General features: G+C 36.2%; 1 protein-coding gene across 3 annotated transcripts; it reads left to right on the top strand.

The window, feature by feature from the left end:
• Nucleotides 1-2156: 2156 nt before the first annotated feature.
• On the top strand, nucleotides 2157-57271 carry C9H14orf39 (chromosome 9 C14orf39 homolog). Of its 3 annotated transcripts, none has more exons than XM_055437399.2 (18): nucleotides 2157-2194; nucleotides 2916-2977; nucleotides 3076-3132; nucleotides 4141-4267; nucleotides 14068-14157; nucleotides 20370-20557; nucleotides 20683-20725; nucleotides 22491-22611; nucleotides 23714-23805; nucleotides 24198-24331; nucleotides 25124-25200; nucleotides 35430-35515; nucleotides 35602-35660; nucleotides 38853-38914; nucleotides 39859-40031; nucleotides 41799-41937; nucleotides 47157-47214; nucleotides 57072-57271. In XM_055437399.2, exons 1-18 carry the CDS (start codon nucleotides 2157-2159, stop codon nucleotides 57269-57271), a joined length of 1806 nt encoding a protein of 601 aa, XP_055293374.2. The 3 variants fall into 3 exon arrangements, with proteins under 3 accessions (XP_055293374.2, XP_088696414.1, XP_088696413.1); XM_088840288.1 differs by lacking the exon at nucleotides 2157-2194 and adding an exon at nucleotides 24017-24022 and having other exon boundaries at nucleotides 2923-2977; nucleotides 3061-3132; XM_088840287.1 differs by lacking the exon at nucleotides 2157-2194 and having other exon boundaries at nucleotides 2929-2977; nucleotides 23714-23807; nucleotides 24188-24331.
• The last annotated feature ends 14818 nt before the right edge of the window (nucleotides 57272-72089 follow it).

Consider the following 72089-nt stretch of genomic DNA (forward strand, 5'->3'; position numbering starts at 1 on the left):
TCAGAAGTCAGTGTTAGGGTTACAGAAAATTTTAATGGGACCAAGTATGGGAGAGAGGGAAAAAGAAGGAAAGGGTAAGACTGAGAACATATTTGGACTAAAATTTTTTTATTATCTGAAAAAGCAGTTAAATGTGTTAGGGTATAGTGGTTGGGTTGAAAATCAATGAGGAAAGGAGTGGAAAGGAATTGGAGGCAAGAGACATGTTTTTAATTGATAAATTTAGCAGTCAAAGTAAGAGTGAAGTGAAGTGAAGTGAAGTCGCTCAGTCGTGTCCGACTCTTTGTGACCCGGTGGACTGTAGCCTACCAGGCTCCTCCGTCCATGGGATTCTCCAGACAAGAGTACTGGAGTGGATTGCCATTTCCTTCTCCAGGGATCTTCCTAACCCAGGGATCGAACCCGGGTCTCCCGCATTGGAGGCAGACGCTTTAACCTCTGAGCCACCAGGGAAGCCCCAGTGTAATTTTAATAGGCAGCAATTTTAAATTAAGAATTTCTTTAGATTCTGATTTGCATATGTGGAGCAAGAGGGAAGGTGCTAATAATAGGTAGGGACAATTTTAATGATTTGTCAGGGAAAATGTTTACACGAATCAACATTCTATAATTTTTCAAAGAGAATATTTCATTGAGATTTAGAGGGGAGAATAAAATTTATTATTTAAAACTCTCCAGTAGATGAAACATCTTCATCTTTAATGCTTTTCCAAAAGGAATTTCTGGAATGGAATAAGGGGTAGTGGAGCTGGTAGAACTCAGGTGTATTTTTATGAGAGCATATTTTATTAGGATGTACATAGATGTGAGTGTAGGTAAATTGATTTCAATACCTCAATAAGGTGGTTTTTCTAGGTCTCCACAATTTTACATAAGAAAATCTACTATTAAGTTGAAGTGGATCAGCTTTTTTGATCTGTCAAGTTTTCTTAGCAGTCATAGCAATGCAGTGCCAGCAAGACTAATGATAATTTAGCCTTCATGTCCACTGTCTCATACCTTCCTAAAAAGGGATAACTAATAAATATAAACAAGTATAAGAATAAAGCTTCTAAATCTCTTATGTCATCAAATTTACATTAAATTAGCCTTGATGACTCACTATCATTGATACTAATAAGCAGCATTATGTCACATTATAATAAAATTGGTTATTGCATATATGATCTGAAGTACTTAAGAAAAATCTCTGAAAGTATCTTTTTCATTTTAATAATCTGTGGAACAATTTAGGTGTAGGGAATTGAAGCAATTATTTACATCCTTTTCACCAGGAATAATCGCATGGGCAAAGGAGCCTGGCAGGCTACTTAGTGTATGGGATCACAAAGGAGTACTTAGTGGCTAAACAACAACAATACAAATAATGAAGGCAGTTTGGGGGGACTATTTGTCTAAATCATTGTGAGCAAGTTATAAATCATAAATAAGTTATAAGTTATAAATAAAGTGAATTCTTTATTTCACCTTAGATATGCAAGGTCTAAGAGTATAAATTACAAAGACAGCATTTTGGAAAGAAAATATTAATGTGCATTTTATTTGAAACTAAATACTACTCTCAAAATGTTTGTTAAATGAAAATGTATTTGAATTCCTTAGACTTGCTTTTCAGCGATTTGAATGCTGAATGCGAAATTGAATTTTGACGATTGATTCGAGTGGTTTTTGTTGTCATGTTAAGGTTAATGTCAATTTTACTGCTGTTCTCCGAAATGCATTATAAACTGTTATTTCACAAGAGGAATGGCTAGTCTTAGGGAAAGAAAACAATAGCTCCCTACAGGTTCCGTAGCCTGGGTCTCGGGCTTCTGATCCCAGCAGGTCTTCTCGGGCGGCGGGATGCTTGATTCTCGCTTCGCGGGGGAGGGAGGCGTGAGCGCCGCCGCGCGGGTCTCGCGGGGAGTCGGACCTCGCTTTGGGCGCGATCTGGAGCTCCTGCCGGGGGCTTCGCGGGGCTGGGTGGGGCCGAGCGAGGTAGAGGCGGGGCTCGGGCCGGTCTGTGTGGCGATCTGCGGTCGCGTCCTCGGCTCTCGCCCTCCCGAGTAGAGTGTGGGATCCGGGAAGGAAGGGTGGGCGTTCGGGTCCCAGAGAGGGTCACTGTGAGGTGGATGGGGGAGAACTGGGTATGGCGGTTATTCCGAGGGCAGGCGGCCATGAAGGATTTGCGGGGCTGGAGGGCCCTGTCCCCGGAGTGCGACTGGAGGTTGCGTTCTGGGGGCTTTCCCCCGTGGCCTCGCTTTCGGCCGCACTGCAGCCCGAGGCTTCGGGGGTCGCCGCGAGGCTGGAGTGTCGGGGACGGTCCCGGGTGAAAAGAAGCGAGTAGTCTCTGAAGGGAGTCGGCGAGCAAGCTCCTGGCTTCAGAACGCGCGGGAAGAGTAGCTCTGGACTCTGTGGTGAAGAGTGGTCCAAACCCCGCCTCAGGCGTATTTTTTTTTTTTTTTAATGCGACTTGGTAGTCCAGTAAATACCTCCGCTTTTAGATTCTTGGTAGTAAATTCCCAAGTGTCAAATTGCACGGTTCCTGTAGGTTTTACCTAGCTGTTGGTGAAGGAATTTCAGAATTTTTCCTACACGTAGTACTCACGCCGAGAAAGGACATTCAGAGATACTGTTTATTGTAAAAAACATGTCCTTTTGAGAAATCTGGGTGTCTGTGGACTCCAGATTATTCAGTGACTTATGGCACTGCCATGTATAAACAATTGTGAAGTTTTAGTAATGCAGCGACATTCAATTTACTATGTATAATTGTATATATTTATTTTAATATATATAATGACATTCATTTTTTTAAATACCTGCCCAGTACCGGGATGAAGGTGTCTCTCTCTCCATCCACATTTTTCTGTAATAATACTGTGTCAAAAGGTTTTTAGAAAATCCTTCCTTATTATTATTATTATTATTTTTAGCAAAGTGTCCAAGATGAATGACAGCCTATTTGTCAGTCTGGACAGACTTTTGCTAGAATTTGGTAGGTATAAAATGAAAATAAAGAAATAGGTAACTATTTGTATTATCATTTGACATTTTAACAATGAAATGAAGTTACAAAAGAGTTATTTATTTTAGTTTTCCAGTATGAACAAGATATAAGTAGTAAAGAAGATATAGTTCAGCGAATTAATAGTAAGTAGTTTTGCATGACAAAGATTTTTAAATTTTTTATAAAATATAAGATATTATGCAGTTGCTTTGTTTAGGGTAATTTATAGTTGGCATTAGAGCTCCCCCCTTCTATCTAGTGACGAATAATAAGCTATTTACCCTAGCTAGTTTTTCATAATACATGTCTGTATTCTGTATTCAGCATTTAATTATTTTGTGTTTAGGAATTTTCAGTAGAAATCACTCGTAATTACATAAAATTGAAAATATTTTTTCCTCAGCAGAGGTTATTTCAAACATTTGAGTAAAAAATTTTAAATATTTTTAGAAATCATCAAAAGTCAGTGGCCAGAATTAATGGATGCCACAATTTCAGGAATGCTAATTATCAAAATTAATATTATGAGTAGGATGATAAAGCAAATTACATAAATATAGTGTTTTAAGATCCTACATAAAAACTATCAAAAGAAGCTACAATCATTATTTCTTAATAGTTCTGAAAGATTTAATAATATTTGTTTATCTTTTCTGCAACAGAAGAGAATAAGGTATTAAGAATTTGTTTTAATTTTTTAAAGAAATTACATTTTATTTTTATCTTCTGTTTACTCACTAATGACAAAGAAATAAGTGAATTGAAGGTATATTAAATAATGACTTGGAATTGATTAATAGAAATTTCACATTTGTCAAAAACAAAACTCTTACGTTAGTATCATGTGAATAAATGTTTACATGAACTCATAACATGATAAGATACCATTGATCTTAGACATTTCTTAATCTAGCCCTCTTATATTAGAGATGGAACAGGGGACATTTCTCTTCAATCTCAGACATGGCTTCTTAGCTTCTGGGTCTAGGACCAAGCCTGACTGGTCCTGTGCTGTTTATCTCAAGCTTCATTTCCTGTCCGTTCTTTGGTTCTCCTTTTTTAGGTCAGTTGCCATACCTTTTTTCCTACTGTATTTGTCTATTTTGAATTTATGATTTCTCCTTAAGAAAATAAATATTTCTGTTTTCTAGAATGCTTTGAAGATATTAAAGAATACAAAGCTACTGTTTGTAAGATACATGAAACTATAAATACGACAGATGAGGAAATTGGTCATTACTGTAAACATAGTAAAGAAATCAAAGACAACTGTAGTAGGTGAGTATTTTAAAGACACTTTCAATAATTGTCATTAGATTCTCTTATTCATGGATATTGAGTTTATAGTTGAAGACACTGTTGCTTGAAAGTATTTTATATTAGGAAAATGAATCAAGTCTTCAATTTCCTTGTTACAAGACACTGTAAAAGGGATAACAGAAGGTTCAAAAGAAAGAAGTGTTGTTAAGTGAAGTGAAAGTCGCTCAATCATGTCTGACTGTGACTTCATGGACTATATAGTCCATGGAATTCTACACGCCAGAATACTGGAGTGGGTAGCCATTCCCTTCTCCAGGAGATCTTCCCAGCCCAGAGATTGAACTCAGGTCTCCTTCATTGTAGGCAGATTCTTTACCAGTCTCCTACACTGCAGGCCGATTCTTTACCAGCTGAGCCACAAAAGAAGCCAAAGAATACTGGAGTGGGTGGCCTATCCCTTTTCCAGGGGCTGTTTCTCACCCAGGAACTGAACTGGGGTCTCCTGCATTGCAGGTGGATTCTTTACCAACTGAGCTATCAAGGAAGCCCTAAGATCTCTCTAATTCAAATCCAGTTAGTATAAATACAGTATTTTGAATAATCTAGGTTCAGTATAGAAAATTCCTATTAGGTAAATAGATCTAAAATAATTTTCATCTTTGAATTTTCAAGATCTTTTTGTCTAAGGGAACTAGCCTAAAATTAGTAGCTTTTCAAAATAAAGCTATTTAGTATCTTAATTCTTTCAGTATGGTCTCACATCCTATTCTAATAGTTATATCTATTAATATTATTTAAGACAAACATTTTGAAGCAAAGACTTTTTTTTTTAAAAAAGACTTGTTAATGGAATCTAATTGTATGATCATGTACTTACAAAAGTAAAGTGTGTTAGCTTTCTGTATTTAATTTTATGTGGGCCACTGTCTTTGTATTAAGTACTATACTTAAGAACCATACCTGTTTTAGAATGTTTTGTTATTTAAAACTTTCATAAACTTTTTGGTTTCCCTTGTTACTTTTAAAATAGTTGTTTTAAATAAAAGTGATACATGCCTAGTATAAAAATTCAAAGCGTATACAAATATATGGAGTAAAAAGTCTCTCCCTGTCAGTAGTCCCCACCCCCACCCAGTCCTCTTTCCTATAGGTAATCACTCTTAACAGTGAGTACCCTTTCAGACCTTTTAAAATATACATTCAACACCATTACTATGTATGCTTATTTGTATATCTACCTATATTTCTGACTTTTCTTGTCTCAAAAATGCAATCATACCATACTGATTTTTCAACTTGTTTTTAAAATTTAACAATATGTAACTGGAGAAGGAAATGGTAACCCACTCCAGTATTCTTGCCTGGAGAATCCCATGGACTGAGAAGCCTGGTAGGCTACAGTCCACGGGGTCGCAAAGAGTCGGACACGACTGAGCGACCGAATGGAATGGAATGGAATGTAAATGGTACTGTACATGTGATGATTGTGTATAGATTTCATTCTTTTTTTAACAACTCCATAGTATTTTATAGTATTGATGCATCCTAAGTTAATTAACCATTCTCCTATTAATATACATTTTGTTTATTTACAGTTATTTCCTATTATAAGCAATATATACAGGTCTCCTTCCATATTTCTAGAATTGCTGCTATAGAATGAACTCCTGGAAATGGCATTGCTAGATCAGAGAGTATGCATTTTAAATATTTGATAAGAAATGCTAAACTTCTCTCCAAAAAATTTATACTAATCTTATACTTTCACCAACAATATTTGAGAGTTTCTATTTCTCACAACCTTGCTAACACTGAAATTATCAATGTTTAAATTTTTTTTTGGCAGTATCATTAACAAAGCACTATGTACTCTTCAACTTTTTCTTTGAGGTATACGGTAGGTTTTACCAGTGGTTTCCCTCAAATAGCTGCAATAGGTTCTGGAAAATTACTGGTAGTTTCTCCTTAGAACCTACTGTGTTCAAGATGTACTTTATACAAGATTATTCTCTGCTGGGTTCTGAGGACAGTTAGTAGGATCTTTTGATTTTAATGTGCAAATACCTCTAGTTCATGATTTCAACTTGTGGCTAAGTGATTTAAATGTGAAATATGAATTCATGAAAGTATTAGAAGAAAATACAGGTGACTATAATCTTTGAGAGAAGATCTTTCTATGTCATCAAAGGTAGAAATCACATTGGAAACAATGGTAAATATACATAGAAATTAAAAAGAAAAACACCTCAAATTGATACAAAAAGCAAAAAGGTAAAGTAGAGAAACATCAAATAAGGGTTAATTTTAAAAATATAAAGTGCTTATAGAAATTAGTAATAAAGAGCCAAAGCCCCATTAGAAAAAATGGGCAAAGACGGTAAATAAGTAAATAGCAAAATGAAGAAATGTATGTCTAATGAACATGTGAACAAATGCTCAATCTTACTAATAATCAAAGACATCCAAATTAAAGCAATAATATTATATACTATTGTACATTATTTGCCTTTAAGTTTTACAGAAATTTAAGGAGATCCAACCAGTCCATTCTAAAGGAGATCAATCCTGGGTGTTCATTGGAAGGACTGATCCTAAAGCTGAAACTCCAATACTTTGGCCACCTCACGTGACGAGTTGACTCACTGGAAAAGACTCTGATGCTGGGAGGGATTGGGGGCGGGAGGAGAAGGGAACGACAGAGAATGAGATGGCTGAATGGCATCTCCGACTCTATGGACATGAGTTTTGAGTGAACTCTGGGAGTTGGTGATGGACAGGGAGGCCTGGCGTGCTGTGATTCACGGGGTCACAGAGAGTCGGACACGACTGAGCAACTGAGCTGAACTGAACTGAACTGAAAGAAGGTTAATACCCGGTATTGGCCAGGAAATAAGAAAATTACTTTGCTCACACAATGTAGGAATATGTTGTTGTTGTTGTTCAGTCACTCAGTTGTGTCCGACTCTTTGCAACCCCATGGACTGTAGCACGCCAGGCTTCCCTGTCCTTCAACATCTCCTGGAGCTTGCTCAAACTTATGTCCATTGAGTTAGTGATGTCGTCAACCATCTGTCCTTTGTTATCCCCTTCTCCTTCTGCCTTCAGTCTTTCCCAGCATCCCGAGTCAACTCTTCACATCAGGTGGCCAAAGTATTGAAGTGTCAGCCTCAGTTCTTCCTGTAAATATTCTGGATTGATTTGTTTTAGGATTGACTGGTTGATCTCCTTTCTGTCCAAGGGACTTTCAAGAGTCTTCTCCAACACCACAGTTGAGGCATCAATTCTTCAATGCTCAGCCTTCTCTATGGTCCAACTCTCACATCCATACATGACTACTGGAAAAACCATAGCCTTGACTAGACAGACCTTTGTTGGCAAAATAATGTCTCTGCTTTTTAATATGCTGTCTAGGTTGGTCATAGTTTTTCTTCCAAGGAGCAAGTGTCTTCTAATTGCATGGCTGCAGTCACCCATCTGCAGTGATTTTGAAACCCAAGAAAATAGTTTGTCACTGTTTTCATTGTTTCCCTGTTTGCCATGAAGTAATAGGACCAGATGCCGTGATCTTAATTTTTTGGATGTTGAGTTTTAAGCCAGCTTTTTCACTCTCCTCTTTCACTTTCATCAAGAGGCTCTTTAGTTCTTCACTTTCTGTCATAAGGGTGGTGTCATCTACGTATCTGAGGTTATTGATATTTCTCGCTGCAATCTTGATTCCAACTTGTGTTTCATCCAGCTTGGCATTCCCAGTGAGGTACTCTGCATATAAGTTAAATAAACATGGTGATAATATACAGCCTTGGTGTACTGCATTCCCAATTTTAAACCAGTCCATTGTTCCATGTCCGGTTCTAACTGTTGCTCCTTGACTTTCATATAGGTTTTGTAGGAGGCAGGTAAGGTGATCTGGTATTCCCATCTCTTTAAAAATTTTCCACAGTTTGTGGTGATCTACACAGTCAAAGGTTTTTAGCATAGTCAATGAAGCAGAAGTAGGTGTTTTTCTGGAACTCTCTTGCTTTTTAGATAAGCCAACGGATGTTGGCAATTTGATCTCTGGTTCCTCTGCCTTTTCTAAATCCAGCTTGGATATCAGGAAATTCCCAGTTCACGTATTGTTGAAGCTTCTTTTGGAGAATTTTGAGCATTGCTTTGCTAGTGTGTGAGATGAGTGCAATTATGCAGTAGTTTGAACATTTTTGTCATTGCCCTTCTTTGGGATTGGAATGAAAACTGACCTTTTCCGGTCCTGTGGCCACTGCTGAGTTTTCCAAATTTGCTGGCATATTGAGTGCAACATTCACAACTGGAATTTCCAATACATCCACTAGCTTTGTTTGTAGTGATGCTTCCTAAGGCCCACTTTACTTCACATTCCAGGATGTCTGGCTCTAGGTGAGTGATCACACCATCATGGTTATCTGGGTCATTAAGATCTTTTTTCAATAGTTCTGTGTATTCTTGCCAAGTCTTCTTAATATCTTCTGCTTCTGTTAGGTCCATACCATCTCTGTCCTTTATTGTGCCCATCTTTGCATGAAGTTTTCCCTTGGTATCTCTAATTTTCTTGAAGAGATCTCTAGTCTTTCCCATTCTATTGTTTTCCTCTATATCTTTTCATTGATCACTTAAGAAAGCTTTCTTATCTCTCCTTGCTATTCTTTGGAACTCTGCATTCAGATGGATATATCTTTTCATTTTTTCTTTGCCTTTCACTTCTCTTCTTTTCTCAGCTATTTGTAGGGCCTCCTCAGACAACCATTTTGCCTTTTTGCATTTGTTTTTCTTGGGGATGGTCTTGATCCCTGTCTCCTGTACAAGGTTATGAACCTCCATCTATAGTTCTTCAGGCACTCTGTCAGATCTAATCCCTTGAATCTATTTTTCACTTCCACTGTATAATTGTAAGAGATTTGATTTAGGTCATACCTGAATTGTGCCTAGTGGTTTTTCCCACTTTCTTCAATTTAAGTCTGAATTTGGCAATAAGGAGTTCATGATCTGAGCCATAGTCAACTCCTGGTCTTGTTTTTACTGACTGTATAGAGCTTCTCCATCTTTGGCTTCAAAGAATATAATCAGTCTGATTTCAGTATCGATCATCTGGTGATGTCCATGTGTAGTCATCTCTTGTGTTGTTGGGAGAGTGTGTTTTCTATGACCAGTGCCTTCTCTTGGCAAAACTCTGTTAGCCTTTGCTCTGCTTCATTTTGTACTCCAAGGTCAAACTTGCCTGTTACTTCTTTTTTTTTTCCTGTTACTTCTTGACTTTTGCATTCCAGTCCCCTATGATGAAAAGGACATCTTTTTTGTGTGTGTTAGTTCTAGAAGTTCTTGTAGGTCATCATAGAACTGTTCAACTTCAGCTTCTTCAGTGTTATTGGTCGGTGCTTAGACTTAGGTTACCGTGATATTGAATGGTTTGCCTTGGAAACGAACAGAGATCATTCTGTCTTTTTTGAGATTGTACCCAAGTACTGCATTTTGGACTCTCTTTTTAACTATGAGGGCTACTCCATTCCTCCTAAGGGATTCTTGCCCACAGTAGTAGATGTAATGGTCATCTGAATTAAATTCACCCATTCCAGTTCATTTTAGTTCACTGATTCTTAAAATGTTGTTCATTCTTGCCATCTCTTGCTTGATCACTTCCAATTTAACTTGATTCATGGTCCTAACATTCCAGGTTCCTATGCAGTATTATTCTTTATAGCCTCAGACTTAATTTTCACCACCAGACACATCCACAACTGGACATTGTTTTCACTTTGGCTCAGTCTCTTCATTCCTTTTGGAGCTATTTCTTCACTCTTCTCCAGTAGCTTATTGGGCACCTACTGACCTGGGAAGTTCATCTTTCAGTGTCATATCTTTTTGCCTTTTCATACTGTTCATGGGGTTCTCAAGGTAAGAATGCTGAAGTGGTTTGCCATTTCCTTCTCCAGTGGACTGAACTCTCCACCATGACCGGTCTGTCTCGGGTGGCCCTACATGGCATGGCTCATAGTTTCGTTGAGTTAGACAAGGCTGTGATCCACGTGATCAGTTTGATTAGTTTTCTGTGATTGTGGTTTTCATTCTATCTGCCCTCTGGTGGATAAGGATAAAAGGCTTGTAGAAGCTCCCTGATTAGAGTTACTGGCTCTGGGGCAAACGGGTCTTAACTCTGATGGGCAAGGCCATGCTCAGTAAATTTTTAATCCAATTTTCTGCTGATGGGTGGGGCTGTGTTCCTTCCCTGTAGTTTGGCCTGAGGCCAAACTATGGTAGGGGTAATGTAAGAATATACACTGGTATATACCTTTTGGATGACATATCTGCATACTTTAAAGACTTTAAAAATAAGCATGACTTGATTAAATGGTACCATTTCTGATCAAAGGAAATAGGTATTTTCTCAAAGACATAATGTACAACAATGTATTTATATCAACCTTTTTATGATAGGAAAACATTGGAAGCAGCTCAGTGTTCAATATTAGGTGATAGTTTAAATGAATTTTGGTACATCCATATGAATGAACAGTAAACAGTCTATTAATTTATGCTATATGTCAATATTTATTGACATGAAACGTGTTAACAGTATATTACAAATTGAACAAAACGTTGAAACAGCATTCATAGAATAAACTCATGTAGTAATTGTGTATTTATGTATGTATAATTAGAACAAGTCTAGACATATGTACATCAAAATGCTTATAATGAGTATCTTTTCAGTGAACATATAGTTCTTACAGAATTTTAAAAATATTCAGAATGTATGTATATATAACCTTTGATCTTATAATTCCATTTTGGAAAATATTGTTGAAGAAAATGATTGAAAACTCAGGCAAACATTTAAGTACAAGTTCTTAAGAGAAACTTAGACTAACTAAAATGGCTAACAATATTGGAATGAGTAATATGTTGTATTTATTAAAACCTTTGCAATGAATTCTTAGTGACAAAGAAAATGTATATAATTTAAAAGTAAGTGATAAAGGTGAATACTTTGGCCACCTGATGTGAAGAACTGACTCATTGGAAAAGACCCTGATGCTGGGAAAGATTGAGGGCAGGAGGAGAAGGGGACGACAGAGGATGAGATGGTTGGATGGCATCATTGACTCGATGGACGTGGGTTTGGGTGGACTCCGGAAGTTGGTGATGGACAGGGAAACCTGGCGTGCTGCGGTTCATGGGGTCACAAAGAGTTGGACACGACTGAGCAAATGAACTGAACTGAACTGAACTGAAAGGTGAATATGTTGTATGTGTGAATATGATTTCAAATATGTTAAACTATATGTGTCTGCTTGTGAATGCTAAATTGCTTCACTCATATCTGACTCTAGGTTACCCTATGGACTGTAGTTCTCCAGGCTCTTCTGTCCATGGGGATTCTTTAGGCAAGAATACTAGAGGGGTTGCCATGCCCTCCTCCATGGTATCTTTCCAACCCAGGGATCAAACCCATGTGTCTTATGTCTCCTGCATAGGCAGGTGGGTTCTTTACCACTAGTGCAACCTGGGAAGCCCTCTTTATAGTAAAATCTGGAAGTAAATTATTGAAATATTAGTGGTTATTATTCAGTGTTGAGAATATGGATGATAATTATTTTCTTATGTGTACATTTGTGCTTTCAAGGTGGGTATGAGTACTTTTTGAATCTGAAAAATAAAAAATATTAGAAAAGATCTGGAGGAAATATTTGAACAGTACTTAGAATGTAAGCTGCAGTGGCATATGCTTAATTTTAGATTTTTTGCATTGGCAACATCTTTCCAGTCATGTAATAAAAACAAATGTGTAAGCAGAGTATTCATTTTATACTTACTGTCTGATTTTTAATTCATTTTGGTCTAGTTTCTTTCAAATTCAGGAGGGTATACATTTCTAAATTTCAAAGAAGAGAAAACCTCTCTTTATCCCTTATGCTAGCCCTGATTATTTAACTTATATTCAGAGTACATCATGCAAAATGCTGTGTTTGGTGAGTCACATGCTGGAATCAAGATTTCCAGGAGAAATATCAACAGTCTCAGATATGCAGATGATACCACTCTAATGGCAGGAAGTGAAGAGTCAGGCTCCTCTGTCCATGGGGATTTAGCCGGAACTAAAGAGAAGACCGGGAGTTGGTGATGGACAGGAAGGCCTGGCATGCTGTGATTCATGGGGTCGCAAAGAGTTGGACACGACTGAGCGACTGAACTGAACTGAACTGAACTGAAAGAGAAGACTCTTGAGAGTCCCTTGGACTGCAAGGAGATCCAACCAGTCCATTCTAAAGGAGATCAATCCTGGGTGTTCATTAAAAGGACTGATGCTAAAGCTGAAACTCCAATACTTTGGCCACCTCATGCGACGAGTTGACTCAATGGAAAAGACTCTGATGCTGGGAGGGATTGGGGGTGGGAGGAGACGGGGACAACAGAGAATGAGATGGCTGGATGGCATCACCGACTCGATGGACATGAGTTTGAGTGAACTCTGGGAGTTGGTGATGGACAGGGAGGCCTGGCGTGCTGTGATTCATGGGGTCGCAAAGAGTCGGACACGACTGAGCGACTGAACTGAACTGAACTGAAAGAGTTCTTCTTGCCTGGAGAATCCCAGGAACAGGGGAGCCTGGTGGGCTGCCATCTATGGGGTCACACAGAGTCGGACATGACTGAAGCTACTTAGCAGCAGCAGCAGCAGCAAAGGGTCTCTTGATGAGGGTGAAAGAGGAGAGTGAAAAAGCTGACTTAAAACTCAGCATTCAAAAATCTAAGATCAGGGCACCTGGTCCCATCTCTTCATGGCAAATACAAGGGGAAAAAGGTGGAAGCAGGAACAGATTTTCTTTTCATGGGCTCCAAAGTCACTGCAGATAGTGACAGGTGCTGCCATGAAATTAAAAGGTACTTGCTCATTGAAAGGAAAGCTATGATAAACAGAAACAGTATATTAAAAAACAGAGACATCACTTTGTCTACAAAGATCTGTAGAGTCCATTTTTCAATAGTCATGTACGGATGTGAGAGTTGGTCCGTAAAGAAGACTGAGCACCAAAGAATTGATGCTTTCGAATTGTGCTGGAGAAGACTCTTGAAAGCTGCGTGGACTGCAAGAAGATCAAACCCATCAATCCCAAAGGAAATCAACCCTGAATATTCACTGGAGGATCTGATGCTGGAGCTGAAGCTCCAATACTTTGACCACCTGAAGTGAAGAGCCAACTCATTGGAAAAGATCCTGATGCTGGGAAAGATTGAAGCCCAAAGGAGAATGGAGTGGCATAGGATGAGATGGTTAGATAGCATCACTGACTCAGTGGGCATGGATTTGAGCAAACTCTGGGAGATAGTAAAATAAGGGGAGCCTGGAATGCTGCAGTTCATGGGGTCGCAAAGAGTTGGTTATGATTTAGCGACTGACCAGCAACAACTCTATAAATATTTACTCCAATAGAATTTCTTCACTAAGATCTTATAAGTATGAGGAGAAAGATAGCCTGATGCCAACACTCAACACAACATAGAGTGTTTCAGAGTATATTCCAGAGATGTCATAGCAATATACAATCCAGGCATGTCAAATTTGTTCCTTCCCTAGTCATGGTTCCCAAACAAACTTTATGTAAAAATTAGTGGATGTTGATATTCAAACATATGTATAATTGCATGTATGGTCATAGTGGTGGTGATGAGAGATGGGAATGTTTTCCTTGATGTAAGCTTATTTTCTCCAAGAAAGGAAAGATTGTTTAGGTGGTTATATTTATTTTTATTATTTCTTCAATTTATTATTCTGAGATGCTAATTACAGTATTTTTTTTCCATAGCTGGAAGCCAACATGTGATGTATTTCATAAACATGAAGACTACATGCAGGAGCAATTGATTATTTATCAAGAAACTGTTGAAAAAGACAAGTACAGTATAAATATTAATTTAAGCTTATCAATTATATGTTAGTTTTAATAAGAAATTATTTGTAAAAATATTAATTGAAAAATGCACACAAAATTTTAAAAAAGTAAATCAGTGTTTTGGACTCTTTGGTTGTCATTGTTGGCCTACCTATTTGTTATAAAGTTCTTTCCAACCTTGGATATATTTAAACATGTCCTTAACATAGTAACTATCAGTAGCAATATAAAGCAGAGTACTTCAATTAATGTTTTTTATGACTGAGTTGCTATGGTCAAACACCTTAGGGAGTAGTCAGTTATAAAGAGGCTTATGAGAAAATTGGAATATTGGCTTTTAAAGGGTATTTTTATATAAAATTTGTGTTTTTCAGTTGTTTAGTGGGATATTCTGATGGAGAAATATTAATATTTGTGTGGGTTTATTATGTGTTAAATCACTTGGTTTGGGAGATTAAATGTAGTTAGCGAATATAATGAAACAAAGTGAGGAACTTGGAACACATTATATAATAATTTTACTTAATTTAAAAAATTAAAATGTTTTTATTTTTAACATAATTGGATAAGAACAGTATCAATATGATTTTTAATTTTTATTTTTTTGTACTATTTTCCCCCCAGCTTTATTGAGGTATAATTGATGTATGACCTAGTGGTTTTCCTTATTTTCTTCAATTTAAGTGTGAATTTTTCAGTAAGGAGCTCACGATCTGAGCCACAGTCAATTCCAGGTCTTGTTTTTGCTGACTGTATAGAGTTTCTCCATCTTCAGCTGCAAAGAATATAATCAATTTTGGCATTGACCATTTGGTGATATCCATGTGTAGAACTGTCTGTTGTGTTGTTGGAAGAGAGTGTTTGCTATGACTAGTGTGTTCTCTTGACAAAACTCTGTTAGCCTTTGCCCTACTTCATTTTGTATTCCAGGGCCAACTAACCTTTTACTGTGGGTATCTCTTGACTTCCTACTTTTACATTCCAATCCTCTATGATGAAAAGGAATCTGTTTTTGGTGTTAGTTCTAGAAGGTGTTGTATGTCTTTACAGAACAGGTCAACTTCAGCTTCTTCAACCTTAGTGGTTGGGGCAAGACTTGGATTACTGTGATATTGAATAGTTTTCCATGGAAATGAATGGAGATCATTCTGTTGTTTTTAAGATTGCACCCAAGTACTGTATTTCAGTACCCAAGTACTGGCCCAAGTACTGCCCCAACCACTAATGCTGAAGAAGCTAAAGTTGACTGGTTCTGTGAAGATATATAACACCTTCCAGTTTTGCCAAGAGAATGCACTGGTCATAGCAAACACCCTCTCCCAACAACACAAGAGAAGATTCTACACATGGACATCACCAGATGGTCAATATTGAAATCACATTGATTATATTCTTTGAAGCCAAAGATGGAGAAGCTGTATATGGTCAGGACAAAACAAGACCGGGATCTGACTGTGGCTCAGATCATAAACTCCTTATTGCCAAATTAAGACTTAAATTGAAGAGAGTAGGGAAAACCACTATACCACTAGACTGGTTTAGGTATGACCTAAATCAAATCCCTTACAATTATATAGTTCAGTTCAGTAGAGTTCAGTCGCTCAGTCGTGTTCAACTCTGCAACCCCATGAATCACAGCACGCCAGGCCTCTCTGTCCATCACCAACTCCCGGAGTTCACTCAAACTCATGTCCATCGAGTCGGTGATGCCATCCAGCCATCTCATTCTCTTTCGTCCCCTTCTCCTCCCGCCCCCAATTTCCCCCAGCAGCAGAGTCTTTTCCAGTGAGTCAACTCGTCACATGAGGTGGCCAAAGTATTGGAGTTTCAGCTTTAGCATCAGTCCTTCCAGTGAACACCCAGGATTGATCTCCTTTAGAATGGACTGGTTGGATCTCCTAGCAGTCCAAGGGACTCTCAAAAGTCTTCTCCAGCACCACAGTTCTAAGGCATCAATTCTTCGGTGATCAGCTTTCTTCACAGTCCAACTCTCACATCCATACATGACCACGGGAAAAACCATAGGCTTGACTAGATGGACCTTGGTTGGCAAAGTAATGTCTCTGCTTTTTAATATGCTATCTAGGTTGGTCATAACTTTCCTTCCAAGGAGTAAGCGTCTTTTAATTTCATGGCTGCAGTCAGCATCTGCAGTGATTTTGGAGCCCCCAAAAATAAAGCCCACACTGTTTCCACTGTTTCCCCATCTATTTCCCATGAAGTGATGGGACCAGATGCCATGATCTTTGTTTTCTGAATGTTGAGCTTCAAGCCAACCTTTTCACTCTCCTCTTTCACTTTGATCAAGAGGCTTTTTAGTTCCTCTTCACTTTCTGCCATAAGGGTGGTGTCATCTGCATATCTGAGGTTATTGATATTTCTCTGGGCAATCTTAATTCCAGCTTGTGCTTCTTATATAGTAGAAGTGAGAAATAGATTCAAGGGATTAGATCTGACAGAGTGCCTGAAGAACTATGGATGGAGGTTCATAACATTGTACAAGAGACAGGGATCAAGACCATCCCCAAGAAAAAGAAATGCAAAAGAGCAAAATGGCTGTCTGAGGAGATCTTATAAATAGCTGTGAAAAGAAGAGAAGTGAAAAGCAAAGGAGAAAAGGAAAGATATACCCATTTGAATGCAGAGTTCCAAAGAATAGCAAGGAGAGATAAGAAAGCCTTTCTCAGTGATCAGTGCAAAGATATAGAGGAAAACAATAGAATGGGAAAGACTAGAGATCTCTTCAAGAAAATTAGAGATACCAAGGGAACATTTCATGAAAAGATGGGCACAATAAAGGACAGAAATGGTATGGACCTAACAGAAGCAGAAGGTATTAAGAAGACTTGTCAAGAATACACAGAAGAACTATTCAAAAAAGATCTTCTCAACCCAGATAATTGCCATGGTATGATCACTCACCTAGAGCCAGACATCCTGGAATGTGAAGTCAAATGGGCCTTAGGAAGCATCACTATGAACAAAGCTAGTGGAGGTGATGGAATTCAGTGGAGCTATTTCAAATCTTGAAAGATGATGCTGTGAAAGTGCTGCACTCAATATGCCAGCAAATTTGGAAAACTCAGCAGTGGCCACAGGACTGGAAAAGGTCAGTTTTCATTCTAATCCCAAAGAAAGGCAATGCCAAAGAATGCTCAAACTACCACACAATTACACTCATCTCACATGCTAGTAAAGTAATGCTCAAAATTCTCCATGCCAGGCTTCAACAGTACATGAACCATGAACTTCCAGATGCTCAAAGTAGATTTAGAAAAGGCAGAGGAACCAGAGATCAAATTGCCAACATCCACTGGATTATTGAAAAAGCAAGAGAGTTCCAGAAAAACATCTATTTCTGCTTTATTGACTATGCCAAAGCCTGTGACAGTGTGGATCACCACAAACTGTGGAAAATTCTTAAAGAGATGGGAATACCAGACCACCTGAGCTGCCTCTTGAGAAACCTGTATGCAGGTCAGGAAGCAACAGTTAGAACTGGACATGGAACAACAGACTGGTTCCAAATAGGGAAAGGAGTACATCAAGGCTGTATATTGTAACCCTGCTTATTTAACTTCTATGCATCACAAGAAATGCTGGGCTGGGTGAAGCACAAGCTGGAATCAAGATTGCAGCGAGAAATATCAATAACCTCAGATATGCAGAAGACACCACCCTTATGACAGAAAGTGAGGAAGAACTAAAGAGCCTCATGATGAAAGTGAAAAAGGAGAGTGAAAAAGTTGGCTTAAAACTCAACATTCAGAAAACAGATCATAGCATCTGGTCCTATCACTTCATGGCAAATAGATGGGGAAATAGTGGAAATAGTGACAGACTTTATTTTCAGAGGCTCCAAAATCACTGCAGATCGTGACTGCAGCCATGAAATTAAAGGATGCTTGCTCCTTGGAAGAAAATTTATGACCAACCTAGATATCATATTAAAAAGCAGAGACATTACTTTGCCAACAAAAGTCCATCTAGTCAAAGCTATGGTTTTTCCAGTAGTCATGTATGGATGTGAGAGTTGGACTATAAAGAGAGCTGAGCATCGAAGATTTGATGCTTTTGAACTGTGGTGTTGGAGAAGACTCTTGAGAATCCCTTGGACTGCAAGGAGATTCAACCAGTCCATTCTAAAGGAGATCATTTCATCTGAATTAAATTTACCCATTCCAGTCCATTTTAGTTTGCTGACTCCTAAAATGTTGATGTTCATTCCTGCCATCTCCTGTTTGACCACATCCTATTTACCTTAATTTGTGGAGCTAACATTCCAGGTTCCTGTGCAATATTGTTCTTTACAGTGTCAAGATTTACTTTCATCACCAGTCACATCCACAACTGAGTGCTAATTCTGCTTTGGCCCAACCACTTCATTATTTCTGGAGCTATTAGTAATTGTTCATTGCTCTTCCCCAGTTGCATATTGGACATCTTCCAGCCTGGGGTACTCAGCTTCCGATGTCATATCTTTTTGTTTCTTCATACTGTTCATGGGGTTCTCGCAGGAGGAATACTGGAGTGGTTTGCCATTTCCTGTGGACCACCTTTTGTCAGAACTCTTCACTATGACGCGTCTATCTTGGGTGGCCCTGCACAGCATGGCTGATAGCTCCATTGAGTTATGCCAGCCCTTTGCCACAACAAGGCTATGATCTATGAAGGGATGAGGCATGTAAGTGTGCTCACAAATCTACCTGCATGAGAACCTGCCCACGCCTCACCCCCATGCCAAAATGTGAGTCCAGATAATTGTCTCAGCTTTCGGTCCTCCTTCCAGAGCAGTGGTTACATGGTAATCTTCCTTGTAGCTTTAATTGAGATCTGCAAGCTTTAAGTAGGTATTCTATAAGATTCATTCTACCTGTAGATATAGTTTTGTTGTGTTTGTGGGAAGAGGTGAGCTCCCTGTCCCTCTACTCTGCCATCTTTTTCTTCTCTCAAGAATTTGGTTTTTACAGTGAACCTGTTTTGAACATGTTCAATGTTGTAAGTGAGGACTGGCAAACTTTTTTTGGTAAAGGGCCTGATAGTAAATGTTCTAGGCTTTTGAAATGTTAAAGTCTTTGTCACAGCTAGTCCAGTCTGGTATTTTGGTATAAGAGCAATTTTAGGCAGTATGTAAGTATTGTGTTCTGATAAAACTTTATTTCTGGACATTTGCAGCTTGATTTTCATTAATTTTGATTTGTCATAAAGTATTATTATTATTCTTTTGATTTTTAAAAATAATTTAAAAATTGTTCTTAGCTCATAGACTGTACAAAAACAGGTAGCAGGTTAGATTCGGCCCATAGATCATAGTAACTGACTCGTCTTGTAGATCAAGCAAAGTTCAGGTAAGAATTAAGAGTTAATATCTTTTTTGCAAGAATTGACCATCTCACTCAAGACTGGTTCTTAAAGAGATGACCATTCACCTCTACCTGAGCTGTACTGGAGGAGTTCCTCCAAACAGTGCTGAAATTTTCTTATAAAACAGTTGTGGAGTATGCAAGAGTGACTGTGAACCCAAAGTTCTGTCACATAGAATGTGATAATTTTAGCTTAGAAAACTTAAGGAGGTTTAAAGGCATAGTTATAAAGGTAGCTGAACTGGGAAGAATAGAGATTTAGAACTCAGGGAGGATAGAGATTCAAGAAGTAATCAAAAGAACCAGGTTCTGCATTGTCATGTAGGATGAGAAGTGAAAAGAGATCACTAAGTTGGATAAATTAGATCATTGGTAACCTTGGGAAGGGTGGATTCATTAGATTGGTGGAAGTAGAATTTTAATTGAAGGGGATTAAGACTCTGATTCTGGGAGGGATTGGGGGCAGGAGGAGAAAGGGACGACAGAGAATGAGATGGCTGGATGGCATCACCGACCTGATGGACGTGAGTTTGAGTGAACTCCGGGAGTTGGTGATGGACAGGGAGGCCTGGAGTGCTGTGATTCATGGGGTCACAGAAAGTCGGACACGACTGAGTGACTGAACTGAACTGAAGGAGTGAGTAACTCAGGTAGTGAAGAAAAAGAGTAGAGAATTGAAAAGTATAATAGAGTTAAGAAAAGTTTAAAGGGCAGACAGTATTGAGTGAAGCAAAAATAAGTAGATTTTTAACTTGTCTTTAATGCTTAATTTAGTAGTTTTTAACAAGTGATTTTAGAAAGTTTTTAGATATACTTTTGTTATATTGATATCATTTCTTTTAATTTTAACAGAAAAATGTACCATGGTTATATATGTCAGTATAAAGATGTTTTAAAGCAATACCAACTAAAATACTCAGAAACACCCCTATCACATGAATATTATGAGAAGAAAAGAGAATATGAAGAAATTCAGAACAGAGTGTTGGCAAGTACTGAACAACTGAAAGTGAATGAAACTATTTTTATGGAATTTTTAGGTATTAATTTTTTTATACATACTGTTTGATACATACATATTTTTGATACATACTGTTTTAATAATATTACCCTTATAGTGAAAAGAATATAATAAATCAATCTAAAATATGGTTTTGTTTTTCAGTGCCTGCTCCCTTTCCATCACTTACCAGTTGGACACTACATATGTATCCACAGTAGTATTTCTACTTAGAATTTTTATTTGATAAGTATTGTTTCTGTATTCTAGTTGTTAGTGTGTTTTCCTGTGACTGTTTACATTGATTTGGTTTTTTTTTATTAAAAAATTAAGAGATTACTTTAAAGGTCATCTGGAATTAGTTTTCATGTATGTGCATGTTACCAGAAGCAAGAAATTTTAATGCAAATAAAGTGGTATATGTACTTGTCTTTAAGTGGCATAACTTAGCAACCAAACCAATGAAAAAGTTATTTTGCTTTGTCTTACCAAAGAGTTTCAATTAAATGAGTTGATTATGTCTTATTAGGATGGAAGGTGGTAAGGAGGTGAGTCACAATTCATTGGATATCTACTTTGTGCCAGGAAGTACTCAAGAAGATATAGAGCTTACTTATAAGGAGCTCACAGTTTGGTAGAGGAAACATACATGTAAACAGGTAATTCTAATGCAGTGGCATTGTATTAGATGCTTAAGTAATTTTTAATTGGTCTAAGTCTCATCTCTTTGTCAAGGAGATCTTCTCCCATGATGAACTTGGAACTTTAATCCTCTTCCAACCTCCACAATCCTTCATATGCTTTCCTATCAGATTATAACTCCACTGTTTGTACTAAGTCTTCTTTATCCCTGCATTCTACCTTGCTTCATTCTGCTTCATCCTAAATCATCCTTTTAACTCCTTTGCTGTTTGCTCTCTTCATGTTTGGGTTTTAGCTTATTCTGTACTTAGTTGTACATTTGCTGCTGATCTAATACATTGCCACTGCATTAGAATTACTTGTTTGCATGTCCGTTTCCTCTACTAAACTGTGAGTGTTTTAACTTTCAGTGGGAAGAGGCAGAGGTTGGTGGCAGATGCAGAAGGCACAGCAGGGGTTTAGGGACTTGGATTGTAGAAACGGATGAGACATAAGATTGTTTGACAGACATGAAGAGGTGATGAAGGTGGGGAGAGTTGAAGATTAGGAGTTAAATGTCTATATCTAAAAAATTTAAACTGATTATGATAACAGCATACTGTTATAAATAATATTCATTTGAAATTTTATATTCTAGCATATAAATCCTAAATTTTAGTGAAATAGGAAAGATCTGGCAAAGATTTTCTCTGGAGTTCTTGTTCATTAGCACTGTTCTACACATTAAAATTTTTTCCTAATGGATTGCAGAGTAACTTAGGAAATTATAGAAATTAGTAATCATGCAGAATGTTTGTTAGCAGCTGAGAGATTCTCTGCTTCAAATTGAGTGTAAATCTATTCAAGCAGAAAGTTCAAACAGAAGGTATAGCTCTCTTTTGAGTTCTCCTGGTGCAGAGATAGACCATAAAGAGCAAGAAAAGGAAGATTGAATGGATTTATAATGTTGATCTTGGAACAAATAAATTATAGAAACTGAAGCAGTTAACTTTGGACTTGATTATGTTCATCATGCCAAATGACTTGATAAACTTGGATAAAAAATAAAAGTAAAAAACTGCCCTGTGAAAAAATTTAACTGAAAGAAAAAAATCCTAACATGTATTTTGATGAAATGTTATTTTTAAGCTAAGTATATAATTGTATAAACAGTAAATTGACAGTTTTCTAGATGTTTGTATTAGTCTTTCTGCTGTTTTCAGATACTGTTATTCATATTGCATATATGATACATATTTAATTAATTTTACATAATACTAATTATTTTTCATATAGTACTTATATTATAAATGTGAAAGTTATTTATATAACATAGTTCCTTAACATAAAAGTGTTAATTTGAGATGTAAAACACAAGATATTCTTAAGCATGCTAACCAGTTTTCCAAAAGATCATGTGACTTAAAGAAAGAAGCAGATGACATGGAAATAGAAATTAATTATTTAAACCAGGTATTAATTTTGTTTTATGTTTCTAATATGTGTGTTAATGTATAAGTGTAATGGTATATTAGATGACAGTCTGCTGCTGCTGCTGCTGCTGCTGCTGCTGCTAAGTCGCTTCAGTTGTGTCCGACTCTGTGCGACCCCATAGACGGCAACCCACCAGGCTCCCCCGTCCCTGGAATTCTCCAGGCAAGAACACTGGAGTGGGTTGCCATTTCCTTCTCCAGATGACAGTCTAAGAAGAGCTATTTCTAAAGCAACTCAATAATTTATTTGCCTCAGATTACCTTTGGAGCCAAAATGTTTTTAGGTATTGAGTATATTCAACTCTGAGTTTTGGGAAATAGTTTAAGTTTCTTTGAGTGCTAAGGAAAGAAGATAAAGAAAGAACAAATTGGAGCTTAATAATATGTATTTAAAGGCATTAGCAGAGCTTACAGCAGTGCTGTAAAAAAGGAAAACAGTTATTAAATTATTAAAAAAACTTAATCTAGAAAATTTATGACTGCAGTCTTTATAAAGCTAGGCCAGAACTAGTTTTTAGCCTTTAAGATTGATGATACATGATATTTTGAATATATTTTTAGTATCATCTATTGAAATGTGGCTTTAATTGATGAGTATGAGAGCCACCAAAGTCACTTCCAAATTTTAAGAGAAAGTTGAATGGCTAATTTTCTAAATTTTATGAAAATTGTGTTAAAGATGGTATATTTATCATCCATAGGCATGAGGTTCCACATAACAGTAATGTCATTTTAGTAAGAAGAAAGTGGGTGTCACTTTCTTTAAAATATATAGTAACTATTGGACATCTTTATGTAGGGAATCAACGTCCACATTGCTTCTGAGTGTCCTTTTTAAAAAGAATGAAAGTTGATTGAAATCTGGGTTTCTTAATGGAGTTGTAAGGAAAAATAAAAGGAGTATGATTTATTGTTAATTTTGACTGTTTTAGTAATTTTCACTAAAAGATTGTTAGTACTAGCAAAAATATAAATCTTGTGATTATGTTGAAAAAAATCATATTCATTAGTTAAGATAACCAAATGTTTCTTAATGCTTTGCAGGTATTTATTTTGTTTTGCTTTGTCATTTTTCTTTTTAGCAGACTGCAAGACATTATGAAATGAAGAATCTTCCAGAAACTCTAGAAGAAAAAAGTAAAAATGTTGAAAAGAGAAAGGAATTGAAAGAAAGGTATGGTGGTGGTTTAGCCACTAGGTTATGTCAGACTCTTTGCGAAACCATGGACTGGAGCCTGCCAGGCTCTTTTGTCTATGGGATTCTCTAGGCAAGAATACTAGAGAGAGTAGCCATTCCTTTCTCCACGGGATCTTCTCAAACAGGGTCTCCTGCATTGCAGGCAGATTCTTTACCATTTAGCCACCAGGGAAGCCCTGAGAGAAAGGTATAGGTAAACTTTAAAGTGGGACTTTCTTTATGTGAACAGATATTCTACATTTAAAATTGATTACATATACTATACAATTTGAAGAGTTTTACCTATATAATATCTAAATATCTCTTCTAACTTTAAAATATGCTAATTTTTACTTAGCTAATATTTAATATTATTCACTCCTCTTTAGAATTTTTGAAAAAGATCCACAACCTGTACTTATGTTGAACAAAACCCCTCAAAACAGTCAATTATTTCTTCCATATGAATCTCAGAAATTAGTAAAACCAATGAAGATCCATTCTTCAGAACCAAGAGTTAGAGGTACAGTATCTGTTTATTATTCAAAAACTTAGTTTTGTTTGAGACCATGTAAAAGAAGAAATAGAAAGGAGCAATTTTAGTTATCATTTGGTGTAAGCAAGAGCTAACAATACTGGAGACTTACAGACTCTTAAAGTGCCACTTTGGTTCTTTCTGAGAGCAAGCAAGATGTGCCTTCTATACATAATATTTTTCTTTTTGAGAGAGAAATCGCTCATGATTTTTTTAAAAAAGAGTTTCAGTCTGGTTTCCAGCTATCAGAAGATGAATAATTGTATATTTTTCATTTGAGAGGTTGTATTATCAGTATGTATGATTAAAGTCACTCAGTTGTGTCCGACTCTTTGCGACCCCGTGGTGGTGAGACTTGTGGTAATGATATTGTGACTTAGTCACTGAGACATTTAAATCATGTTTTATTCGATGGATAGATTAACTATATTGTGCTAGGTTAATTACACTGGCTGTTTTATTCCCCTATCATTTACATCTCCACTCTTTGTTCTTTGGTTCCCCATTATAAAGATGTAGTTTTGTCAGCTACTTTTTAAAATTTAATTAAAAAATTACTTATTTCTTTTTAATCAGCTGTTTTTCATTTTACATACATGGTTATTATAGTAGCTACTATATGTTGAAGAATTAAGCTTATATAATAATTTCATAATTCTTTATTTAAATTAAATATTTTGTAACTTGATTTTTTAAATTAGAAGGTTAGGTTAAATGTTGGACATGACATTTGATTCTATTTCTGGAATTGATTTGACATTGTACAATTTAATAATCTAGATAAAAAAGAAGAAAGTTCTGTGAGTCAGTCAAAGCTTGCCAATGTTGACTTCAAGCAAAAAGAAAATGATGCACGTGTAGGTATTTCTTTTTTAATAGTACAAATTAAATGCTTGCATTAAATGATGTAGTGAATGTACTGCATTTAGGATGTGTGTGGATGTGTGTTATAAATATATTAAACTAGCCATTAATACAATCTCAGGATCTGAAAAACTTAGGAGTTTTGTATGGTAGCCTGAGCATATACTGTAGCCTTCTCCTTTATTTCTAAAAATAAAATATATTTGAAAATATCAATCCCTGTACCCAATAGACCAAAATCTAAAAGACATTTCTGAAGGAATTAGATTGAAGAGGGAAATTGTGGCACAGTCTCCATAATGTCATCATTTCTCGAGTTCCATTGGTGTTTTCTTTTCCTGCTATCCGTATGCTAAGCTTTTACCTCAAGGTTATTTCATGGTCAGAATAACCATTACAACTTGCTATCATATCTTCCTTCTAGGGAGGAAATAAGAAGGGGGAATAAGTCTAGTTGAGTCAGCCTCGTTTTTAAGGGTCTTTCATGGACGCTCCTTAAAAAATTTATGTTAATGTTTCATTGACAAGAACTTTATAACATGGTTACGTCTGTTGGCAGAGAGGTTGACAAACATGATGGGCTTTTTGTTTGCTTTTTAAATCAGAACATAAAGGAAATGTAGATTTTTGAAAAAGAAAAACTAGCAGTTTCTGCCAATAAGAATGAATCAGGTAGATGAAAAATAAGTAAGGATGTAGAGGATCTAACACAAATAGTAAACTTTATACCCATCATACACATAATTCAGTTAAATTTTGTTTGCAGTATTCACCAAAATTGACTATTAGAACAAAAAGAATATCTCTTCCAATTTTAAAAAGCTGCTATCTTCACTAGCCGCAACATCATAAAAGTTAAACAAGTTAAACAAAAAGATAACCTTCTCCTCAAAAAACTATTTGGTTGAGTAAAAAGAAAGTCAGTTCAGTTAAGTCACTCAGTCGTTTCCAACTCTTTGAGACTCCATGAACCACAGCATGCCAAGCCTCCGTGTCCATCACCAACTCCCAGGGTCCACCCAAACCCATGTCCATTGAGTCGGTGATGTCATCCAGCCATCTCATCCTCTGTCGTCCCCTTTTCCTCCTGCCCCCAATCCCTCCCAGCATCAGAGTCTTTTCCAGTGAGTCAACTCTTTGCATGAGGTGGCCAAAGTATTGGAGTTTCAGCTTCAACATCAGTCCTTCCAATGAACACCCAGGACTGATCTCCTTTAGGATGGACTGCTTGGGTCTCCTTGCAGTCCAAGGAACTCTCAAGAGTCTTCTCCAACACCACAGTTCAAAGGCATCAATTCTTCGGTGCTCAGCTTTCTTTATACTCCAACTCTCACATCCATATATGACCACTGGAAAAACCGTAGCCTTGACTAGACGGACCTTTGTTGACAAAGTAATGTCTCTGCTTTTTAATATACTGTCTAGGTTGGTCATAACTTTCCTTCTAAGGAGTAAGCATCTTTTAATTTCATGGCTGCAATCACCATCTGCAGTGATTTTGGAGCCCCCCAAAATAAAGTCAGCCACTGTTTCCATTGTTTCCCCATCTATTTGCCATGAAGTGATGGGACCGGATGCCATGATCTTAGTTTTTTGAATGTTGAGCTTTAAGCCAACTTTTTCACTCTCCTCTTTCACTTTCATCAAGAGACTCTTTAGTTCTTTTTCACTTTCTGCCATAATTCACATGCTTTCAAATTACTTTTGGGTTATAGAATAAATCAAAATAGAATTTAAAAACTATTTAAAAGGATACTATAAACCCAAACCTGTGAAATGTAGCCAAATTGGTCTTCAGAGAGAAGTTTACGTTTGAAAACAAACATATTAGAAATAAAGAAGATTAAAATCAGCCAAACATTAAGTATTAATCTGAAATGTTGACCTTGAAGTATGAAAAGCTTAATTTAAAATACAAAAATAAAATAATAAATACAAAAAAGTAGGAATTAACAGAGAAAAGCAGAAATTTATGAAATTTAAAAATTGGGTTAATTAATATAGCCAAATGCTAATAAGTTTCAGCAAGTGTACAGAAAAAAAGAGAAAAGTGCCCCCTCAAAAAGGAAAAGTATAAAGTAGGAGAAAAGTGTGTATCACTACACTTATGAAAGAAATCTTTTCAAAGTCCTAAGATGATACTATGTAAAATTATATACCAACAAACTTGAAAGTTTAGGTGAGATAGAAAATTTTTTGGACAGTATAAATTGTTAGACTGAAAAAGAAAAACATGAATAGATCAATAACTTAGAAGAAACAGAAATGTAAATGAAACTGAAATGTAAATAAATGCCTATTTGCCTCTTTTCTCCCTTATTTCCCTCCCTTTTCCCTCTACCACACATGCCCTTCAGAACACTTCAGACTCAATTTTTCAGGTGAATTCTGTCAAACCTTAGAGTTTCTCAATAGTGACACTTTTGACATTTTGGATCAGATAATTAATTCTTCATTGTGGGGTTGTCCACAGAAAAAATTAATTACTCTAGTGATCCACTAGAGTCCAATAGCACCTCATCTGCAATTTATGATAATCAAAAATATCTCCAGATATTGTCAAATGTCTTCTGAGAGGCAAACAAAGATCATGGCATCTAGTCCCATCACTTCATGGCAAATAGATGGGAAAACAGTGGAAACAGTGCAAGACTTTATTTTCTTGGGCTCCAATATCATTGCAGATGGTGACTGCACCCACAAAATTAAAAGACACTTGCTTCTTAGAATAAAAGCTATGACAAACCTAGCTGCTGCTGCTAAGTCACTTCAGTCGTGTCCGACTCTGTGCGACCCCATAGACGAAGCCCACCAGGCTCCCCTGTCCCTGGGATTCTCCAGGCAAGAACACTGGAGTGGGTTGCCATTTCTTTCTCCAATGTGTGAAAGTGAAAAGTGAAAGTGAAGTCGCTCAGTCGTGTCCGACCTTAAGCGACCCCACGGACTGCAGCCTACCAGGCTCCTCTGTCCATGGGATTTTCTAGGCAAGAGTACTGGAGTGGCTTGCCATGACAAACCTAGACAGTGTATTAAAAAGCAGAGACATTACTTTGCCTACAGAGGTCCGTGTAGTCAAAGCTATGGTTTTTCCAGTAGTCATGGATGTGAGAGTTGGACCACAAAGAAGGCTGAACACCAAAGAATTGGTGCTTTTGAACTGTGGTGTTGGAGAAGACTCTTTGAGAGTCCCTTGGACAGTAAGGAGATCAAACCAGTCAGTCCTACAGGATATCAACTCTGAATATTCATCAGAAGGACTGATGCTGAAACTGAAGCTCCAATACTTTGACCACATGATGTGAATAGCCAACTCATTGTAAATCAGGCCCTGATCCTGGGAAAGATTGAGGGCAGAGGAGAATGGGATGACAGAAGGTAAAATGGTTGGATGGCATCACCGACTCAATGGGCATGAGTCTGAGCAAGCTCTGGGAGATGGTGAAGGACAGAGAAGCCTGGCCTGCTGCAGTTCATTGAGGTGCAGAGTCAGACATGATTGAGCAACTGAACAACAACAACAACAGCAAAATAAAAATGACAGAATTAAGACCAATGGCTGTTATAACAAAAATAAATGGATAAACTTTCCTATTAAAGATATTTTAATTACTGGTAAAATAAGAAAAATTGATAACTATTCAAAATGAGTGACTCGGGGAGAATGAAAAACTTGAAACAGGCAGTATAAACATTAGTAAAGCAGTGATTTAAGCATTACATAAAATTTAAAGTTAAAAACAATATATTAGTTCTGCCATATGTATCATACATGTTTTAAAAAGAAGGTTTCAGGATTTACGGTTTTAACTTGTTTTCCTTTCCCGTATTCAATTTTAGAGGCTATAGGGGATTTAGAGACACAGACGTAAGTTCAGTTCAGTTCAGTCACTCAGTCGTGTCTGACTGTTTGCGACCCCATGAATCACAACACGCCAGGCCTCCCTGTCTATCACAAACTCCTGGAGTTCACTCAAACTCATGTCCATCGAGTCGGTGATGCCATCCAGCCATCTCAGTCTCTGTTGTCCCCTTCTCCTCCTGCCCCCAATCCCTCCCAGCATCAGAGTCTTTTCCAGTGAGTCAAGTCTTCACGTGAGGTGGCCAAAGTATTGGAGCTTCAGCTTTAGCATCAGTCCTTCCAATGAACACCCAGGACTGAGCTCCTTTAGAATGGACTGGTTGGATCTCCTTGCAGTCCAAGGGACTCTCAGAGTCTTCTCCAACACCACAGTTCAAAAGCATCAATTCTTTGGCACTCAGCTTTCTTCACAGTCCAACTCTCACGTCCATACATGACCACTGGGAAAACCATAGCCTTGACTAGACGGACCTTTGTTGGCAAAGTAATCTCTCTGCTTTTTAATATGCTATCTATTTAATATGCTATCTAATCCCAAAGAAAGGCAATGCCAAAGAATGCTCAAACTACCTCACAGTTGCACTCATCTCACATGCTAGTAAAGTCATGCTCAATATTCTCCAAGCCAAGCTTCAGCAATACATGAACCATGAACTTCCAGATGTTCCAGCTGGTTTTAGAAAAGGCAGAGGCACCAGAGATCAAATTGCCAACATCCGCTGGATCATGGAGAAAGCAAGAGAGTTCCAGAAAAACATCTATTTCTGCTTCATTGACTATGCCAAAGCCTTTGACTGTGTCGATCACAATAAACTGTGGAACATTCTGAAAGAGATTGGAATCCCAGACCACCTGACCTGCCTCTTGAGAAACCTGTATGCAGGTCAGCAAGCAACAGTTAGAACTGTACATGGAACAACAGACTGGTTCCAAATAGGAAAAGGCGTACGTCAAGGTTGTATATTGTCACCCTGCTTTTTTACTTATATGCAGAGTATATCTTGAGGAACGCTGGGCTGGGTGAAGCACAAGCTGAAATCAAGATTGCTGGGAGAAATATCAATAACCTCAGATATGCAGATGACACCACCCTTATGGCAGAAAGTGAAGAGGAACTCAAAGGCCTCTTGATGAAAGTGAAAGAGGAGAGTGAAAAAGTTGGCTTGAAGCTCAACATTCAGAAAACAAAGATCATGGCATCTGGTCCCATCACTTCATGGGAAATAGCTGGGGAAACAGTGGAAACAGTGTCAGACTTTATTTTTGGGGGCTCCAAAATCACTGCGGATGCTGACTGCAGCCATGAAATTAAAAGACGCTTACTCCTTGGAAGGAAAGTTATGACCAACCTAGATAGCATATTAAAAATAGAAACATTACTTTGCCAACAAAGACATAAGTTAATTGTATCCAAATGCTGCATCCAACTACTTCAACAGTACTGGGATGCAATCTAAAAAACGACAGAATGATCTCTGTTCGTTTACAAAGCAAACCATTCAATATCACGGTAATCCTAGCCTATGCCCTGACCAGTAACGCTGAAGGAGCTGAAGTCGAACAGTTCTATGAAGACCTACAAGACCTTCTAGAACTAACACCCAAAAAAGATGTCCTTTTCATGATAGGGGACTGGAATGTAAAAGTAGGAAGTCAAGGACTTTTTTCAGAAGAAACTACACTACACCAGGATGAGAAGACAATGACATCAGAGGTAGACAGCTTGCCCAAGATGATTTGTATGATCATTTATAATGTTTTCTTGACTTCTTAGGCCTCTGCATATAAATCAAATACTTTTCTACCATAGGCCTGATGCTATGCTAGTTTTAGAAATTAATCCAATTGTCGGGTTTGTAGACATGTAACAGCTCATTCGGCTTATACAAAAACTCTGTTAGACTTGTGCCATCCTAATGTCCTTAAACCATGGCAACAGTCTGCTTCTAAATTAGAAAATTAAAAACAATAGCTGGAAATCAGAGTCAGGGCTATGGGAAATCCAAGATGGCTGCTTGGCTTTTCCCAGCTCCCTGACAAACCTCATTTTTCATTTGATGGGTTAAAGCCTCCCTGGCTACAGGGCCTCCATAATGAAAAATCACGGAATATTAAGTTTTGTAAATTGTTAAATTAAGTTTCTAGTTTTTTTAATGTCTAGTGTTTTATGGCGAGCCAGTCCAGTACTCTTGCCTAGAAAATCCCATGGATGGAGGAGCCTGGTAGGCTGCAGTCCGTGGGGTCGCTAAGGGTCAGACAGGACTGAGCGACTTTACTTTCACTTTTCACTTTTACACATTGGAGAAGGAAATGGTAACCCACTCCAGTGTTCTTGCCTGGAGAATCCCAGGGAAGGGGGCGCCTGGTGGGCTTCCGTCTATGGGGTCACACAGAGTCGGACACGACTGAAGTGACTTAGCAGCAGCAGCAGTGTTTACTAAGACTCACTGCTGAGACAGTTCCTTGTTACGTGATACTGCTAAAAGATTTAATTAAGTTATTAAAAAGGACACTCTAGGTTAGTTTCTAAGGCTTATCTCAGTAACCAATCTTCAGATAAAGGTCAGATGCTCCATAATGTACAACCCGGAGATTAACACCAGACTATAATCATTTAACGAATGAAGTCAGGTGACTTGGGGTATACCAGGCTTTATCTAATGAAAGTTCTTGACGTATAATTCTTATTTTACTAATAACTGCTAGCTATGGCTATATTATTTTCTATGTCACTTGTTTCACTGAGCCTGTGATATAATGCTGAACTGACAGTTCCATATGAGATCAATAATTGTAATAATGTGACTCTGGGTATGGGAAAAAGCAACAAGAGGAAATATTTTCCTGGACCAGGAGGCTAGTAAGACAGTGGTCCAGAGACTTTTGCTACTTGCAAGGTCAGGTCCAATTTTAGCACACTGAGTGGCCCATCACCCCTAGACCTGGGAATGAGCCTTCCCAGCACCACGGGACACAATGGCTGTGAAATAGTGTCACATGGTCAGATATGTGGCTATGAAGGGACCCTGCTGACTGGAAGTTGGTACTTGCCAGCTGCCTCTACAAAGATTACATCATGACCATTTCAAGCTGCTGACCTTCAACACCCCCTGAAAGAAGCTCAGGGTGAAAATCAGGAATGAGGCACTCTGTGCTCTGGAAAAAAAAACAAAAACTGGCAGAACAGGCGTTCAGATAGTTAGATCTTTTCAGAAAAAGGTTTTATGAGTTCTAATTCTTGCATCTTCTCATACCTAGAAAAACACTGACATCATTAATGGTGAAATCTGCTTTGGCTATTAAAAAAAAAATTTTTTTTTTTTTTTACAATTAAAAGTCAAAATAGAGTAGCTATGGTTCAGACATCCTGGGAAATAACTATTTCCCAGATATCCCGAAAAACGATATTATGGGTGTGATTTCAGATTAGACGTTGTGACCTAATGTAAAACTTAATGCTCCTGTAAAGCATTTTTGCTTCTGTACTTTGCTTGCTGCTCATAAAACCAAAGTTACTCCATTTTAAGATAAGGTTGTTTTTAAGTAAAGATTCCTAAAATTGTTTTTGAAAAAATTTAAAAAAATAAAAAATAAATAAATAAATTACAAAAAATAAATAAATAAATAGAAGTGGATTTCAACAAATGTGAAAAAAAAAAAAAAAGAAACACCTGGAGTAACAGGCAAATTTGGCCTTGGAGAACAGAATGAAGCAGGACAAAGGAGTTTTGCCATGAGAATGCACTGGTCATAGAAAACACCCTCTTCCAACAACACAAGAGAAGATTCTACACATGGACATTACCAGATGGTAAATACCAAAATCACATTGGTTATATTCTTTGAAGCCAAAGATGGAGAAGCTCTATACAGTCAGCAAAAACAAGACCAGAAGCTGACTGTGGCTCAGATCATGAACTCCTTATTGCCAAATTCAGACTTAAATTGAAGAAAGTAGGGAAAACCACTCGACCATTTAGGTATGACCTAAATCAAATCCCTTACAATTATACAGTGGAAGTGAGAAATAGATTCAAGGGATTAGATCTGATAGAGTGCCTGATGAACTATGGACGGAGGTTCATGACACTGTACAGGAGACAGGGATCAAGATGATCCCCAAGAAAAAGAAATGTAAAAAAGCAAAATGGCTGTCTGAGGAGGCCTTACAAGGAAGCAAAAAACAAAAGAGAAAAGGAAAGATATACCCATTTGAATGCAGAGTTCCAAAGAATAGCAAGGAGAGATAAGAAAGCCTTTCTCAGTGATCAGTGCAAAGATATAGAGGAAAACAATAGAATGGGAAAGACTAGAGATCTCTTCAAGAAAATTAGAGATACCAAGGGAACATTTCATGAAAAGATGGGCACAATAAAGGACAGAAATGGTATGGACCTAACAGAAGCAGAAGATATTAAGAAGACTTGGCAAGAATACACAGAAGAACTATTCAAAAAAGATCTTCTCAACCCAGATAATTGCCATGGTATGATCACTCACCTAGAGCCAGACATCCTGGAATGTGAAGTCAAATGGGCCTTAGGAAGCATCACTATGAACAAAGCTAGTGGAGGTGATGGAATTCAGTGGAGCTATTTCAAATCTTGAAAGATGATGCTGTGAAAGTGCTGCACTCAATATGCCAGCAAATTTGGAAAACTCAGCAGTGGCCACAGGACTGGAAAAGGTCAGTTTTCATTCTAATCCCAAAGAAAGGCAATGCCAAAGAATGCTCAAACTACCACACAATTACACTCATCTCACACGCTAGTAAAGTCATGCTCAAAATTCTCCATGCCAGGCTTCAACAGTACGTGAACTATGAACTTCCAGATGCTCAAAGTGGATTTAGAAAAGGCAGAGGAACCAGAGATCAAATTGCCAACATCCACTGGATTATTGAAAAAGCAAGAGAGTTCCAGAAAAACATCTATTTCTGCTTTATTGACTATGCCAAAGCCTGTGACAGTGTGGATCACCACAAACTGTGGAAAATTCTTAAAGAGATGGGAATACTAGACCACCTGACCTGCCTCTTGAGAAACCTGTATGCAGATCAGGAAGCAACAGTTAGAACTGGACATGGAACAAAAGACTGATTCCAAATAGGGAAAGGAGTACATCAAGGCTGTATATTGTAACCCTGCTTATTTAACTTCCATGTAGAGTACATCCTGAGAAACACTGGGCTGGGTGAAGCACAAACTGGAATCAAGATTGCTGGGAAAAATATCAATAACCTCAGATATACAGAAGACACCACCTTTATGACAGAAAATGAAGAAGAACTAGAGAGCCTCATGATGAAAGTGAAAGAAGAAAGTGAAAAAGTTGGCTTAAAACTCAACATTCAGAAAACAGATCATGGCATCTGGTCCCATCACTTCATGGCAAATAGATGGGGAAACAGTGGAAACAGTGACAGACTTTATTTTGGGGGGCTCCAAAATCACTGCAGATGGGGACTGCAGCCGTGAAATTAAAGGATGCTTGCTCCTTGGAAGAAAATTTATGACCAACCTAATCAGCTTATTAAAAAGCAGAGACATTACTTTGCCAGTAAAGGTCCATCTAGTCAAAGCTATGGTTTTTCCAGTAGTCATGTATGGATGTGAGAGTTGGACTATAAAGATAGCTGAGCACCGAAGAACTGGTGCCTTTGATCTGTGGTGTTGGAGAAGACTCTGAGAATCCCTTGGACTGCAAGGAGATCAAACCAGTCTATCCTAAGGCAGATTAGTCCTGAATATTCATTGGAAGGACTGATGCTGAAGCAGAAACTCCAATACCTTGGTTACCTGATGCGAAGAACTGACTCATTTGAAAAGACCCTGATGCTGGCAAAGATTGAATGCAGGAGGAGAAGGGGACGACAGAGGATGAGATTATTGGATGGCATCACCAACTCAATGGACATGAGTTTGCATAAACTCCGGGAGTTTATTATGGACATTGAGGCCTTGCGTGCTGCACTCCGTGGGTTGCAAGGAGTGAGACATGACTAAGCGACTGAACTGAACTGAACATTAATTAGATTAAGAATTAATATTCACTTGATTAATCAAGAATAAGGAAGACAAAATGTTAAGTTTACCTTAAATGTAGATATACTATCAGGCATAGTAATTATACTTTTCAAAAACATCAAATTTCTTGAGACTCTTAAACCTTTCTGTTTCCCAGTGTTTGACTTAATGTTTTGTATGCAGTGGTTTCATTTAATGTTTGTACTCGTCAGTGTTGATAATAATAGTGATGATGAGGTGGATGACAATGTTCTTTGAGAGCCCTGAGTAGCCATGGCAAGCAAAACATTTTATTGTTTTGTATAGTCAATTCTAACGCTTAATTTCTTTTGTTCAGGTATTGAATGACTCTGCTGTGAATAACCATCCAAAATGTACACGTGTTACGGCTTTTAAAAATTCACAAAATGTTATGCAGTTCAGGTAACCTTTAAAAATAAGAAATTGACTTATTTTCTGAAATGATCAGCTCAGTAAATAATATAAAAATGTTCTTTATTGTATTTTAGATTGGTAACCCCACAGAAACAATCAAATTGCAATCAGTGGTTGGAAAAGAGAGATACAGGTATTTGCCATTTATATTATTCCTAAGAAATGGGAGTAACAAGTTATAGCAGATTTTTATACTGGTCAAAAAAATTATTTGGATTGTTTGCATCTCTGGCTAACTCACCCTGCATGCCTGGTTTTAAAATATGTTTTTCTTAAATATAAAACAAATACACTTATTGTAGAAAATTTGGAAAATGGAGAAAAATATAAAAGAAGCAAAAATACCAACCACCCAGATATAACTGATACCACACATACTATTGTATATTTTTTTCTTTATGCATATGTGTGTTTTTTTTTCTTTTTGTTTGTTCCTTCAAATTTGAAGCATACTATGTATATTACTTTGGATCTTTTTCTTTCCACTTGATATGCCCTTGAGGATATTTTTCCATGCCATTAAATAGATTTTATTTGTGATGACTTATAATATGTCTTTGCATGGGTATGCTTTAATTTATTTAGCATTCTCTCACACTGAAAATTTTGTTATTTCCAGATTTTTTTGCTGTTATAAATGATGTTACTATATTCTTTTACATAAATATTTTGCTATCTTAGATTATTTTCTTTAATAAATCATAGAAAGGTACAGGATATATATGTATAAATTTATTATCCTAGAATCAAGTACCTCTTAGAACTTTGATGCACCCTTGAGAGACACAGACTCATTCTCTATGTGTGTGTGTGTGTGTGTATATATATATATATATATATATATACTGTATGCATACATATATATGTATATATAAAATATATAATATATGATAGAGACACACACATACAAACATATATATAGTTGCCCCTGATGCGAAGAACTAACTCATTGGAAAAGACCCTGATGCTGGGAAAGATTGAGGGCAGGAGGAGAAGGGGACGACAGAGGATGAGATGGTTGGATGGCATCACCAACTTGATGGACATGAGTCTGAGCAAGCTCTGGGAGTTGGTGATGGACAGGGAAGCCTGGCGTGCTGCAGTCCATGGAGTTGTAAAGAGACGGACACAACTTAGCGACTGAAATAAATGACTGATAGTTGCCTAGTAATAAGTAGCAATTAGGCTATATAACGGAGAAGGCAATGGCAAGCCACTCCAGTACTATTGCCTCGAAAATTCCATGGATGGAGGAGCCTGGTAGGCTGCAGTCCGTGGGGTCTCTAGGGCTCGGACGCGACTGAGTGACTTCGCTTTTACTTTTCACTTTCACACATTGGAGAAGGAAATGGTAACCCACTCCAGTGTTCTTGCCTGGAGAATCCCAGGGACAGGGGAGCCTGGTAGGCTTCTGTCTATGGGGTCACACAGAGTCGGACACGACTGAAGTGACTTAGCAGCAGCAGCAGGCTATATAAAAGTCTTTATTTCTTCTTGACTTATTATGAAATTTTAGAAAATGACTCATTCTGGTGGTAAATATATGCATATTCTGAATGGTCAAATAATATACTATAAGCCTGTTCCTCTCACTCTCAATATAGGATTCAACCAAGACAGTATACTTAGATGGGTATCCCTCCTACTTTCTTCTGGAAAAAAGGATTATGACTTATCTATCCAGGTGATATATTTCACCTGTTTATAATCCTCTGTATATGCTAAGCTGACAGAGTGTTAGTCAGGGAGGAATGGATAATCTCTAGGAACAATATACCCGCTAATACAGATACATGGGGAAATGTATGTATCTGGCATAGTCCTAGCTGCCATTGAGCCTATATGGTGAGGCTCCACACTCAAGAAGGTATATAATTTTCTTAGAAGAAGAAAGATTCTCTTCAACAATCTCCAAGCTATCTTTTGAAGAAGTTAATATATGGTGAAAGTAGTAGTGTGATTAATGCAGGAGGCAAACCTATAAAGCTTTCAGATGACCAAATAGGGAAACTTCTGTTCAAGATAGGAAAGAATTTCTTTAAAAACATGAAAAAACCCAATCATAAAAGAAGTATTGATAAATTTGGTTATATTAAAATTAAGAATTTCTATTCATCAAAAAACACTATAAAAAGAATAGGAGGCAAGAGAATATTTTTTTAATAAAACTGTCAAAGGACTAGTTTCCAAAAATGTGTAAAAACCTTCTACAAACCAAGAAGAAAACTACAGACAACCCAATTAGAAACGTGCAAAATAATTATGAATAGGCACTTCAAGTAGAAAAACTTTTGTGGCAGATAAACATATTAAAAAAATGTTCAGCAAATCAGGGAACTGAAAAATAAACCGACAATGAGATATCATTATACCCCCATCAGATTAGCAAAATTTGGAAGGCCTGACAATATTCAGTGTTGATGAGAATGTAGGACAATGAAAACTCTCATAATTATTGGTAGAAACTTTTAATATGTCATTTATAAATAACTTATTGACATATAACTAAGTTATAATTGGAGCTCATAATTTTGTCCTGTGAAATTGAATAATTCCCTAGGGTAGCTCAGGATGGCCAGTTGCCACAACAAAAATTGGTGAATAGTTTCAAAACTAAAATTGGAGAATAATTTAACATCTGGTAAAATGGAAGATACACATACCCTATATTTTTTAATTCCACTCCTAGGTATGTACCTAGAGAAATCAAGTACATACATACAAATATATATGTAGAAGAGTGTTAAAATCATTGTTTGTAATAGCCTCAAAACAGAAACACCCCAAATGTCCATCTGTAGTTGAATGGATAGTATTGTGTTGTGTTTGTATAATGGAATACTTTACACCTATAAAAATAAGCAAACTATGTCTATATGCAGCAATATAGATGAATCTCATAAGTGTACTAAACCAAAAAAAGCATGACAAGGAGCACATACATTATTATTTCATCATGTAACATTTAAAACAGGAAAAGGTATGTTGCTTAGGTGATAAACTGATAAAGCAAATCAGGGTAATGATGATCACAGAAGTCAGGATACTCGAGAAGAAGGCTACTGGGAATATGGGGCCTTTTGGAGAACTCATAATGTTCTATTTCTTTACCAAGGTGGCAGTTACATGGGGTGTTCTGTTTGTTTGTTAAACTGTTCATGTAGGTTTTATTCTATTATTTCTATATATTATCTTGAAGTATCTAAAATTTCCATTTTTATTGACCAAGGACAGTTAAATATTGGCAGTTTCATATGGTTTAATTTGTTTTATTTACAATTAAATTTCAAAAAGAAAATGTAGTTTGTTTTCATATAACAAACAGATGCTGAGTGTGGAGATAAAGGGACAAAAAGACAATTGCCAGAATCAAAATGTGCTTCACAAGTAAGTAAAATGTTTTGTTTTTAATTTCTAAGCAGAATATTCTAATTTAAATATTGTTTTCATTTTAATTTCAGATTTGGGATAATGTGAAGTCTGGATGTTATTAGCTTAGTAGTCAAGTTGCTATCATGTTACAGATTCTATTCCTTGGAGGAGTTATAGATTTAAAAGTGAAACCACAAAAAGTTTACCTGAAATATTTAAAAAATTGTCATTAATAATTGACTGTATATATTGATACCACAACAACTAAATTATAACTGAAGAAAGAAATTTTGTTTGGTAAGATTGAATTATTAGCCAAGGCTGCCACAAAAATATCTTCAAAGTATTTTTAAATAGTAGCTAGCTTTAGTGATTATAGGTGTAGGCAATGTCTTGTAGCTACTAAGGGATAAAACAAGAGAAACAACAGTTTTCTGCTATAAAGAAATACAGGTAAAAAGCATACTTAAATTTTTGCTGGAGGGACCCAAATAAATTGTTTCCAAATGGGATTTGGTAACAAACATTTGAGAAATGATATTCCTAGCTTACCAAATGATATAAAGGGCAGTTAGTATTCAAGTTCTCAATTTTGTAGGGAAACTGGTATAATGAATTTATAAAGGCAAAAAATGTAAAGAACATAACCAATGAGAAAAAGATTGCCCTTTCCTTTAAAAGGGGTATACAAATCTTGACCCAGAGCACAATGTGGAAATTTTGAAAGGAAAATTATTTCTATTCATTTTTCTTCATCAATCTGAGTATATCCTGGTTATGAGTTAATTTTTCAGGTAGGGATAGGTGAGATAGAGCTGGGAAGAAAAAAATTAGAAAATTGAAAATAATTATTCTGACAGATATATTTTGGTATCACTTTCACTAATATTTTTACATATGTGAGTTTATTAATGCAATAATATTCCTTTTTATAGCTTTCTATTACTTTGAATTTGCAGATTATATATGCAGAACATCTTGGGAAGCCAATAGAAAGTAACAGTGATGAAGTAGAAGAAAAGGCTGGGATTTTTCCACGAACTCCTGAAATTCCTTTATTTTCAAGGACTCCTGAAGATGTGAAAACACCTGACTCCGTAGAGAAATTACCTAAAACCCCCTCATTTGAAATGTAAGATTTTAATTAATTTTTATAATGAAAGAATCTATATATTTTGAATTATATAAATAATTGATAGGAATAGTGAAATGCTTAATACCTCTAACTTTAAAAAGTTTTTTATTATGGAATATTTCAAATATACAAAGGAGAGAGATTAGTATAATGAACTCTCATGTACCTACCACTCTGCTATCTCATTTCATAGACCCTTTTCCCCATTTTTCCCTGAAATGTTTAGCTGAAGGTAACATGGATCCTGAATACCTATCAAGTTCAATATTATAAGATTTAAGATTTTCAGAAGAATAAAAGATGTATGGAAAATATTAAAATGTCAAGCTAAAAAGTTCCTATCACATTTGGTAGATTGTGGACATCACTGAATAATAGTCCAGTAGTCATTTTGCCTTAATGTTGTAGCGTCTTAAACAAAAACTGCCATTATTTAAGTAACTTTGGTTGACATAAATGTCTCTAATATCGTTATTTAACTTTGGAAACCACAGATCTGTAGTTTACAGCCAAAAAAACTAATGCTATATTTAAGCTTTTTGTTTAGTTCAGTCTTTTCTTTGATTCTGAATCCTGGGATTCTTCTAAAATATGTGTCAAATAGATTTCACTTCATCAGGAATCTCTCTCCTGTGTTCTACTCTGTATTTTAAATCGCTAGTAAGATTTTTATGTATAAATGTCATGCTGTTGATTCACACACAGGATGTTCAAAATGGAATTTATCTTCAAATCTGGGAACTGTTAAAGGGTGTAGCGATTGTATACTAAAACCTCTCTTTATGGATGAGAAAACCAATCTGTAAAGTGACTCATTAACAGTCATGGAGATAGTTACGGAGGTATCTTCAGACTTCTATTATTTAACACTTAAGGAGTTGGTGATGGACAGGGAGGCCTGGCGTGCTGTGATTCATGGGGTCGCAGAGAGTCGGACACGACTGAGCGACTGAACTGAACTGAACACTATTAAGTGAATTTGAGTGTAAGCATTTTATAAGTATTGCTCCTTTCATATTTACAACAGCTTTGTGAGATGTAAGTACATTATTATCCTTATTTTATAGATGAAGAAAGAAAATCACAGATGCTGCAACTCATCAGTGATAGAGTTGAGATTTAAGCCCAGGCAGTTCTGCCTCCAGAATTCATGGTTTTAACCACTGTGTTATATACTGACTTGTCTAACTACTTTTCCCAAATCATTTTATAACTTAACTCCCTTATGAAACAATCTGTCATGTCTGGCTTTTCATTAAGACTAAAATTTTGTGACTGCTTTCAAGATCTTGGGGACAGTTTAGCATCAAGTTTAAGAACTTGGACTTTGAGTCTGTGTTGCTACATTCAGATCCCAACTCTGGCACTTATATTCTTTCAAGCAAATCATTTAATCTTTCTATGCCGCAAAATCCTCTTCTATGAAATGGAGGTGATAGTAATGGTAGCTATCTCAGAGGGTTGTTTAAGGAGTAAGTAAATTAATGATGATGGAAATACATAGAGTAGAGCCTGACGGTATATGCTTAGAAATAATTCCTTATTATCATTTCATAATTGATTAGTATACTTTATTTAATATTATTCTCCACCCAAACCAAGGGTTTTCTTCTCCATAGGTTTGACACTTTAATAACTACTTCCTCCTTTTTCCTGCTATGCTAATTCTTACCTTTATTACATAGTGCCTATGGTGCTTACCAGTCTGCAATATTTGATAATATGTATTTAATAATTTGATGATTTCTTATTTCTCTGTATCAGAAATAGAAATACGGCTACTGAGAGTCAAACACAAAAGGACTCCCCTGGATTTTCTTTTTTAATGAGTTATACTTCTCGATCCCCTGGATTGAATTTATTTGATTCTTCTATATTTGATTCAGAAACCTCATCACATCAGGTAATATGAGCTCATTTTATTTCTAAAAAATTATTCACTAGGACCTCAAAAAGTTTAATTCTTTAATATCAAACTTTCTTGAAGCAGAGTACAAAACAGAGACAATTTATTTTTAAAAAAATTTTATTTAAGTATAACTGATTTACAATGTTATGTTAATTTCTGCTGTTAATTTTTGCTATTTAAAGTGATTCAGTTATACATATATATCCTTTTTCATATTCTTTTCCATTATGTTTTATCCCAGGATATTGAATATAGTTCCCTATGCTACACAGTCAGACCTTGTTTATCCATACTATATATAAAAGTTTGCCTCTGCTAATCCCAAACTCTCAATTCTTCCCTCCCCTTCCAGTCTATCCTTGGCAACTGCAAGTCTGTTCTCTATATCTGTGTCTGTTTTTATTTTGTAGATACATTGATTTATATTGTATTTTTAGATTCCACATATAAGTGATATCATATGGTATTTGTATTTCTCTTTCTGACTTACTTCGCTTAGTATGATAATCTCTAGGTCCATCCATGTTGCAGCAAATGGCGTCGTTTCATTCTTTTTAATGGCTGAGTAATATTCCATTGTATATATAATATATAACACACCTTTATCCATTCATCTGTGAATGGAAATGTAGGCTATTTTCATGTCTTGACTATTGTAAATTGTGCTACTATGAACACAGGGGTATATGTATCTTTTTGAATTACAGTTTTGTCTAGGTATATGCCCAGGAGTGAGATTGCTAGATTGTATGGCAACTTTATTTTTAGTTTTTTGTGAAATCTTTGTACTGTTTTCCATTGTGGCTACATCAGTTTACAGTCCCACCAGCAGTGTAAGAGGTTCCCTTTTCTCCACATCCTCTCTGACATTTGTTATTTGTAGACTTTTTAATGATGACCCTTCTTACTGGTGTGAGATAATTGCTCATTACAGTTTTGATTTGCATTTCCCTAATCATTAATGATATTAAGCATCTTTTTGCATGTGCCTGTTGGCCAACTGTGTGTCTTCTTAGGAGAAATGTCTGTTTAGGTCTTCTGCCCATTTTTTTGGTTGGGTTGTTTGTTTTTTGTTGTTGAGCTATATGAGCTGTATATTTGAGAAATTAAGCCTTGTTGGTTGTATCATTTGCACATATTTTCTCCCAGTATGTAGGCTGTCTTTTCATTTTGTTTATGGTTTTCTTTGCTGTGCAAAAGCTTGTAAGTTTGATTAGCTCCCATTTGTTTTTTTTTGTTTGTTTTTATTTCCTTTGCCTTGGGAGACAAGAAAACATAGGTGCAATTTATGTCAGAGACTGTTTTGCCTGTGGTCTCTTCTGGGAGTTTTATGATATTTTGTTTTATATTTAAGTTTTTAAGTCATTTTGAGTTTATTTTTGTGTATGGTGTGAAGGTGTGTTCTAAGTTTGTTGATTTATGCAGCTGTCCAGCTTTTCCACCACCACTTGCAGAGGTGGTTTTTAAAAGATTCTGAGTATTGATAGTTTAAAAAAGTTCCCCCATTGTCTTTATGCTTTTAACTTCAAGTGTCTCACATTGATTCTATATGTAAAAACAGAATCTCAGGATTTGACGTGCAGTTAAAGGCAATTTAAAAATTAGTTTGGCTTTATAGTTCTAAACAAGCTTCACATATTCTCAATGTGAAAAAATTTTCAGGTAATTGGTTGGTTTTTCCTCTCCATGTATATGTGAAAACAAAAAAACTGACAGAATTAAAGAAATAGATGAAAACAAGTTTAGTTAGAGATTTTTAACACCCCTTCCTCAGCAATTGATAGACAACACAATCAAGAAATATCTTACATAAAATCCAAACAACCCCATCAACCTCCTTGACCTAATTGACATTTGTAGAACTCCACATCCAACAACTGCAACATATTTATTCTTTTCAAGTGGTGATGGTACATTCAACAAGATAGATAGATCATATTCTGGGCTGTTAAATGGTTCTTAAAATGGCACCAGAGATCAAATTGCCAACATCCTCTGGATCATGGAGAAAGCAAGAGAGTTTCAGAAAAACATCTATTTCTGCTTCATTGACTATGCCAAAGCCTTTGACTGTGTCGATCACAATAAACTGTGGAACATTCTGAAAGAGATGGGAATCCCAGACCACCTGACCTGCCTCTTGAGAAACCTGTATGCAGGTCAGGAAGCAACAGTTAGAACTGGACATGGAACAACAGACTGGTTCCAAATAGGAAAAGGTGTACGTCAAGGTTGTGTATTGTCACCTTGCTTATTTAACTTATATGCAGAGTACATCATGAGGAACGCTGGGCTGGAAGAAGCACAAGCCGGAATCAAGATTGCTGGGAGAAATATCAATAACCTCAGATATGCAGATGACACTACCCTTATGGCAGAAAGTGAAGAGGAACTCAAAAGCCTCTTGATGAAAGTGAAAGAGGAGAGTGAAAAGGTTGGCTTGAAGCTCAACATTCAGAAAACAAAGATCATGGCATCTGGTCCCATCACTTCATGGGAAATAGATGGAAAAACAGTGGAAACAGAGTCAGACTTTGTTTTTTTGGGCTCCAAAATCACTGCAGATGCTGATTGCAGCCATGAAATTAAAAGACGCTTGCTCCTTGGAAGGAAAGTTATGACCAACCTTGATAGTATATTAAAAAGCAGAGACATTACTTTGCCAACCAAGGTCCATCTAGTAAAGGCAATGGTTTTTCCCATGGTCATGTATGGATGTGAGAGTTGGACTGTGAAGAAGGCTGATCGCCGAAGAATCGATGCTTTTGAACTGTGGTGTTGGAGAAGACTCTTGAGAGTCCCTTATACTGCAAGGAGATCCAACCAGTCCATTCTAAAGGAGATCAATCCTGGATGTTCATTGGAAGGACTGATGCTAAAGCTGAAGCTGCAATACTTTGGCCACCTCATGTGACGAGTTGACTCACTGGAAAAGACTCTGATGCTGGGAAAGGTTGGGGGCGGGAGGAGAAGGGGACGACGGAGAATGAGATGGCTGGATGGCATCACCGACTCTGTGGACATGAGTTTGAGTGAACTCCGGGAGTTGGTGATGGACAGGGAGGCCTGGCGTGCTGTGGTTCATGGGGTCGCGGAGAGTCGGACACGACTGAGCGACTGAACTGAACTGAACTGAACTGAATAAATTGAAAAGGATAGAAATCATGTAGAATATTGTCTATGATCTCAGTGAAATTAAATTAGAAATCAATAAGCTATTAGGAAATTCCTGAATATTTATGCCATGGATCAAAGAATAAATTAGAAAACATTTTTAAATGAATTATGAACATTCAGCATATAAAAATCTGTGGGTTCCTGCCAAAACTGGAACAAAATAACTTTAAATAATGAATAGAAAAGAAGAAAGGTCTGTCATCAGTGACCTAAAGTTCTACCTTGAAAAGCTAAAAAGAGAAGGTAAACCCAAAGTAAGCACAATTAAAAATAAGAAAGATAAGAAGTCACTGAAATAGAAAACAAACAATAGAGAATATTAGCAAAGCTAAAGTTGGTTCTTTGAAAAAAAAACTAACAAATTTATAAACTTAGTTGGAGAAGGAAATGGCAACCCACTCCAGTATTCTTGCCTGGAGAATCCCAGGGACAGAGGAGCCCCGTGGGCCACTGTTTTGTCGCACAGAGTCGGACACGACTGAAGCGACTTAGCAGCAGCAACAGCAGCTTGATAAAGAAAAAGATTAATCAATTTACCTATTTTAGGAAAGAAAGAGAGGATATTACTATAAGCTCCTACCTATTTTAATGATAAGACAGTATTCTGAAATAGAAGACTGGTAACGGGAAACTTCAGTTTCTACATATTAAAATATCCTATAAACCTTTGAGCAATCAAAATAGTGTGATCATGGTACAAGGATTGATTGATTGATCCATGGCATGGACAGTTCTTGAAACAAGAGAGTTTAGACTGTGGTATGAATAGGGCCGCAATTAGGAGGGATAAATTAGGCGTTTGTTGTACATGTGCACAAGTAGATTCTATGTGCTTAGTTACTCAGTCATGTCCGACTCTTGGTGACCCCATGGACTGTAGCCCCCTCTGTCCATGGGATTCTCCAGGCAAGAATACTGGGGTGGGTTGCCATTTCCTTCTCCAAGATGCTATAGATGCATTAAATTTTTAAATGTTAACTATAAAATATTTCAGAAGAAATATAGGTGACTATTTACCAGATCTTAGGGAGAATAAGGATTCTCTAAGCATGAAACAGTGGAAGAAGAGACAAAAGAAAATAAAAATGGTTTTTGTTTGGTTACATACAAAATTTTATATGTCAAAAAGTTTTAAAGGCAAAGCAGTAATGTGATATAAAATATTTGCAATAATATGGCAAAGAATTAAGATCTTTATTTTGTAAAGAGCTTATATGTACCAGCAAGAAAATTACTGCCTCAATAGAGATATGGACAAAGTCCATTTGGTGAATAGATAACTCACTGACAAAGAAATTCAAGTGACTTAAAAAAATCTCTGGGAAAAACAGCTTTCCTTATTAATTGTCAAAGTATATAAATCTGTGCATAATAGTATTTATTCAAGTGTGATTTATATTAGAAAAAGAAATAGGAACAATCTAAATGTTTAAACAGAAGAATGATTGAAACTATATGTTATGTCCATATAGAGGAATATTAAAATGCCATAAAAGGAATAAAGTTTTAGAAGAATAGTTGCATGGAAAAATGCTCATAATGTAATGTTAAGAGGAGAAAAAAGATAACAGAAAACTATATTTAATGATGATAGTTTTTGAAAAGCCCATTTTATAAAGAAAACAGATTCTTTTGGCAGCAAAATTTATTTGAACTGACATGAAGCTGTCAAACTGTATTGTTTTATTATATAATACAACCTGATTTGTAAAAGGCCTTTAAAAGAAAACAAAGTTAATTAGAATATTAGTTATGGTAACATTCCAAAGTAGAAACTATCCTTGGTACAATATATATTGCCTATTAATATTTTATATATTGCCAGAGTCAAATCAATAAGCTTTATTTTAATACATCAATGATAGTTTTAAAGATAGACCTCTTTTCAATTGCAATCATATTCTATTTAGAGTGTTGCCATTTTGTCTACTCTAATTATGCTTATTAGAAGAACTAGGCTTCGGAGTCTAGTATAAATGCTATGCCTACTGTTCTACTGATTTCATGAGTAATATTTAATGTAAATTATTTTTCAGTTTAGTGAACATTATTCTTCAGGAAATTTAAATCCTCTCTCATCACAACAAGAAATTGGTAAGTGATTTGAAGTTTGCTATATATAAAACTTTCATCATTTGTGTTTAGCTTGTCTCTGATTTTCTTAGGCACTTAGTTAATATTCTTTAAAGATTACTGGTACTTCTGCACCACTCACTAATTATTATTTTTAACAATTTATCTTTTCTCACTTCTCTCACTCTACCAAAACTTGCTTTTTCCAATATTATTAATGACTTCAGTTCAGTCAGCTCAGTCACTCAGTCATGTCCGACTCTTTGTGACCCCATGGACTGCAGCACACCAGGCTTTTCTGTCCATCACCAACTCCCAGAGCTTGCTCAAACTCATGTCCATCGAGTTGGTGATGCCATCCAACCATCTCATCCTCTGTCGTCTCCTTCTCTTGCCTTCAATCTTTCCCAGCATCAGGGTCTTTTCCAATGAGTCAGTTCTTCACATCAGGTGGCCAAAGTATTGGAGCTTCAGCTTTAGCATCAGTCCTTCCAATGAATATTCAGGACTGATTTCCTTTAGGAGTGACTGGGTTGATCTTCTCGCAGTCCAGGGGCCTCTCAAGCGTCTTATCCAACACCACATACAAAAGCATCAATTCTTTGGTGCTCAGCTTTCTTTATGGTCCAACTCTCACATTAATTGGTATTAATGACCTACCAATTATCAAACATTATGAGTATTTTGTATTTACTATCATATTCAGTCTCTTCACAGCATCTGATATAGTTGAATATTCTTGTCTTCCTTCTGGAGTTTCTGTATTTCTTCTTTTTAAAAACATTTTTGACTATAGCCTGAGGCATGTGGGACCTTAGTTCCCCCAGCAGAGAACAAACCCAAGCTCCCTGCATTGGAAAACAGAGTCTTAACCACTGGATTGCCAGGCAACCCACTCCAGTATTCTTGCCTGGAGAGTTCCCATGGACAAAGGAACCTGGAAGGCTACAGTCCATAGGGTCGCAAGGAGTTGGACATGACTGAGCATAGCAAAGCACAGCAGCATACTTGATATCAGATACTGCTTCTGGTTGTAATGATAGAATAGTGGACAAAAATTCAAAGTTCTCATAGGGTTTATTTATGTTCTAGTGGGAGAAGCTGAAAATAGACAGCCATTATATATGTCAAGTAATGCACTAAAAACAGTTGATATGGGTTTGAATTGCAGCCAGACTCGTGTCACAAATTTTAGTCTTATGTTTAATTAGCTTTATAGAAAGATATGGGATAGATGATAACAGCATGTACAGCACCTTTGTCTCATTGAGAGACTCACTAGTTACCAAAATAATAATAAACTTTCTTTTGCAACCTCATCCACAAGGGACATGTAAAACCACTATGAATAAGAGGAATGGTACAGGTAAGTCATCTTGACACACAAAAGCAGCAGGCTCAGTTTCCCACCAGTATTTTAATACTGTTCTAGTCATGAGGCCCAAAGACTTTGTATAAACTCACAGCTCCTCTAATTCAGGTATCATCCCACCCAGTAAACTAGGCAGACACATCATTCTACATTTACCATAATTCTGTATTTTCTAACAAAACAGTGCTATGAGGAATCAGACTCCAAAGTCATTCTTCCAGGTGGGCCTGGATCAGCATGGGCTTGATGTTAACTCTAATCACTTGTAGGGATAAGTATTATGAAGAAAAGTTAAGCAGAGTAAGGGAAATAGGGAGAATTTGGATTGGGAAAATAGTTGCTGTGTTATGAGAGAATCAGAGTAGACATCACTAAAAGGCAGCATTTGAGCAGAGAACTGAAGGAGGTGCAGGTTCTAGGCACAGGGTGCAGAGACCTTGAGATAGGACTATGCTCAGCATGTTCATTGAACAGCAGCTAAATTTATATGATTAGGGTAAAATAAAGAAGGAAAAACCGCTAGGAAATTGAATCAGAGAGGTTGGAGGGAGAACACACCATACTAGGCCCTTAGACCATTTAAGGACTTTGGGGGGCGGGGTTTCTGTTTGAGATGGGAAGCTATTAAAGAGTTCAGCAAAGACTGAAATGATCTGACAGGTTTTTTTTTCTTTTAATTGGAGGTTAATTACTTTACAATATTGTGGTGGTTTTTGCCATACATAAATCAGCCATGGGTGTACAGGTGTTCCCCTCTCCCTCCCCATCCCATCCCCCAGGGTCATCCCAGTGCACCAGCCCTGAGCACCCTGTTTCATGCATCAAACCTGGACTGGATATCTATTTCACATATGATAATGTACATATTTCAGTACTATTCTCTCAAATCATCCCACCCTCACCTTCTCCCACAGAGTCCAAAAGTCTGTTCTTTACATCTGTGTCTCTTTCGCATATAGGGTCATCGTTACCATGTTTCTAAATTCTATATATATGCGTTAATATACTGTATTGGTATTTTTCTTTCTGACTTACTTCGCTCTGTATAATAGGCTCCAGTTTCATCCACCTCATTAGAACTGATTCAAATGCATTCTTTTTAATGGCTGAATGATATTCCATTGTGTATGTGTACCACAGCTTTCTTATCCATTCGTCTGCCGATGGACATCTAGGTTGCTTCCATGCCCTGGCTATTATAAACAGTGTTGCGATGAACATTGGGGTACACATGTCTCTTTCAAATCCTGGTTTCTTCGGTGTGTATGCCCAGCAGTGGGATTGCTGGGCCATATGGCAGTTCTATTTCCAGTTTTTTAAGGAATCTCCACACTGTTCTCCATAATGGTTATACTAGTTTGCATTCCCACCAACAGTGTAAGAGGGTTCCCTTTTCTCCATACCCTCTCCAGCATTTATTGTTTGTAGACTTTTTGATAGCAACCATTCTGACCGGCATGAGATGGTACCTCATTGTGGTTTTGATTTGCATTTCTCTGATAATGAGTGATGTTGAGCATCTTTTCATGTGTTTGTTAGCCACCTGTATCTTCTTTGGAGAAATGTCTGTTTAGTTCTTTGGCCCATTTTTTGATTGGGCTGCTTATTTTTCTGGAATTGAGGTGCATGAGCTGCTTGTATATTTTTAAGATTAATTCTTTGTCAGTTGCTTCGTTTGCTATTATTTTCTCCCAGTCTGAAGGCTGTCTTTTCACCTTGCTTATAGTTTCCTTTATTGTGCAAAAGCTTTTAAGTTTAATTAGGTCTTAAAGAATTGCTTGGCTGCCTTATGGAGAAACAGACCTTATGGAAGCGTGGGGGAAATCAGGGAGATTTATTAGGAAGCTATTGAAATAATACAGGTGAGAACTGATAATGGTGAGGTTGAAGTCAATGGAAGTGGTGAGAAGAGGACAGATTTTAGTTATTAACATTTTATAGTTATTTAGTTTTTAGTTTGCCTGGAAAATCCCATGGACGGAGGAGCCTGGTAGGCTGCAGTCCATGAGGTCGCTAAGAGTTGGACACGATTGAGTGACTTCACTTTCACTTTTCACTTTCATGCATTGGAGAAGGAATTGGCAACCCACTCCAGTGTTCTTGCCTGGAGAATCCCAGGGACGGGGGAGCCTGGTGGGAGGCTGTCTATGGGGTCACACAGAGTCGGACACGACTGAAGCGACTTAGCAGCAGCAGCAGCAGCAGATTTTAGTTTAGTTTTAGTTTAGTTATATATTTATAGAGATTTTAGTTATATAGTTTTCTGAAGATAAGAGTTGTTAAGGATTTACTTATGGACTGGATGTAAAGATTAAGAGGAAGATGGATCATGCCAAGATTTTGATATGAATAATTGTAAGAATAGAATTAACATCTATTGAAATATAGAAGGCTATAAAAGTTAATTTGAGATTGCCACTGTCTTGTACAGTGTTAGCCGCTCAGTCATGTCCAACTCTTTGCGACCCCATGGAATATAGCCTGCCAGGCTCCTCCATTCATGGAATTCTCCAGGTAAGAATACTGGAGTGGGTTGCCAGGGGATCTTCCCAACCTAGGGATCAAACCTAGGTCTTCTGCATTGCAGGTAAACTCTTTACTGTCTTAGCCACTAGGGAAGCCCTTGAGATTGACAGGAGTTTAATTTTAGAAGTGTTATCATTGAAAAGTCTATAGTAGATATTAAGTGAAAGTAAATGGGAAATTTTATATTTGAATCTGAAATTCAGTGGGGTGATACATATGTTTTGGAATTGTCATAAATGGTTATTAAATAACACAATACCAGAATGAATCTACCAATTGTAGACATGCTTTAAATGCCTACTATCTAAAATATTAAATCTATTTACATTCTTCCCATTGACTTTTTCATTCATTTGACACTCATTCACTTTAGCATTTTCAAATATTTTAATACAGGTGATGACCAAATTCCTATCTTCCTTCCCAACTTCTCCCAATTCTCTTAAACTCCCATACCTTACTTTTTTAGCCTCCCCCTAAGTTTTGTTGAGATAAAATTGTCATACACCACTTAAATAAAAATTAAGATGTGTGACATAATGATTTGATGTACATATATTGTGAAATGATATCCCACAGTAAGTTTAGTTAGCATCCATCATCAAATTAGACACAATAAAAATAAAATTTTTTTCTTCACCATGAGAACTTTTAGGATTTAATCCCTTAAGAATTTTCATATACATAGCACAACAATTTTAACTATGGCATCATGTCATTCTATCCCTAGTACTTATTTATTTTATAACTGGAAGTTTGTACTTTTTGACATCTTCACCTCTGGTAACCATTAATCTGATCTCTTTTTCTGTGAGTTTGGTTTTCTTTCTTTTCCAATTTTTTAGATTCCACTTATAAATGAAATTATATAGTGTCTGACTTATTTCACTTAGCATAATGCCCTCAAGGTCCATCCATGTTGTTGTAAATGACAGGATTTTTTCCTTTTTTATGGCTGAATAATATTCATATGTCTATATGCATTTTTAGATATCTCAGGACTTCTTTATCCATCAGTGTACACTTAGGTTATTTCCATGTCCTGGCTATTGTAAATAATGCTATGAACATGGGGGTGCAGAAATTTTTCCAAGTTAGTGCTTTGTTTCTTTTGGATATATTCCCAGAAGTAGAATTGCTGGATCAGATAGTAGTTCTATTTTTATTTTCTTTTTAGGAACTTTCATACTGTTTTCCATAGTAGCTTTAGCAGGATATAAACCCAACAACAGTGCACAAAGGTTCCCTTTTCTGTACATCCTCACCAACATTTGTTATTTCTTGGCCATTCTAACAGGTATGAGATGAAATTTCATTGCATTTTTAACTGGCATTTCCCTAGTGACTAGTGACATTGAACATCTTTTCATGTTCTTGCTGGCCATTTGTATATCTTCTTAGGAAAAATACCCATTCAGACTGTGTGTCCATTTTTAATTGAATTACTTGTTTGTTTGCTGTTGAGTTGTATGAGTTCTTTATATATTTTGGATGTTAACCCTTTATTGGCTATATAGTTTACAAATATATTTTACCATTTTGTAAGTTGTCTCTTCACATTGTTGATTGTTTCTTTTGTTGTGCAGAAGTTTTTTCTTTTGCTTGTGTTTTTAGGTGTTATATCCAAAATATTATTGCCAAAACTCAAATCAGGGATCTTTTTTCTTATATTTTCTTCTAGGACTTTCATAGTATCCAGTTTTAAATTTTAAGTCTTTACTCAGTTTTGAGTTAATATTTGTGAGTAGTATAAGTGGTCTACTTTCATTCTTTTTCATATGAATATCCTATTTTCCCAGCACTGTTTATTGAAGAGGCTATCTTTTCTCCATTTAGTATTCTTGGCTCCTTTATCAAATATTAGTTTTATATGCTTGGGTTTATTTCTGGGCTCTGAGTTCTGTTCCATTCATCTATTTATCTTTTTTTATATGCCAGTACCATTCTGTTTTGATTACTATAGCTCTGTAGTATAGCTTGAAATCAGGAGTGCAATTCCTCCCTCCTTATTCTTTATCAGGATTGCTTTGGCTTTTCTTTTGTGGTTCCATATAAATTTTTTATTTTTTTTCTACTTCTGTAAAAACAGTCATTAGAATCTTGATAGAGAGCATACTGAACTTATAGATTTTGATAATATTGGCATTTCAGTTAACAATGTTACTTCTTCTAATCCATGAACACAGGATACCTTTCCATTTATTTTTGTCTTTAATTTTTTTCACCAGTGTCTTAAAGTTTTCAGAGTAGATGCTTTTTACCTCTTTGGTTAAGTTTATTCCTAAGTATTTAATTGTTTTGATGTAAATTGCAACTTTATTGAATTTATTGATTAGATATAACAGTTTTTTGTGGAGCCTTTGGGATTTTATATGTATAAAACCATGCCATCTGCAAATAGAGACAGTTTTGCCTCTTCATTTCCAATTTCGAGGCCTTTATTTCTTCTTGGTGCTGAATGCTCTGACAAGGACTCTCAGTACTGTGTTGAATGGGAGTGTTGAGAGTAAACAACCTTGTCTTGTTCCTGATTGTAGAGGAAAAGCTTTCAGTCTTTTATTATTGTGTATGATGTTAGCGGTGGATTTATTGTATAATGGCCTTTATTATGTTAAGGTGCATTTCTTCTATACCTAATGTTTTAAGAATTTTATCATGAATGGGTTGAATTTGTCAAATGTTATCTCTGCAACTACTGAGATGATCATTTGATTTTTTCTTTCATTCTATTAATGTGATCTATCACAATGATTGATTTGCATACATCAAACCATCCTTGCATCCTAGGTATAAATCCCACTTAAGCATGATGAGTGATCTTTTTAACATGATGCTTAATTTGGTTTGCAAGTATTTTGGTGAGAATTTTTGCATCTGTATTCATCAGAGGTATTAGTCTATAGTTTTTTTTTTTTTATGGTAGTATCCTTTTCTGGCTTTGGTATGAAGGTAAGCTAGCCTCATAAAATGTGTTTGAAATGTTCCATCTTCTTTGATTTTTTTTTTTTTTGAAGAGCTTGAGAAAGATTGATATTAATTCTTCTTTAAGTATTTGGTAAAATTCACAAGTGAAGTTATCTGATAGGACTTTATTTGTAATTATATAATTGATATCTCTTTATATCTAAGACGTATATTTAAAACTCAGCATATCTGAAATCAAACTGGTTCTCTTTCTGATGTACCTGATGGTATCTCCATTTTCTAGTTGCTAAGACTCAGAACATCAGTCATAATTGTAACTTTTTTCTGTGCCTATGACTACATTCAACAAGTCATCAAGTTGTGTCAGTTCTCTCTCTGAAATACTTTTCTTTTCTATTTTCATTATATGGAAATAATTAAATTGAAAACTCTTATTATCATTCACTTGGGCTATTTCAGTAACATTGTAATTGGTCTTTTTATCCTTCTAACTTACTTATAGATCATACCCCAGTTACTCTTCCTTTTGCATAGTATTGACCTTCTCATTGATTAAATACCTTTAGTGTATCACCTAGAGTAGCAAATTATGCTCCCAGTTTTCTAACCAGCTCCTAAGCCCTTTCTCCTATTAAAATAATTTGTGCTTTGGTTATACTGAAGAACTCACTGCATCCCTAATCTGCCCACACTTTCTTACCTACTTTTTCTTCCTGAAATCCTCAACTTCCATCTCTTTCTAACCATCTTTTCAAGACCAAGACTCTTCCATAAAACCTTTTATTTTCCCCTTTGACATTCCATTCCAAAAAAAGTGTCTCCCTAAAAGGAACTAGATGAAGAATATTCTCTAAACTATAAAACTTGGGGCCCTGGTTGTCTAACAGTAAGTAAAGATATTATCTGAGGATTGAGTTACTTAGTTTATGAAAACTTCCCAGATCGACAGGATGGACAGCAGTTGGAATTGACTTTCTATTAGTCATTTTTAAAACATGGTAAAAGCAGTGTTCTGTTGTTTAGTTGCTAAGTTGTGTCCAACTTTTTTGCAACCCGTGGACTGTTGCCCGCCAAGTGCCTCTGCCCATAAGATTTCTCAGGGAAGAATACTGGAGTGGGTTGCCATTTCCTTCTCCAGAGAAAAACAAAGTAGCCATATTTAATTAGATTATTTATAGATATGAAACTGCTGTCCTTCCTATTACAAATTATAAAATTTTAAGACATTTTTCTGGATTTTTAGTTGTTATATAGAAATAAAAGTTATTTTCTATTTTGAAAAAGCTCTCTCCTTTACTTTTCTGATTCTCTTTTTTAAATACATTTTTGTACCTGTACTATTATTATGCTGTAATTACTTATGAATATATACAAAATCTTTTCTAATCATAGGTTCTTTGAGGGCAGGACTCTGTTTTATTCACCTTTGAATTCTCCCCAGCACCTGGACTACACAGTAATCTTGAATAGTAATCTATTATTTTATTTATAGTGATCATAGTTTTATGAATACTTCATATGAACTTATTTTCTTCTGAAATTAAAATAATATCAGACTCATTTTTTTCAAAGGGAAATTTAAGATTTTTAGTTCTTCCTGGATCTTTAACTATGTTATAGCTATTTTCTTTTGTTTAAGTCTTACATACATATACTAAAGTCAGTGGAAAAATGAAGTGAGAAAGGGAAAGAGGAAGAACTCAAGATCAATCTATCCCTCTGTCCATCCCTCTATCCATCCATCCATCCACCCAACCTATTTCTGGTTGGATCAGCTTTACTTAGGGTAAAGTAACTGAGATATTTGAAAATATATGAAATTTCAAAATGGCACAAAGTGAATTGTTTTGCTTAACGTATTAATTGAATTGGTTCTGAATGGAAAAAATATAGATGCTTTAAAAGACTTATTTCAAATAAGCCTTTTGGTTGCTATACATTTTAAATTGTTAAATAGTAATTAAAATTATAATTAAGATATTGAAAATTTATTTTACAATTATAGTCTTAATGTAATGAATGAAAAACAATATTTTTCTTTAATGGCAGTTCTTAGAATCATTAACCAAATAATTCTTTATGAAGTTGATTTCAAAAGTTCCTTTTAAAACTACAAAACTCTTTTCATTGTTCTGTCAATTTCCTTAAACAGTGCCGTGAAAGGTATATTATAGTTACTCAACAAATAATAGTTGAATAAACCTGACTTATATAGTGTGTTTCAGATCACTGGATCTTTCTCCATTCTTTTTCTATGATTTTAGGTAATGCCAAACATTTATCATCTCTTTCCTGTTTAGCCCCATTTCTAAACATTTTCCTATTCCAGTTTTTCTTATTATCTCTTGAGAAATTCTTATAAAGCAGTTCAAATCTTGTCATATCTTTGCTTGAAAACTTTTAATGGTTTCATCTTATCTACCAAATAAAGTGCAGATTCTGTAGTTGGAAATTCATTCATTTTCAAACTCATCTTTGTTAATTCCATTTTAATAACTCTCTGTTATTTCTCAGTGCTCCAAGTTGAATTGATTTGTTTCCCTTACGTTTCTTATACACATCTGTTTCTGTTCCTCTGTGCTATTCTCTCCATCTGAGATTTTTTTATTCCTTTTTCTACCTTATACACTAGCTTTCATGTGGCTCAGATGGGAAAGAATTCAATGCAGGAGACCCAAGTTTAATCCTTGGATTGGGAAGATTCCCCTAGAGAAGGAAATGGCAACCCAGTCCAGTATTCTTGCCTGGAGAATCCCAGGGACAGAGGAACCTGGCAGGCAACAGTCCATGGGGTCGTAAAGAGTCAGACACAATTGGGTGACTTAACACGACACTCTTTATATACTTGAATTAAAATTACATCAAAGTAGGGTTTAAGTTTGAAGCTGTTTAACATTCCATAGTACAAAAACCAAAGCTTTGCACATAAGAGGAAAACAATTAAATATCTGATTTAATATTACCCTATTTATTGTATGCTGTGTACTGTAATTTGGTAAGTTTTACAAGTTATGTAACATAAATTGCATGACATTGTAATATTTATCTTCCTTAGGAAATTTATTTGGGAAACCAGAAAGAGAAGATGCCTTTACTTTTTCTTTTCCATCAGACTCTTCAACTCATACATTTGGAGCTGGACAAGATGATTTTACTTTTCCGTTTTCATTTGAACAGGATCAAAACTCAGCACTTTCTTCTGTAAAAGGGTTTTCATCTTCCTCACAAAATACCACACAATTTACTTTTTTTTGAACTAGTTACTGATTTATTTAATTATTTTACTGCTCTGCAATTGTCTAGGGCATAAATTTATGTTATTACTTAAACTATGAAGACCACTTTCTTTTGTTGATTAAAGAAATAATGGGTTACCATAGTAACATTATTTGATTATATTGATTTAATATTGAAGGAAATTAAGCCTGTGTCATCTACATTTATTTTTATTTGCAGCATTAGCTATCATTATTTATTTTGGTTTTGATTTTGCAAGCTATATTCTTTGAGAACCTGTGCTTCACTGCTACAGTAAAGAGAATGATACTTTATAATGATCTTGAAGAATTTATACTATTGATACTGAATAAAATATTATTTTTTATAATACAACAAAAATTTAAATATTACTCATTATTTTAAGACGGTATCTTTAATAGAAGAAAATTAAATGTGAATGGCTAGAGTAATTTATGAAAGTTGGGTAGTTGCATTAATGGTGATACTGTTAATATTTATTTTTGCTTAAACCTTTTTGAAGAACATTTAAAACTTTGATTCCTGTCTTCAACAAAAAAGTCACCTTTATGTTTTTTATGTATTAATAGTATTTGCTTGTCAATCATTTAGATAGCTTAAATGAAGATAATTAAATTTTGATGAAATTGTATAAATATAATTAATATCTTTGTACCTGTGCTTTAAAAAATTAATTGTATTATGAAGTAATAAAGAGTCTGACTTCATAATTTGATCTGTGACTGCTGAAAGATTTTGAGCCTCACCTGTTTTCTTCCCCTCCTGTCCCACATCTGGTAAAGCTGGTAAGAAAGCCCAGGAGTTTCCTCCTTTGGCATCAATGGAATGTTCAAAACCACGTATAGGAACTTTTGTCATTGCCTATCCCTAACTGCCGTAAAAACCCAAAGATGGTATCTCCTTTCTCTGCCATTTTCAGACTACATTTTCAGACCAGGTCTGTTCTCCCCAGAAAATGTTATTCTGTAAGTAATAAGCCTTGTCATACCTTTTTGGAGTGTGTGGTGTCACTAGTCTCAATATCCAAACCAAATTTTGGGTGAAAATCAATCTTGCTTCTTCAGGATGTCTATACATATCACAACTGTAGTAACTAAACCTTCCCAAACTTTTTAGAAGTCAAAAGGATGGTATTACTAAGGGTAGAAAGAATTTAAGGAAACTTTAGACTGTTTTAAAAATCTTCACCAGCTGGTTGAATGATGAAAATTTCAGTTAAACAGCTGAATTTTTCTTTAATTTTATTGTGTATGATTTAATTAATTGGTGGTTTTGACATAATAAAGACACTAACTATATATGAAAAAAGATAAAAATGTTGTAACTGGCTTGTTACTTAGTAAGAGGTTCAAAACTGGTTTCAGCTTTGAGCAACACACTGATGACGTGGTTCAGTTTTACTCTTGAATAGAGAAATGTCTAGCAAACAAGTATGGTTAGATTTACCATGTAAAGGTAAAATAAATGTTTTTAAAGTATCTACACTATGTGTGACATTTTGAGGACACATAAAATTGCTAAAGATATAGTATTTAAATTTTTTAAAATATTTATTTGGCTTAGTTGAGCATGTGGGATCTTTGTTACAGCTCTTGTACTTCACTCTAGCTGTGCTGCTTGGGCTCCAGAGTGCACAGGCTGTCTCCCCACTATATGTGGTGGGATCGTAGTTCCCTGACCAGGGATTGAACTGTGTCCCCTGCATTGGAAAGCAGATTCTTAACTACTGGACCACCAGGGAAGTTCCTAAATCTTTATACTTAAAGAACTTAAAATTTAGTTGAGGAGACAAAGTGTAGGAATCAATATAAAATATTAAAATAAAATAGTTAAGAATCACATTCTATAGCTTATAACTTGGTCTCTCCAAGGGAAGAGATTGAGGGCTCAGGAAACCTTTCTTTTCTAATTCTGTCGTCATGGACTGGAAAGTTTGGGAAGAATTCATTTAAGAGGTAGGATGTGAATTAGGATTTTAAAGTGATGTAGATTATAAAATTCTTTCATAGAAGGTTGCCTATTTTTAGTTTTACATTTTTTATTGCATATTTTTAGTGGCTAGTGTTTAGTACGATTTCATTAAATGCTTGTTGGATTTATAGGATTGATCTGAATTTGTAAAGGAGGCAGTGAGGACTTTCTATGTAAGGGAAACAATATGAGCAAAAGAAAAATACAATTACAAATTAAATTGTGAGGAGGAAATTAAAGAGTAAGCATATACAAATTGTAAAAATTTTTTTTGGTTGTGTGAAAAATGCCATTGGTAATTTGATAGGGATTGCATCGAATCTGTAGATTGATGTGGGTAGTATAATCATTTTCACAAATATTTTCAACTTCTTTGATCTATGAATTATTTAGAAGTGCATTGTTTAATTTCAAAATATTTAAAGTTATGTAAATATTTTATTTTTACTGGTACTTAATATGATTGCATTGGGATGATTTCTATTCTTTTAAATTTGAGTCTTCTGTAGCCCAATGTGTATGTGCTTAGTCGCTCAGACTGTCCAACTCTTTGCAACCCCATGGATTGTAGCCCGCCAGGCTCCTCTATCCATGGGGATTCTCCAGGCAAGAATAATGGAGTGAGTTGTCATGCCCTCTTCCAGGGGATCTCCCAAACTCAGGGATCCAACTCAGGTCTCCTGCATTGCAGGTGGATTCTTTACCATCTGAGCCATCATATAGTTTCTTTGTAAACAAATTATGTGTATTTGAAAAAAGTGTTGGCAGTTGTTGTGTGTAATGTAGTAATCTTAGTTAAGTCAAGGTGTTTTGGTGTTGTTCAGATCATCTTTATATTTGCTCTTAATGCTAAGAAAAGGCTAGTAAAAACTGACTGGGTCTGCTTTGGCAGTCCAGGTGTTAAGACATCGTCTTCCAGTGCAAGGGGTGAGAGTTCAATCCCTGGTCAGGAACGAAGATCTCACATGCCTCATGGCCGTAAAAATCCAAAACATAAAACAGAAGCAATGTTTTAACAAATTCAGTCTCTGCACATACTCCCTCTAATAGTCCCATATGATATTGTGGCTTTTGTCACTTTGGTCAGAATGAAGTTGAGAAATGTGTGCTTTTAGGTGAGCATATTACCTGGGGTTTTATTACTAAGAAAGAAGAGGAAACTAGATATTAAGAAGCAATTAGTCCCATTTTATGTGGTTTATGTTTAGCTTCTTTATTTATATAACAGCAAATTTTAGGACTTGATGACATATATTCTCCTTTACTCACCATATTTCTAAGTATATTCCTTAGTATATTATTTTTATGCGCAAGTATGTCTTCCAAGAGTGTTTCCCAAGATGATTCTTGAGTAGTAAACCTTCTGAGGTCTTTTATGTCTGGGAACATCTTTATTTTTCTCTTTTATTAATTTTTAAAACTCAAATTTCTTTTTTTAAAAAATTGAAGTATAATTGACCTACAATATTATATGCATTTCAGGTATACAACATAGTTTTGATGTCTATGTACATTATGAATTGATCACCATGATAAGTCTAGTAACCACTAGTCATCATACAAAGTTATTACAGTTTTATTAACTATATTCCTATGTTGTGTATTTCTTCTCTGTGACTTATTTTATAACTGTAAATGTGTACCCTTTGATCCCCTTCACCCATTTTACCCACTCATTCTCCTTTATGGCAATCACCAGTTTGTTTTCTTTATCTATATCTGTTTCTGTATTATTTTTTAGATTCCACATACAAGTGAAATCATACAGTATTGTCATTCTATGTCTGACTTCTTTCACTTAACATCTTGTCCCCTGGGTTCACTCATGTTGTTGCAAAGGGCAAGATTTAATTCTCTGGAGTTATGTTCCATTGTGTATACACACACACACACAACAAGGAAACATTGTGTGTTCCACATCTTTCTTATCTGTTTATCAGTGGTACCTTAGGTTGCTTCCATATCTTATCTATTACAAATAGTGCTGCAATGAATATTGGGGTGTTTTCATTATCTTTGGATGTATACTTAAAGGTGGAATTGGTGGATCATATGGTAGTTCTATTTTAATCTTTTCAGTAACCTCCTTATTGTTTTCCATGGAGGCTATACCAATGTGCAGTTTCACCAACAATACACAAGAGTTCCTTTCTCTCCACATCCTTGCCAACACTTGTTATTTCTTGTCTTTCTGATAATACCCATTGCAAAGTATGTAACGTGATGTCTCATTGTGGTGTTGATTTGCCTTTCTGTGATGATTTTAATGATATTGAGCATATTTTCAGGTGTCTCTTGACGATCTTTATATCTTCCTTGGGGAAAAAAGATCCTCTGTCCATTTTTAAATTGGATTTTTTTTTATATTGAGATGTATGAGTTCTTTATATATATTTGATATAAATATATTTATATATATTTGAGCAGTTCAATTGCTCAGTTGTGTCTGACTCTTTGTGACCCCATGGACTGCAGCACGCCAGGCTTCCCTATCCACTACCAACTCCTGGAGCTTGCTCAAACTCTTGTCCATCAAGTTGGTGATGCCATCCAACCATCTCATCCTTTGTCATCCTGTTCTCCTCCAGCCTTCAATCTTTCCCAGCATCAGGGTCTTTTCCAATGAGTCAGTTCTTCACATCAGGTGGCCAAAGTATTGGAGCTTCAGCATCAGTCCTTCCAATGAATATTCAGCATTGATTCCCTTTAGGACTGACTGGTTTGATCTCCTTGCAGTCCAAGGGACTCTCAAGAATCTTCTCCAACACCACAGTTTTGGAACATCAATTCTTCAGTGCTCAGCTTTCTTTATAGTCCAACTCTCACATCCATACGTGACTACTGGAAAAACCATAGCTTTGACAAGATGGACCTTTGTTGGCAAAGTAATGTCTCTACTTTTTAATATGCTGTCTAGGTTGGACTTCCCTGGTAGCTCAGGTAAAGAATCTGCCTGTAATGAAGGAGACCCAGGTTCAATTCCTGGAACAGGAAGATCTCCTGGAAAAGGAAATGGCAACCCACTCCAGTGTTTGTGCCTGGGGAATCCCACAGACAGGGCAAGCTACAGTCCATGGGATTGCAAAGAGTTGGACCTGACTGTGCAACTAACTCAACTCAGGTTGGTCATAGCTTTTCTTAAAAGGAGCAAGTGTCTTTTAATTTCATGGCTACAGTCACCACCTGTAGTGATCTTGGAGCCCAAGAAAATAAAATCTATCACTGTTTCCATTGTTTCCCCATCTATTTGCCATGAAGTGATGGGACCAGATGCCATGGTCTTAGTTTTATGAATGTTGCATTTTAAGCCAACTTTTTCACTCTCTTCTTTCACTTTCATCAAGAGGTTCTGTAGTTCCTCTTTGTTTTCTGCCATAAGGGTGGTGTCATCTGCATATCTGAGGTTATTGATATTTCTCCTGGCAATCTTGATTCCAGCTTGTGCTTCATTCCAGCCTGGCATTTCGCATGATGTAATCTGCTTAAAAGCTAAATGAGCAGAGTGACAGTATACAGCCTTGATGTTTTACTTTCCCAATTTGGAACCAGTATGTTATTCCATGACCAGTTTTAAATGTTGCTTCTTGACCTGCATACAAATTTCTCAAGAGACAGGTAAGGTGGTTTGGTATTCCCATTTCTTGAAGAAATTTCCATAGTTTGTTGTGAACCACAGTCAAGGCTTTAGCATAGTCAATGAAGCAGAAATAGATATTTTTCTGGAATTATCTTGTTTTTTCCATTTCCCAACGAATGTTGCCAATTTGATCTCTGGCTTCTCTGTCTTTTCTAAATCTAACTTGAACATCTGGAAGTTCTCGGTTCATATACTGTTGAAGCCTAGCTTGGAGAATTTCGAGCATTACATTGTTAGCATCCAAATGGTGCAATTGTGCTGTGGTTTGAACATTCTTTGGCATTGCCTTACTTTGGGATTGGAATGAAAACATCTTGTCCAGTCTTGTGGTCACTGCTGAGTTTTCCAAATTTGCTTGCATATTAAGTGCAGCACATTCACAGCATCATCTTTTAGGACTTGGAATAACTCAGCTGGAATTCCATCACCTCCATTGGCTTCATTTGTAGTGATGCTTCCTAAGGCCCATTTGACTTCGCACTCCAAGATGTCTGGCTCTAGGTGAGTGATCACACCATCGTGGTTATCTGGGTCATGAAGATCTTTTTTGTATAGTTCTCTGTATTCTTGCCACCTCCTCTTAATATCTTCTGCTTCTGTTAGGTCCATACTGTTTCTGTCCTTTATTGTGCCCATCTTTGCATGAAATGTTCACTTGGTATCGTAATTTTCTTGAAGAGGTCTCTGGTCTTTCTCATTCTGTCGTTTTCATCTATTTCTTTGCACTGATCACTTAGGAAAGTTTTCTCAACTCTCCTTGCTATTCTTTGGAACTCTGCATTCAGATGGATATATCTTTTCCTTTCTCGTTTGCCTTTCACTTCTCTTCTTTTCTCAGCTATTTGTAAAGCCTCCTTGGACAACTGTTTTACCTTTTTGCAATTCTTTTTCTTGGGGATGATTTTGATCATGGCCTCCTGTACAATATTATGAACCTCTGTCCATAGTTTTTCAGGCACTCTATCAGATCTAATCCCTTGAATCTATTTGTCACTTCCACTGTAAAATCGTAACGGATTCGATTTAGGTCACACCTAAATGGTCTAGTGATTTTTCCCTACTTTCTTCAATTTAAGTCTGAATTTGGCAATAAGGAGTTCGTAATCTGAGCCACAGTCAGCTCCCAGTCTTGTTTTTGCTAACTGTATAGAGCTTCTCTATCTCCAGTCACAAAGAATATAATCATCAATCTGATTTTAGTATTGACGTCTGGTGATGTTCATGTATGGAGTCATCTCTTATGTTGTTCGAAGAGGGTGTTTGCTATCACCAGTGCGTTCTCTTGGCAAAACTCTGTTAGCCTTTGCTCTGCTTCATTTTGTACTCCAAGGCCAAACTTGCCTGTTACTGCAGGTATCTCTTGACTTCCTACTTTTTCATTCCAGTCCCGTATGATAAAAAGGACATCTTTTTTAGGTATTAGTTCTAGAAGGTCTTGTGAATCATTATAGAACTGTTCAACTTCAGTTCTTCAGCATTAGTGGTTGGGGGATAGACTTGGATTACTGTGATACTGAATGATTTGCCTTCGAAATGAACAGAAATCATTCTGTCATTTTTGAGACTGCACCCAAGTACAGCGCTTTGGACTCTTTTGTTGACCATGAGGGCTACTCCATTTCTTCTAATGGATTCTTGCCCACAGTAGTCGGTGTAATGGTCATCTAAGTTAAATTTGCCCATTCCGATCCATTTTAATTCACTGATTCCTAAAATGTCAGTGTTCACTCTTGCCATCTTCTGTTCGACTACTCCCAATTTACCTTGATTCATGGACCTCACATTCCAGGTTCCTTTGCAATGTTGTTCTTTACAGCTTTGAACTTTATTTCCATCACCAGTCACATCCACAACTGAGTGTTGTTTTTGCTTTGGCTCAGCCTTTTCTTTCTGGAGCTATGTCCCCATTCTTCTCCAATAGTGTAATGGGCACCTACCAACCTGGGGAGTTCGCTTTCAGTGTCATATCTTTTTGCCTTTTTATAGTGTTCATGGTGTTCTCAAGGCAAGAATACTGAAGTGGTTTGCCTTTCCCTTCTCCAGTGGACCATGTTTTGTCAGAACTCTCCACCATGATCCGTCTGTCTTCGGTGGCTCTACATGACATGGCTCATAGTTTCATTGAGTTAGACAAGGCTGTGATCCATGTGGTCAGTTTGGTTAGTTTTCTGTGATTGTGATTTTCATTGTGTCTATTCTCTGATGGATAAGGATAAGAAGCTTGTGGAAGCTTCCTGATGTATCATTGCATATATCAATTTTGTAGGTTGCCTTTTTTGCTTTGTTGATGGTTTTCTTCATCGTGCAAAAATTTTTAGTAGTTCCATTTGTTTATTTTTGCTTTTGTTTCTCTTGCCTGAGAGATCCTAAGTATTGCTAAGTCCAGTATCAAAGAGAGTACTGCCTATATGTTTTTTTTTCTAGAAGTTTTATGGTTTCAGGTCTCATATTTAAGTCTTCAATTCATTGTGAGTTTATTTTTGTATATGATGTAGTGTCTAAGCTGATTCTTTTACATGTTGCTGTCCTGTCTTCCCAACACCATTTATTGAAGAGGCTATATTTGCTCCTATTGTATCTTCTTGCCTCCTTTGTTGTAGATTAATTTGACCAGTATGGGTTTATTCCTGGCCTCTCTATTAAGTTCTGTTGATTTATGTGATTGTTTTTGTGCCAGTATTGAATTGTCTTTATTACTGCAACTGTGTAGTATAGTTTGAAACAGGGAACATGATACCTATAGCTTTGTTCTTTCTCAAGATTATTTTGGCTATTTGGGATCTTTTGTGTTTCCATGCAAATTTTGAAATTATTTATTCTAGTTATGTGAAAAATGCCAGTGGAATTTTTATAGATATTGCACTGAATTTGTGGATTGCCTTGAAATGTATGGTCATTATAGTATTGTTTCTTCCAAGCCATGAGCACAGTGTTTCTTTCTATCTGTATCTTTAGTTTCCTTCATCGGTATCTTATAATTTTTGAATACAGGTCTTTTACCACTTTGGTTAGACCTGTTCCTAGACTTTTTGTTCTTTCTCATGTAATTGCGAATAGAATTATTTTCTTAATTTCTCTTTCTGATAGTTTGTTGTTAGTGTATAGTAATGATTTTGGTGATATTGAGCAACAGACTTCTATATGTTAATTTTGTATCCTTCAACTTTATTGACTTCATTGAGTTCTTTTAATTTTTTGGTGGTGCATTTAGGATTTTCTATGTATGGTATCATGTCATCGCACATAGTAACAGCTTTACTTCTTCTTTTCCAATTTTCATCCCTATTTTTCTTGTCTAATTCTGTGGCTAGAACTTCCAATGCTATGTTGAATAAAAGTGGTGAAAGGGGACATCTTTGTTTTGTTTCTGATCTTAGAGGAAATGCTTTCAGCTTTTTACCATTGAGTATGATGTTGGCTCTAAGCTTGTCATGTATGGCTTTAATGTTGAGATATGGTTCCCTGTATATCCACTTTGTTGAGAGTTTTTTAAAATTGTAAATGGATGTTGAATTCTGATTAAAATTTTTTTCTGTATGTACTGAGATGACTATATGATTTTGGGGATAAATCCTGCTTCATCATGGTGTATAATATTTTAATGTATTATTTAATTTAATTTGCTAATATTCTGTGAGGAATTTTGTATCCATATTCATAAGTAATGTTTGCCTGCAGTTTTCTCTTTTTTGGTGTCTCTGTCTGATTTTGGTGTCAGTTTGATGCTGGCCTTGTAGAATAAGTTCCTTCCTCTTCAGTTTTTTTAAATTGCATGAGAAGGACAGGTGGTAACTATTCTTTTACTGTTCGGTAAGATTTACCTTTGAAGCTGTCTGGTCCTGGATCTTTGGTGGGAATTTTTGGTTATTGATTCAGTTTCATTGCTGGTAATTTGTCTGTTCATATTTTCTATTTTTTCCTGACTTAGTCTTAGAAAATTGTACATTTCTAGGAACTTAACCATTTCATCTTGGTTGTCTGTTTTATTGACTTTTAATTATTTGTAGTAATCTCCTATGATTCTTTGAATTTCTATGGTGTTGTTTGTAACCTCTTTCTTTTCTGATTTTATTTGGGCTCTCTCTCTTTATTTGATGACTCTGGCTAAAGTTTTATCAATTTTGTTTATCTTTTCAAAGATCTAACTTAGTTTCATTTATCATGTAGTTCCTTCTTTTATCTTTAGTTGTGCAAAATCTTTTCTGCTAGTCTTCAGGTTATTTTATCGATAATTTCTCTGTAAGTAATTGTAATTTTCCTCTGCTTGTGGGAGAAGGTGAATTCAGGGCTTTGCTGTTCTGCCATCTTCTCCATTTCTTGATGATAACTTTTTAGATGCAATACCGAAAACATGAAAGAAATCCACGAAAGAAATCATTGATATGCTGAACTTCATTAAAGTCAAAACTTCCTGCTTTGCAAAAGACACTGTCAAGAGAATAAGACAAGCTACAAACTGCAAGAAAATATTTGTGAAAGGTATATTATTATCCAAAACATACAAAGAACTCTTAAAACTGCACAAACCACTCAGTTGAAAAATGGGCCACATATCTGAACAGATGCCTCACCAAGAAGATGTACAGCTGTCAAATAAGCATAGGAAGAGATGCTCCACAATGTATGTCATCAGAGCAATGCAAGTTAAAACAATATGATATCACTGTACACCTATCAAAATTGCCAAAATCCAGACCATTGACAACTGACCAAGATGTGGAGCAACAGGAGCTCTCATTCACTGTGGTGGAAATGCCAGCTGGGATAGCCGTTTTAGAAGATAGTTTAGCAGTTTCTTATAAAGCTAAGCATACGCTTACCATATGATCCAGCAGTAGTGTTTCTTGGTAGTTACCCAAGAAGGTACAAATTCTGTCCACGCAAAAACCTGTTCTTGGATTATTTTAACTGCCAAAACTTGGAAGCAAACAAAATGTCCTTTAAGGAGTAGGTGAATGGATAGGTAAACTGTGGTGATATCAGGACAATGGAAGATCATTCAGTGTTAAAAAGCTATGAAAATATATGGAGGAAACTTAAATGCATATTACTAAGTGAAAGAAGTCAGTCTGAAAAGACTATATACTATACAATTACAACTATAATACATTCTGGAAAAGGCAAAACTGTGGAGATAGTAATCTTAGTGGTTCTGTGGGGTTTGGAGGAAGGGAAGGATGAATAGGCAGAGCACAGGATTTTTAGGACATTGAAAAGACTCTGTATGATAATATAATGATGGATACATGCCATTATGACTTTGCTCAAACAAGTAGAATGTACAACACAAAAAGCGAACCCTAATCTATGAACTTTGGGTGATAAAGATGTATCAATGTAGGTTCACTGATTAAAATAAATGTACCACTCTAGTGGTGGATGTTGATAATGGGAGAGGTCATGCATGTGTTGGGGTAGGGAGTGTATGGAAATCTTTCTGCCTTCTGCTCAGTTTTGCCATGAACCTAAAAGTGCTCTAAAAATGTCTTTAAAAATCAATAGAAAATTTAAACAACATATATATGTGAGTGTGCACCCAGACAAAGCTTTAAGCTTTCTATTATCTTACTGATTGCAGGATTATATAATCCTTTGGGGGTAATGGAAATTTTAAATATTAATTTTTATTTATTGTGAATGAGTAGGTACTATAATTTCAGGAATCTAAATAGGTCACTGACTAGAGCTTTAATAACTGCTAGCTGAGAGAGATTGTTAATAATTTTGAAGTGGTATTATTACTGTTTTAAAATTTCTTTTCTGATATTTGAAGGAATGAATGAACAAGCAATGTATAAACCTGGCTTGCATGTTGATGCTTTCCCTTTGAATTTCAACTGCTGCCATATAACTTGCCTTACAGGCTGAATGGCTCATTTAGAAACATTCCCATTGCCTTGCTTTTATATTTTACTCTTGATTTCTCCAAAGCTGACACAAGTCACATGCAATCAAATCTATATCCCTGGTGGAGAGGCCTGTCCTAATATTCTCTGACTCACACCCAGGTTGTTTGCAGCTCAGCAGTTCTTCTAGATACGTCACTTTGTATTCTGATGTTAATATCCTTCTGAGAATTCGTCTCTTTAATAGTGTACCTTTTTGATTTAATGTGAACATGATACTTTTTAGAACTTTAAACTGCTCTACTTTTTAGAAGGTTATGTTATCAAAGTATCAGTTCATATTTTAAGAATCTTTTTTGGTGTATTTTACAAAGTGTTTTCTCATGATGTATTTGTAGCTCCAGATTGATGAATCACAGAGAGTATAGCAGAGGAATTATGGATGGAGTATTGCATTATGGCTGAGAGTGTGGACCCTGGAGTTACTCTCTGGATTGAAACACTGAAAGATTCATGCCAAAGTGTGACTCTGAGCAACCATTTGTGATGTTTGCTTCAGTTTCCTCATTTTTAAAATGGGGCTGATGGTCCTACTCAAATAGAGTTGGGAATATTAAAGTGTTTGGATTGGTGCTTAGCTCATGGTAAGTGCTTGAAGAATGGTGGTCTAATTTGTTTAGATGTAGAAGATAAGAGATTTTCATGCAAAATGTGATAAGAAAATTTGATGATCAGGTTTTAAAAACATGTATTAAGAAATGCTAAACAGATAAAATGATAGAGACAAAGATATTTTAAATTAACTTTTAGAGTCTGTCTACTCTGATGCTAGGAAAGGTTGGGGGCGGGAGGAGAAGGGGACGACAGAGAATTAGATGGCTGGAAGGCATCACCGACTCTGTGGACATGAGTTTGAGTGAACTCCAGGTGTTGGTGATGGACAGGGAGGCCTGGCATGCTGTGATTCATGGGGTCGCGGAGAGTCAGACACGACTGAGTGACTGAACTGAACTGAACTGAATAGTAAGGCAAGTATTCATATTAGTTCAGTTATAACGTGGTCCAAATGGATGTGAAAAATAACAACTTGCAAAACTCATGCATGTTTTTCCTGCCAAGGAAGTGATAATTCTCTCCTCTAAGACTTGATGGGAAATAGATGGAAAAACAGTGGAAACAGTGTCAGACTTTATTTTTTTGGGCTCCAAAATCACTGCAGATGCTGATTGCAGCCAGGAAATTAAAAGACGCTTACTCCTTGGAAGGAGAGTTATGACCAACCTTGATAGTATATTAAAAAGCAGAGACATTACTTTGCCAACAAAGGTCCATCTAGTCAAGGCTATGGTTTTTCCCGTGGTCATGTATGGATGTGAGAGTTGAACTGTGAAGAAAGCTGATTGCCGAAGAATTGATGCTTTTGTACTGTGGTGTTGGAGAAGACTCTTGAGAGTCCCTTGGACTGCAAGGAGATCCAACCAGTCCATTCTAAAGGAGATCAATCCTGGGTGTTCATTGGAAGGACTGATGCTAAAGCTGAAACTCAATACTTTGGCCACCTCATGCAACGAGTTGACTCACTGGAAAAGACTCTGATGCTGGGAAAGGTTGGGGGCGGGTGGAGAAGGGGACGACAGAGAATGAGATGGCTGGATGGCATCACCGACTCTGTAGACATGAGTTTGAGTGAACTCCGGGAGTTGGTGATGGACAGGGAGGCCTGGCATGCTGTGATTCATCGGTTCGCAGAGAGTCCGACACGACTGAGCGACTGAACTGAACTGAACACATAATAAAAGGGTGACATTAAAATATTTACTTCATAATCTCATTTTATTCTTTTGCCCTTCATAAATAATTCTAATTTTAAAATATTTTAATTATATATTGACTTTTTTATAATTAATAATAGCCTACATCTTTTGAATTTGTCTCTTTCTTAATCTCTGTACTTGCTAGGTAGAAAATAAAAAGATTTCAATAGTGAAAATGTGCAAACCTAAGAATAATTAATTCAAGAAATGTTTGTTATGGTCTACTGAGTGGGAGTGATAGCCAGTACACAAAACTTGCATAAATACTTTAAATGTTCTAGGTAATGGCTTATAGGGCATAGGTCCTGAGGTAGAGACTTGACATTTCTAGGAGGTGGAACTCAGTCTGGCCAGAGCTTGGTGAATGAGAGGAAAAGAAGAGAGGGAAAAGAGTAGTGTATTTTATCCAAGTGAAACAAAAAATAATCCTCCACAGCTACAGTAGCACCTCTTTAAGAACCTGAATTTATTCATACACAAAACCAACCTGATATTAAAAGCATAGTTAAGACTGTAATACGAATGTTTTTTTGTTTCAACATTACACAAGTCATTTACTAAGAGATAGCTTAAAACAGAAATGTAATTAATATTCCATGCTTACAGAAACAAAATCAATACAGTAGAGTATATCTTCTTCTTTGTTATCAGAAATTTATGGGGGAAATTTTCTTACTTGTTTCCATTGATTAAAATAGCACCCGCATGCTACTTGGACTTCCACGATGACTCAGCAGTAAAGCATCCACCTGCAATCCAGGAGCCGCAGGAGATGTGGGTTCAATCCCAGGGTCAGGAAGATCCCCTGGAGTAGGGCATGGCAACCCACTCCAGTATTGTTGCCTGGAGAATCCCATGGACAGAGGAGCCTGGCAGGCTACAGTCCATAGGGTCGCAAAGAGTCAGGCATGACTGAAGAAACTTAGCACAAACACATGCTACTTACTCCTACATATTCTCTACAATTTAGCTCAAAGACATCTCTGCAAAACATTTTCTAATTTCAGTAAGCATATCTCAGCTTGTATGCTCCAAAAATACTTTGTTCATACTGTTAAAATAACTATTAAAATATTCACTTATCATTTATCTATTTGTAAATTTAGGACTTGAGTTCCACAAGGACAAGGATTATGCTCTAGATATCTAAGGATCCCTAAACACAGTAATGCTTTAATTATTTTTGTAATTCTTGAGTGCTTCCTATTTCCCTCACTTGACTATATCTAATTTGTTTACCACTGCTACCTCAGATATAATCTAGCATGGTTTATATCCCTTGTAGGTGCTCAATAAATATTTGTTGAAGAAAGGTGAATGGCATAAGCTAACTCTACCAGTATGCTAGTCAATCACCGGTGTCTATCACTACTGTTTTATAGAATTTAATTTTTCCTGAGAACTTTTCTCATAATCCTAGATATTAGGTCCTTGAGAGCAGGACTTGGTCTTTAATCTTTATAGCCCTAAGGCCTGGTTCTTAGTAAATGATCTATTGTTGTTCAGTTGCTAAGCTGTGTTTGACTCCTTGCAACCCCATGGATTGA

The sequence above is a fragment of the Moschus berezovskii genome, chromosome 9 (genome assembly GCF_049115385.1).
Source record: "Moschus berezovskii isolate FMDL1 chromosome 9, NW_MosBer_1.0, whole genome shotgun sequence".
In the NCBI taxonomy this organism is placed as follows: Eukaryota; Metazoa; Chordata; class Mammalia; order Artiodactyla; family Moschidae; genus Moschus; species Moschus berezovskii.

Excerpts from the sequence above, each read along its gene's own strand:
- C9H14orf39 (XM_055437399.2), top strand. The coding sequence starts at position 2,157 with ATGAAGGATTTGCGGGGCTGGAGGGCCCTGTCCCCGGA. Across the intron at positions 23,806-24,197 it reads AGAAAGGAATTGAAAGAAAG|AATTTTTGAAAAAGATCCAC; the intron begins GTATGGTGGTGG and ends ACTCCTCTTTAG. Across the intron at positions 41,938-47,156 it reads CAGAAACCTCATCACATCAG|TTTAGTGAACATTATTCTTC; the intron begins GTAATATGAGCT and ends ATTATTTTTCAG.